Below are 72,089 nucleotides of genomic sequence, written 5' to 3'. Positions count from 1 at the left end.
CTGGTCGAAGTTCATGATAACTCAATAAACCTTACCTGCTCTGGCTTTGCTGGTTCAGCTTCACTCTGTTTTGGCAGCTGCTCTTTTACTATCGGCTGATCTTCATCATCGCTGTCTATGATTGCACGACTGCGTTTATGCACCTTCTTTACTGGTGAATCACTTTCCTGCACACCATTCTGAATTTTGAGGGGACTTTTTAAGGGTCTGAGCAGAAGGAAGAGAAAAACATTATCATATAACATAATAACATTGGTCATTTGTTTTTATATTCCTTCAACTCCACAGTGGTCATTGTTACCAAAGAGAATGAATACAGAATCAACACAGAAAGAGTTATGTGGTTTCCACAACACTGTGTTCAATTAGAAAATAAAAATTAATTCAACAAATAAATAGCAGCTAAATATCACTCACTCAGTCTTTGTTTTGACCTGTCCATCACTCTTCTCCTTACTTTTCATTGGCTGAAAGAATGACCTGTGGGCGGGAAACAACGAGATCACGTTATAAAGACATATTAACTCCCTCAAGTTGATACGGTATTATAAAATCTGACAAAGAAATTTAAAGGAAACCCTTTATTGTCACAGTTGGAGTAAGTTAGTTGGTGTAGGTTAAACGCAGTCTTGTATCAGAACCAGACACTGCATGTTCTGTGGTCAACATCACGAATAAAAGAAGAAAAGCAGGACACACTCACGCTATGCTTCGCTGCATCGTTGGGGTATTGCACTGCTGTTACCGAATAAATCCGAAATATGTATTTTTAATATAGATATTGGCGTATTATTAAAATTTCTTTAGCTTCGATGTTTTCTTCCGCGCGCTTAACTCCGTATGATTCGGCGCCAAAGTGACGTCATACCCACAGACAGAATCAGCGGGGTTTATTTAGTACAACAGCATTTTAGTGCCACCTGTTGGATTGGATGTATTGGATGCAATCGTGTATCGTTTTATTACAAATTATCATTATTTATTTAGTTTTTTACTTGAATTCAGTCACAGACTCATACTGCCACTAAAGTAATATGTAGGATTTAGTTTCCTTCTAGGTCATTGTTTCTTAGCATTTTCCTTCTTTGCTTTTTATTCCCAAGAAACAAGTAACCTCTGAATGATAATTAGCCTGCATAATGGATATCAAGTGTCCCCATGAGTATAACAGGTCTACCAGTAAATTTGTGACCTTGTGAGAAAATCTTTGGTCCCTGTGAGGAAACCAGGTTTTAAATCATACTGAATGATCATATTATATGAAGATATAAAATTGCAATAGGTTTTGTGTGAGGGTATGTAGGGTTAGTGTATACAGTAGAAACTACAATCATGGCCACAAGTTTTGGCAGAGACATAAATGTTGTGTTTTGCAAAATTTGCTGCTTAAGCTGTAGTGGTGTTCATTCACATAGTTTCTAGATAATTGTAGAGTGATCAGATGCATTTAAAATAATTGCTCAAAGCTTCATTGGTCAAAAATGTACAAAAAATCCTGACACAAAATGACCAGCTAACATTTATTGACTAATCATATCAGCAGCACACATGAAAGTGTGAATTGATAGGGTGAAGTCAGCTAAAATGGGTTAAAGAAGTTTGTAGCATCTTTAAAATCTTTTATAGTCAGTCATGATTTTGCATTGTTGCTTCAACACTTGTTGACATGTAACAATAATTCTGATTGGTCTTAGTTTCTTAAGGCAGGCAGGACAGAGTGTTAAATTAAGCTTGTCAGAAAAATTGTAAGGTAAGTGATCCTGAAATAAATTTCATTCATGACCAATAAGGGTACTAAAGCAATTATACATATGCTTACCAACAAAGCAAAGGTTTATGAACAATGTTTTGACATGCTCTTTCAAATAAAAAAGTTTAATTTAAAAAAAGAATCTTCGGTTTTTGTGAAAAATTGCATTTTAGGTAGAAATGGCTGGTTAAGCTAAAATGGGCCACAGTTTTCACAATTTCAAATTACCTGAGATGTTCTCTTTTTATATTGGCTAATTTTAACTGAACAGCTGGCCCATTTTTCTGAATGTTGTGCCGTAGCTCAAAAAGGGGCATGCCTACTAACTCTCATAATTTGAAAACAGTTATACTTTTTGACATTTAAAAAATATATAATTATTTAAGTTTATAAAAAAAAAAATGCATTAGATCTCATGCATAGCTTATTTGATGGTATTATAAGTAATTTACCAAAACGTGGCCCATTTTAGCTGACTTCACCCTACTAGTCAGGTAAAATCAGATTGTAAGAGTCGACTGATTGCTATAAAAAAGGGAAGAAGCACTTCCAATACCTGTGTTCTTGTTAGCAATGGTTACCTCCAAAGAAATACGTGCAGAAATCATCGCTTTGCATCAAAATGGCCTCACATGCAAGGAAATTGCTACAAAGAATATTGCACCTAAAAGAACCATTTACCGGATCATCAAGAAGTTCAAGAAGAAAGAGGTTTGACTGCTGTGAAGAAGTCTTCAGGACGTCCCAGAGTGTCCAGAAAGCACCAGGACCATTGTGGGGCGGCAGTGGCTCAGTGGTTCATGTAGGTTGTCTACAAACCGAAAGGTTGGTGGTTCGATCCCCGGCTCCACCTGACCAAGTGTCGAGGTGTCCTTGAGCAAGACACCTAACCCCAGCTGCTCCCGACGAGCTGGATGGCGCCTTGCATGGCTGACACCGCCGTCGGTGTATGAATGAGTGTGTGAATGGGTGAATGTGAGGCAACTTGTAAAGCGCTTTGGATGGCCATGTGGTCTGTTGAAAGCGCTATATAAATGCAGTCCATTTACCATTTACCATTTACCATTTCCTACTGAGGGGTCAGCACCAGTGCAGAGCTTGCTCAAGAATGGCAGCAGGTTGGTGTGAGAGCATCTGCACACACAGCGAGGCCAAGACTTTTGGACAAAGGCCTGGTGTCAAGAAGGGCAGCAAAGAACCCACTTCTCTCCAAGAAAAACATCAAGGACAGACAATTGATTTTTCAAAGAAGAAAAGGTGAATGCTACAATGAGTCCTGTGACATGCCAAAAGTGAAGCATCCTGAGACCATCCATGTGTGGGGTTGCTTTTCAACCAAGGGACTGTGCTCTATTATTCTGCCCACAAACACTGCCATGAATAAAGAATGGTATCAAAATGTCCTGCAGTGACTTCTTTCAACGATCCATGAGCAATTTGGTGATGATCCGTGCATTTTCCAGCATGGTGGAGCATGTCACAAAGCAAGAGTGATAAAGTGGCTCCAAGATTGTTACATTGAAATTTTGTATCCGTGGCCAGGCAACTCCCCAGATCTCAATCCCATAGAGAACCTGAGGTCAGTCCTCAAAAGGCAAGTGGACCAGCAGAAGCCCACAAATTCTGATCAACTCTGAGAGCTAATAAGGCAAGAATGGATCGCCATCAGCAGGATTTGGCCCAGAAGCTAATATCCATGCCAGAGCGAACTGCAGAAGTTATGAAGAACAAGGGTCAACACTGTAAATATTGCCAATTTATAATATGCTTATCATTGTTTTTCAGTAAACCATAGAAATGTGGAAAAATAATATACAAATGAGGCAGCAAACTTTTCAAAACACAGAATTTATGTCACTGCCAAAACGGTAGCACTTTATTCTACAGTCCTGTTCCCCATGTACATACTATGTACTTATTATAGTAATTACAATAACTATGTAATAACTAGTTACTAACCCTGAACCTACCCCTAAACCTAACCCTACCCCATGTAGTTACCTTGTATTACCAGAACTTTCTTAGATAAATACACTGTAAGTGCACTATAAGTACATGTTAGTACACATACTGTAAAATAAAGTGCAACCAAAACTTTTGTTGTTCCATGTGTATGTGTGAATTTTTTCCCCATTTGTTTGAATATTTTTATAAACAATATTTGTTAAAGACTATTCTAGTCACCATTCATGTGTGTGTGTATGTGTGTGTGTGTGTTTAAATACATATTGCCTAGAAATGTATTTTACAAGATTTCTGATAAGAAAATATATTTTTTTGTGATGAGAGATCTGAACAGAGCTGATTATTGTGTTATGTTCAAATTCAATAGTGTCTAAAAGCTGAATGAAATGTTGTACACCGAGATTTTTGAGAATGATATCACAATTTCAACATAATATATTGAAATTTTTTGATTTTTTCACCAATCCAGATCAGGAAGTACAGGAATCAGCCTGAATTTTACATGAATGTTTTTGTTGAGTTCCAGTAAGAATGAGATATGATCTGTCTCCCTCCCTGTTCTTGTCTTAAGCTGCATGTTTAGTGTACCCCGTCAACATACTTCATAGTCTTCATGTGTGAGATATGACGCACACGCAACAAATATGCCAACGTAATAATGGACTTTAACTTTTCGTTTCTGAATTAGTCTCACTCACATGTGATACACACATCGTTGCAAACACAGCATTCTTGTAATCATGTGTAGAATAACAGAGGAATTTTATTATTTTTTTGTTTATTAAGTAATTCTGCCTAGAAAAAAAAAAGGCGCTAGAAATTTGGAAAATTGTGTCTGAATTGTTCCACATACCACTTCTAGACAAGTGAAACCGCTATGTGAAACACATTTGGCTATATGTCAACCTGACATCCTATGATGAGATGAAGGGAATTGGTTGTGAAACCTGTTCCTGCTGTTGAAGAAGTGGGCGGATAGTTCCTACAGAATTTTCGGAAAGTAGCTAATTTCAAATAAGCCTAAAATATGATTGCACAACAAACACGCACGAGATTGTAAACAAATGACTAATAGAAAAAGTTACAGTAAATATGTATTAACAAAAAATTATATGTCCATTGTGTATGGGGTGTAAAATGATTTTAAAACATGATCAAACAGACCCAACAATGTTTGTCCAGTTATTAGGTACATAATTAGTACATACAAAAAATGAAAGACTATTTTTGAATCATCATTGTTGTCACGAGAGTTCACTCATGTTAATTTTCACTTTCGTTTCATAAGTCTTCAAGTGCACTACTGAGAAGTTGGAAAAATTCAGGCAGGTGATGTAATGCAGGTGTGTCTTTATAAAAGGATGCACATAAACACTCTGTATTTAAGCTCTGCTGGTTCCCTTCTAGATGCATGTTTTTGTTTTGAGGTATTGAAGGTATGATGATGGCCATAAAGCAAGTGACTGTACTTATGGTGTGTTCTTTGGTTGTCTGTGCTAGAGGTGAATTCTTCACTTCAACAGGTATATTATTATTATCTTTGGATTCAATGTCAGTTATTGAGTTTATTCATTTAAATTAATTGTTCATTTACTGTTCTATCCCTAATTCTCTAATGTGCTTATACTGCTGCCTTGAAATGATTTTCTTTATTATTTTGTGAGACACTTTATCAGATTTACAATCAATCGATTCCATTAATGACTTTTCTTACTAATAAACAGTTTTCATTATATGTACAGTTATGTTGAAAAATAAATAAAAACAATAAAAAGGTCTTGTAATTGTTTTACAGATAAAATTTCACAACTTTTTGAAGAGGAGAACTTCCTTCTGGGGACCTTCAGTTTGTACATTGATGCTGAAGAAGAAATTGTAAAGGGAATGAAGAGGTGAAATATAAACCATTCCCTATATAAACCATGAAAGTACTTTTTATTAAGAGCTTTTCAGTTTCCAGCAACAATCTGGTATAGGAATCTAATTGTGACAACAATCATATATCTGGTTTTAGTTCAAGATTTTATTATTAAATACATCTATTAGACACAACAATATTTGATGAACTTTTATCTTCAATCCAGAGATCTTCTTCTTCTTCAACTCGGCACATACTTAGACCCTGTGGACCCTGAGGAAATAAAAGACCCTGTGGCAGCTTTTAAACTCCTTATGAGACTGAGAGATGAATGGTTGAAGATTGAAAAAAACACTCAAAATAGTCTTGATAAACGTGAGATCTTATTTAAGTATTTTTAAGTGAAATGTCTAAACATGCATTGTATATTATTGTTAATAGGATAAGAAATGTTGAGAACTGTTGATGAAAGAGTAAAACAGTGATAAAAGCTTTCAAGATGTATTAAACTTATATTAAACTTCATATTTGAAAATCAGACAACGTGTATCAGATACTGCTGGAATATGCACAGATCCCACAGGTAGAAGATTTGAAGGGCGCAGCTTTAGGACTGATCAGTCTGCAAGAGCTCTACAAACTCTACCCACACAACATCACAAAGGGTAAACTGTCTGCGCCAATGTGGTTTCATTGCAAGAGTTTCACTTTTTTCCTTTCAAAACAAATTCCAGTCTGATTGATGCTTTCATTTTTCATTTCACAGAAACGTCTTTAAATGCAATGAAGCTTATGTGGTTGGGTTGTTCGCTTATACTGAGCACAAATTCCAGCATGCCTTTCTCTGGTTTATGTACAGTCTGGAGAGATTAACAGAATACTCAACAATTACTAAGGAAGAGTTGCTCCGTTACATTAGTGACTCAGCCTATCATTTTGGCAGCCTACCTGTGGCAATTTACTTCGGCCAACAGCTTTCAAATCTGGGTGAGCTTATGGTGCCATTACCATATTTTCCGCACTATAAGACGCACTTAAAAGCCTTTAATTTTCTAAAAAACGACAGTGCGCCTTATAATCTGGTACGCCCTATATATGAAAACAGTTCTAAAATAGGCCATTCATTGAAGGTGCACCTTATAATTCGGTGTGGCTTATAAGGCTGAAAATACGTTAAGTTTATTGATATTTATGTATATGAGGTTGTCTAAAAAACTCTAACTGCAATTAGACTTTTGAAGCCATGAACTTCTTTGCCTCAGACCCAACTAACGATGATGTCAAAGTTCTGCTGAACCAGTATAGACTCCTTCGCTTCCAGAGGACTTCAAACCCTGACATATTCACACTGAACACAAAGTCAAGTAAATATGAGAGACTGTGCAGAGGAGAGATTGATGAGAGGGTAAGTGCAAAGGCTTAATTTAAAATGATTATTTGACATTAAATTACAAACAGTCAGTGTGAAGCTTTGTGTGTTGATTGGCTGTTTATTATATTTAATAAAATCAGACCTCCAGGAGGCAGAGGGCGCTGTCCTGTAGGTACAGCACAGGTGGAGGAAACCCCAGACTGATGTATGCTCCAGTGAAAGAGGAAGTGGAGTGGGACGAGCCTCCAATCATCAGATATCATGACATTATTTCAGACGGAGAGATAGAGATCCTGAAGAATATCTCCAGACCTCTAGTGAATATCTAACACACACACACACACACACATCAAATTTGATTATCAGTATTATTAGAATCTATTATCTTGTTTCTGATTATGTTTTATTGTGCTGTTTAATTGGTAAAAGTATGGACATTTCTTTTCAAAGTCATCTTGGCCTCTTAATTCTAGTAAAGACACATCTTGATGCAATGAAATATATATATATATATATATATATTTATGTTCCATTTACCTTTTGTGGTCTCCTGTAGCTTTCTAGGTCTAAGACAAAAGGGGGGGTAACAAAGATCCGTACTTCTCAAAGGTGATAATCAAATTTTTTACCCATTATGTTTCCAATATCTGCATTACATTTCTGTTAAGTTAAAGCACTTATATTGCTTCACTTTTATTATTGGAAGAAAAATGTAAACCAGTTACAATGTGGTTGAATTTGATCAAATATAAAAATCATTCTCTTGTTTTCAGTGTTATTCTAGATGAAGGCCACCCTGTGGTTGCTCGTGTCAATCAGAGGATTGCAGACATCACAGGACTCTCCATGGAATCAGCTGAACGCCTACATGTAAGGTCATAGTAAATAAGAAATACAACCTGCTCATGCACAGGAAGCTAGCTTGGTCAGATTCTCTTAAACTATATAATATAATATAATACAATACAATATAATATTATAGACTTCCAGGCAACATTGATTTAAGCACTCTGAGGGCTGATAATAATAAAAATTATTTTATATTACATCATTTATCGTACTTCGTTTTCAGGATTACTTCGTTTCAGGATTAACATGTATTTTCCTTTTGAAATGTTCTGTGTTGTTTCACCTGTTGCTTTATCGTTTTCCAGGTTCAGAATTATGGGATTGGTGGCAAATATGAACCACATTATGATGAATGGGTAAGATCAGTATACTATTAATTTCTATTTGTTTTTGATCCAATGCAGCACTCGCATACAGCATAATCGAGTGTCAAGCTTTTATATGCCAAATGATCAAGGCAAATGTCATGACCCTTTAACCTAGATCTTCAAACTGAATAGCTCTATTCTGTGTTATTGAGAGCTTGATAAAAGACAAGTAACTTATAAAATCATTGCAACATAACTTAATGTTTGATCTCACAGAATGATGAGACTGGAAGGATTGCTACATTCTTAATTTATGTAAGTTTGGCCCTCCGAATTCCAATGTAAATATGAATTACTTATTCGCCGTTTGCCACATTACCTGTATTGTACAATCCTTATGAACAGTAAATAATGTGTTCTTGCTGTAGATGAGTGATGTGGAGAAAGGGGGCGCCACTGTGTTCACTAAAGTTGGAATTGCATTGAAACCAAAACAGGTAAACCCTCAAATCACTGATCTGTGGTATATTATAATAATAAAGAAATTATTTAAGTACAGTTTAATGTAAAAGTACAAAAGTAATATTCATGCATCCATTCTCTAATGCTTAAGGGTTCAGCTGTGTTTTGGTACAACCTCCACAAGAATGGAAATTTGGATTTGAAAACAGAGCATGCTGGATGCCCTGTGTTATGGGGAAACAAATGGGGTAGGTTTTAAAATATATTATTGATATTATTACCTTCTATAATGTATAAATACTGTACATCTATGTTAAAATTACTACATTTCATGTAAACATTGTTTCTTTTCAGTGGCAAATAAATGGATCCATAAGTTTGGACAGGAGTTCAGGAGACCCTGTTCCTTGTCATACTGGGAGTGAAAGACACTGAGACCATGGAGAAATCATATGAATTGCATCTTGTAGCATCTGTTCATTATGTATCATATAAGTTATCTGTAAAATAGCTGTATACTGTATTAACCTTAACTGTGATTTACTACTCTCTAGTTAATGCTAATAGTTATTATAATATACATAAAAAAGTGCAATAGAGTAAAATAAAGTTTCAATAAGATATCAATGGATAATCACATTACCTGAATGGATCAATCGTACAGCAGCCAATAAGGAGTTATGATGATTTACATGTTTTACAAGTTTTGTGGTACAGTATATGTAGTTTTGTAATGTGTTGGGTTGGCGGTCAGTAGAGTTTGCATTTGAAGTCTGATTTGTGTGTGTGTGTGTGTGTAGACCTCAAATGCAAAGAACAAGACCGTCAGCTCTCACAGCAACACACACAATAAACCAAGAATCACTTTGATACTTTGATACTCTGACTTAAAGACTGAGCAAGGATACAAATAAATGCTGGAGGAAGTTGTGGAAGGTCTTGTGCTCTCTGTTTCCCTCTGCTGGACAGACCGTGGAGTGACATATTTAAAAACTCAGATGATGTGCTGAGAATCTTTGCTGAGATCCAGTTCAGGCTGGTTCACAAACATGTGTGCTCTCTGGTTCAGCAGTGTTCATTTCACTTGGATCTGTTTTATCATTTACTCTCCTTGGCAGATTTTCAAGGAAGCATACAAGAATATCTGTAATGGAATAAAAGGCACATAAAATATCAGGAGCTGTAAAATGTATAATATTTTTCATTTAATAATAGTAAGTAACGAAATTCATACTGAAGCTAATATGCTTCACACAGAAATAGATATGTGATTAAATGATTGAACCTTTCAACTTATCTTTTTAAAACTTATTCTTTAGGCCTTCAACCCTGTTCCTGGCAACCCACTTTCCAGCAGACTTTAGCTACAAAAATAGTTTTGTGTGTTACCCTAATCAAACACACTTGGAGCAGCTAATCAAGCCCCTCAAGATTGCTTGATACAGGCAGGTGTGCTGAAGCAGGTTTGAAATAAATTTAGCAGGGCTGAATAGTGCATTCAGCAGGCACGTGCACACATAGACATCAAAGGGGGCTTGAGCAACTGCCCTTTTCTCAGAAATGTCTTGTATATTTTTCTAACACAAACACAAAGTACATAACTACAGCTGCTTGAATCTGCTGCGATGAATCTCAAACACTGTTTTTCGCTTTCAAGTGACAAGTTTCGCGCTCTCCCTTTTGCACCGAGATATTTGGTTCAAAAGTGATTTGTGCATCTGTAGAGGTAGTGGGCGGGACAATTTAGAGATTACAGATTTTCAATCAGAAGAGCTATACGAGATATATGAGATATATGAGATTCATCGCAGCAGATTCAAGCAGCTGTAGTTATGTACTTTGTGTTTGTGTTAGAAAAATATACAAGACATTTCTGAGAAAATATTCTACAAGTGTGCAACTCTCATTTGATGAATTCACGTACTGATTTGCGGATGTTCAACATTTCTCCACGACTTCACATTTCTTGATGCGGGTGTGTAAATGCGTTTTGCACCACATTCACTGCAGCAATTGTATCAAAAATGTCAGCGTACGAGTTTCTAAATGTGTGATTTGTAGAATAGGATTTGTGCACCTGCAATGAAGAATTTGAGAAGGTGTAACTGTTGTGTTGTGTTTGTAGGAGAGAAAAAAAAGTCTACAGGTTTGCAACTCTTAAAACATTTCTCTCTGTGGCTTCAAATTTACTGATACACATGTGTGGCTTTTCTTTACAACTACAAATCGCACTGCCACAGGTGTTCAGTTGTTTTGAATCAAAAATAACTTCATACCCTTTACTTTCTTCCTTTTCTTTCGTGTATTCGTAGATCCGTCTCGATCTGTTCCGCCGACAAAATAAATGCGCAAAAATGAAAGCGCTCTGAAATGTTTAGTCGCGCCTCTGTGAAGTTCTGAAGGCATTGCCCCTGGTAACAGATAGCGTATCCTGCCATCAGGGCCGACCGGCTCAGACCCCTCCCAAATCAACCCAAATCGGCACGTGACTCCTCGGCTTCCGCTAAAGAAAATAGTACGCTCCGTCTCTATGGTTAGAATCCTGTGAGTCCATAGCAACGCTGTTTTTCATGGCAACGATCTGTTATACTCCGCACAGCGGTGTGTTCTCAAGAAATAACAGACCACATTCCCCAGGTGAAAAAAGGGTACTTTAGTGCACAAAAAATACACTTAAGTACAAGAAAGTACATTTGTAGTACATTCATATTTTTTTGTGCTAAAAACAACTGTAAAAATAATACACTATTAATACACTAATTAAAAGTATATTTTTACTTTAGTAGTACTTAAAGTGTGATTAATAAAGTATACTAAATACCATTTATATTTAAAATGTATTTTTAGTGCATATAAATAAGATATACTATTGTAGAATTACATAGAATAGTTTTATTACTGTATTTCTTACAAATACATTTTTAATGCATTAATAATAGTTCATTGTTAGTGTACTTTTAGATATTTTAAATTAAATTATTTCAACAGAAATATGTTAGAAATGTATTCACAAATGTGCTATTTCAGTACACTATATAAATATACTAAATAGCACTAACACTGAAATTTATTTTAAGTGTAATTAGATAGTTAACCTAAATTAATTTAGTTTACAATATATTAGCAATAGGTTAAATTAATTGTGCTACTTAAGTATACTTAAATACACTAAATATTAAATTGATATAGTACACATATTCAGAAGTCTTTTGCATTGAAAAAGCATGCAGCGATCACACCGATTAACAGATGGATTTTCATAACTTGTAGGTGCTTATGCTATACTATAAATGCACTACTATCACATTAAGTATGTTACTTAAAAGTGTCCTTTTGCTATACAAAATTGCAATATGATTGTTTTCCACATTTATTGTCAATAAAAAGAAAACAGATATTTAAATAGTTTAATAATTTCACAGTAACCAAAAATAATTCACTTAACACTGTCTGTGAGCTAATATTTAGAACAGGCATAACAACTGTATTTTTCTGACTGTTTGCTTTGTATTGCATAACATTTTAAGAAAAAAAAAACAAAAAAAAAAAACTTGCAAGCTTGGAGGATAAGCGAATAGAATAGACGTTATTGTCATTGGTACAACAACATTTAGGGTGCTTCCACAGAGCCATACCATTGCACCATACAAAATAAAAGAAAAACGAGGAACAACATATATCCAGATAAGGGAACGAACAGGCTCAGTGAGCAATATGCATATCTCTCATTCATGTGTCAGTTCATATTTAATCTCTCTCTATATTATTTGGGAGTGGAATAACATAGTTTTTGGCTTTTGCTTCTATCAAAACACATTTTCTGTAAAACAGATCAGTGGGAACCGCACATACATTGTTGTAGAACCCAGAAGCTCGTGCAGATACACTACGTAAACAACTTTCAAGCACACCACGAGTAAATGGATATTGGAATAAATTCGTTATTTTTGTTTGATTTTGGCACAAAAAAACTATTCTCGTCGCTTGACAAATGGATGGTTGAGCCACTGGAGTCACTTAGACAATTTCAAACAAAGTCTTAGTACGATTTCTGATCGAGCAAGTTTAAGCCCCTTGGAAGTCAATGGAAGACTTATCCAGCGCTCAGATTACATCATAAATATAATATTTTGTGATGCAATGGTTAATGGAAGTCTTAAGGGTTTAGAACAACACGCGGGTGACTAAATACAAAGAACTTTTAGATTTTTGGGTGAACTAACCCTTTAATAAAATGATTAAACTACAGATTACTGTATGTATCTTATATGAACAAAACATACATTTCTTCTTTACTTTCACATTCCTTTCCCAACAACAACAAAAAATTACCTTTACAGTGTTTTTTTTTTTTTTTAAACAAAACTTTCATTATTGCACTTTCGCCATATTACGGCTCTAACCTCGGACTGTGATGTGCCCGGAAACTAGGATATGACAGTGTCTGCCGAAAAAATAAAATAAAAAAAACATTAGTACATTAGTGCTTTATGAATAGCATTCATAATATCCACCTTATGCTTATAGGATATAAAGCTTGCTAGAATATAGACACACAATGATTTTCTAGGCAAAAAGAGACCTTTTTCACAGTCTGTGTGATCATATCTGTTTTGTAGTAAAGGATGGCTGCATTACTGTCGGCAGTTTTGTGAAGAAAGCTAAACTAGCTGAACTTAGCAATAAATATCAATATATGAAATAGTTTATTCATACTGATGCCCTACCATGCCATCCTCCATTTTATTGTTTAATATTAACTTATCGATGTGATTGTCAGCACTATGAATGAGTAGAAGCAAGCTGCTCCAATACTCCCAGAGAAATAATCAAGATGATTTAGATTTATTTTAATTATTCTTTAAATAAGTTGTTTTGTGATTAACATATGCTTTTGTCTACAGTATGCAGTTAAATTACTCAATCATGCTGGATACAACTCGTTCTTAAGAACTAGTTAAAATTTTTGTTTTGAATGATTAGTATTTCACAAAACACATACAATAACATACCATCTCTTGGGCTGCGCTGGAGGAACCTGAGCTTGTGCTTGCTGTATCGATCCCTCTGTTCACTGAGGATATTAGTTCCTTGACACACTGCACTAAGGTGGGAATTTCTGCAAAAAAAAGAGGATATGTATTTTATATAGTTTAAAATGTACTATAACTAACAGATTTTGAGGACATACCAATTATGACAGTCAAGTTAAACTAAACTGCAGCTTGAGTATATGTCGTTTTCTCTAAAGCCCTATTTGCACGGGATTAGTATTATCTGGGGATGATGAGTGATTTTGAAACTGCCCCCACATTAATTTTGTTATGTGCATTCGCACGGGATATGCAAAGCCAGTGATTTTACTCAAATTTAATGACATAACTCCCGGATAATAGGAATGTCAAGGTTTTGACAGTCCCGTTTCTGCAAATTGTAGCGATATGTCAGCACCCAAAATACTATCAAACACTCCAAAGCAGCTCCATTCTGAAAAGGAAAAAGGCAAAGAAAAGCTACACGGGAAACAAAAACCTTAAAAAATGATATATGACCCGCCAAATTACAGAAATGACTATTTGTAGTGCACTGACAATAGTTTTATATAATTTGTTTGTTAATAAATTAATTAATTAAGACATTGTTGTTTGATAGTTTTACCTGAATGAATTTTGAAATAATTTACTATATTTCAGATCAATTTGTTTGTTTTACTTAATTAACCACCGTGTTTTAACACACACACACACACACACATATACAGTGGGGATATTGGGCACCCCTTGCAGAATCTGTGAAAATATGAGTAATTTTCAAAAAATAAGAGAGATCATACTAAATGCATGTTATTTTTTATTTAGTACTGTCCTGAGTAGGATATTGTACATAAAAGATATTAACATTTAGTCCACAAGACAAAAAAAAAATTGCTGAAATTATTAAAATAACCCCATTCAAAAGTTTGGGAACCCTTGGTTCTTAATACTCTGTGTGGTCACCTGATGATCCTCGACTGTCTTTCTGTTTTGTGATGGTTGTGCATGAGTCCCTTGTTTGTTGGTTCAATACGAATACATGTACTGCTCCACTCCTGATGCACACCACAGGTAATACGTGTAAAAACACATCGTAAGTGGGGTACGAACAAGGTGCCAAACGCCACAGTTGAGATTTCTAGAGGTGTCGAAAAGATTTCTATTAAAAAAGTTATGAAGAAAGATGGCTGCTTAGAATGATTACAAAGATTGTAAATGCTTAATGCACAGAATCTATCTAAAGAAATGAAATACAGTACAACCACTTTTTACTGCTTTAAATACAAATTAAGTCAATAGAAAATTACAATCACACATGTATTATTGTATATATAGTATATGTAAGACATAATTATCCACATAGCATCCCTCAGCACAACTCATTTCAGGTATTTTATACTGTACCTTTCAAAGCTTTCAACACTTCACCACTGACAAATAATGGCTGTTCCACGCTCTCTCCACTTGCCTCAACAGCATCTAAGGTATCCTATATTTAAAACAATAAATACAATTTCAAACAAAAATGATTTGCATGGTAATGTTCTACTTGCAAAAAAAAAAAAAACGCTTTGGAGAACCTGAAAAAATACGATTAAAAATACATTAGAATAACTATAACACAGTCCAAATGGTTTTTTTTTTTGGTGTATGGTCTGAAACGACATACAGTTGGTTGAAAATTCTCTGGGTAATCGAACAAATCCACATTTGTGTCCACGGTTTCGGCTTGAACTTCCTCCTCACTATGTAACGGAATGGTTCTGCGTGGATCAGAGTGGAGTGGTTTCCTCAGTGTATCCTTCAGCTGAGTGAGGATCCTCTCATTTGCAACCTTTTTTTGTTTCTGAACCAAAGTCAAGAAGAAATAAAAACTCAGTTATATACAACATAAAAAACAGCGACAACTGAACATCTGTATATAGTCTATAAACAAAAAACATTTAAACAATACCATAGATCTTATAATTTGTATTATCTGCCTAAACATTACTTTTAAAAATACATTAGGTTGACTACGCAGTCCAAAATTTGTGTTCATTGCTTAGGGTTTGAAACGACATACGGTTGATTGAGAATTCCCTGGGTAATTGAACAAATCCACGTTTGTGTCCACCGTTTCAGATTCAACTTCCTCCTCACTATGTAATGGATTGGTTCTGCATGGAGTGGAGTGGGGTGGTTTCCTCAGTGTATCCTTCAACTGAGTGAGGATCCTCTCTTTTGCAACTTTTTTTTGTCTCTGGACCAAATAAAAACTCAGTTATATACAACATACAAAACAACTATCATTAGTACAAAACAACTAACATAAATCATTATGGTAATTTAATTTATATGCATTCTACATCATTTTTATTTAAAAAATCAGATGTACTATATCACTCTGCCTTTCGTTTCATTACAGATGTAGGCAGTTAGGACTCACCACTGCACTCTGTATGAAACTGTACAATGGCCTTTCCTCTTTCTCTTAGAAGAAAATTCCATCTGTTAATTTTTACTTTTAAAGCACTAATGGGTAAATTACCCCTTTACATTTCAAATTTACTTATTTAACAAAATAGTGTTTATAGGACAAGGTCATCAAAAAAACTGTTATTAGTTATTCCATTAACAAAAAAAGAACTTGGAAAAAAGCTTTTTCATTGTATGCACCAAGTGTCTGGAATGAACTTCAAAACACCTTGAATTTAGAATCACTTCAATCTATTAGTACTTTTAAAACCTCTTAAAGACATCTCTGAATGAACGCTGTACTTGTTTTAACTAGGTACTATTTAAAGGGGGGGGGGGGGGGTGAAATGCTATTTCATGCATACTGAGTTTTTTATACTGTTAAAGAGTTGGATTCCCATGCTAAACATGGACAAAGTTTCAAAAATTAAGTTGTACATTTGAAGGAGTATTTCTGTTCCAAAAATACTACTTCCTGTTTGTCACAAGTTTCGGAAAGTTTTTTTTCGAGTATGGCTCTGTGTGACGTTAGATGGAGTGGAATTTCCTGATATGGGTCTTAAGGCACTTCTGCCGGAAGAGCGCGCGCTCCCGTATAGCAGAGCACTGAGAGGCTGAGCACAGACTCACTGATCAGAGCGAGAGCGTCGCGAAATAAAAAAAGGAGTGTGTTTTTGGTTGCCAGGGCAAGACAACCCTGCACAGATTACCAAAAGAGAAACAGCATTAAGGGACCAGTGGATTTAGTTTTATTTTTACAGAGCATCAACAGAGTTGTGCAAGTGTTTTTGTTTGTTCCCTGCATTTCGAAGATGCTTGTCATACAAACAAGGCCCAGTTTGACGACGGATTTGCGTATAGTTTATTTCTTAAGGATGATGCAATCCCAACGAAAAAGGGTCACGATCGTGTGTTGGAACCGCAGGCGGTGAGTAAAACTGCTTCAAATATCTCTGCCTCCTTGTTAGTGCGTCTGCCTCCCATACCGGAGACAAGGGTTCGAGCCCCGCTCGGAGCGAGTCATTGCTGCTGCTGCTCCCATTCAGTTTCAGCCTCGGGATCTGATTCTGGATCATAAATATACGCTGAATCTGACTGTTAGCCATGATTTGTTTTGGATGATGTTTTTTTCCTCAAGGTAATGCCACAGCTTCCAAACACACTCAACACAAAAGCCTACTCGCGCTCGTGATTCTTTAGCTCCGCCCACACGTCACGCCTCCAGTCGGTCGTGTTTTTCCAGGAAAAATCGGTACAGACTATCTTTCTCTTATGAATATAATAAAACTAAAGACTTTTTGGAGTTATGAATGATGCAGTACTACTCTATAGGTACTCAAGATTAACAGGATATTGAGTGAAAACGAGCATTTCACCCCCCCTTTAAATTATATGTTTGTTTTTACTTAAGTTAAATGTGTATTGTATACATAGAGCTTTGCTGTGTATTGTAATTTTTGTCCTGTTTTTTTTTTAATGTTTTTAATTTGCAACTTTTTTGGCCGCCTGTCTGTCTTGGCCAGGACTCCCTGTGAGAAGAGTTATTAAACTCAATTGGACTTTTCTTGTTAAATAAAGGTTAAAAAAAACGAAGGGCCAACAGGACATCTGTATACAAACCACTGATATTTAAACAATACCATACATCTTTCATTTTTTTATATCTCTTTAATAATCATTAAGAGGCCATTTTATCCTAGGACTGCAAAATCATAAACATTAGGGCAATTATATATTAGTTAAAAAATATATTTCTTTGAGCAATATTACAGTAAAAATACTTACTTTTGCTTTTTCATATTGTCGCTTCATCTCAATGTCTGTTTCGTCATCAGAACTTTCTAAAGTGTTTTTTTTTCTAGAACAAAGACAAAAACACATTGCACAGCATTCTTAATTAGGGATGCACGATATTGGATTTTGGCCGATATTCGATATGCCGATATTTTCAAAATAATTTTGGCCGATGCCGATACCGATATCGATATATATACAAATATATACTGATATATTTAAACTTTAATTTTACTGAAGAGAAATCCATGTATCTCTTCTGTACTGATTCTACCATAAATTTATTATTTTACAAATGTAGACAGACATTCACATCTGAAAAACAGGTCAATTATTTCACTTGGAGAATATCGGTTTGGCTCATCGGCAGAAATATTCATATCGGCCGATACCGATAATGGTCATTTTAAGCTTTTATCGGCCGATACCGATATTGTGCCGATATTATCGTGCATCCATATTCTTAATACATTTTCACTTGCAAACAAAAAACTTGAGTTTGCATTTTAGAAACAAAACCGTGATTGTATTTTAAAAAATCAAATGTAAAAAGCATTCCTTGTCCTTTAGCCTACGTTACAACCCCTCCCTTATGGCAAAGAGGGGCCAGCTTTCTGAAACGTTTCTGTGTCATAGCAAGACAGACAAGGGGATATTAACGTTATATATATATATATATATATATATATATATATATATATATATATATATATATATATATATATATATATATATATAAAAATAATAATAATGTCATGTTGTAATAAAGTTATCTGGCTGCAGCATCTTTAAGTCAAGCGGCACACTCATTTTGACTGTCATTTTAACATGTGAACCAAAATTACTCAAGATGAATTAAGTATTTATCCAACTTACTGAACAAACGTCAGTACTAAACTGCATTTAATCATTAATATTTCGTGCAAGATATCAAATTCAACAACTTATAGTACTCTTGGTGGAGCGCTGACGTTAGCTCCTGCTGCCTTGACGTTCGCCATCTTCTCATACATTTCGCGCCAGTGTAACGGACTGTGGCCCAATTGTGATTGGCTGAAATTGTTATAGACGTCTGATTGGCCACGACTTATTTAAAAAATAAAATAAAAACTTTTGATTTGAGGATAAAGCCCGCTCAGAGTGTCACAAACTATTCAATGGTGATGTGTGTCAGTTTTTTTTAAAGCATAAAATATATTTGAGAATCGTAATCAACCAGATATAAAGAACATGTACTTGATGATTTGAGACACCCATCAAAGGCCACGAAATATCGACGGATAACAGAATCTGAGGTAAAAAAATAAATTCCTTCTAGGTTTAACGACAACGTATTATTATTATTTTAAGGCTAACAGTGCATTGTTTATTACAGAATAATTTTAAGTGCCGAGACCGAGGGAGTTACAAGAAGTATATCAATTGCCCATCCTCCCACAAAGAAAAGAGACGAGTCTTAACGGAGGTATGCAACATTATGTCATTTGACAAAAACAGTTATGGATACGTTTATCAGTGATTCATATTAGAATAACTTATAGGGAACGCGGTAATGTGTGACGTTAGCCTAGACTGCACCAGTTTTGTGATTTTGTTCGTTCCGATGACAAATCATCCCTTGAGGCTTTACCATATTTGTCTTGGTGACTGTATATTCATCTATAATCCAGCCAGAATCACTAAATCATAATTTAAATCTTTGTATGTTCTTCAGATATTTTCATAGTGTAGCCTAAGCCAAATAAAATTTCATTCTAGAAGTGAGAGCTGTCATGAGGCTCAAACTCTGAGCTCCCTTATATAGCTTATATTTTCCCTGCTGTCCTGTATGTGTATGTGATAAAGATACATGAAAAATTGCTTGTAATAAACACACCCATGTCTCCTAATGCTGTTGTATGACTCATTACAGCCTGACAGTAAAGCAGCCTGGAGACAGTCCCACTTAGTCCAAATGATGGAATTACCCTCCACGTCAGACCAAGACAGACCTTGGACTCACATAAGTGGGGACCAACCTGATATAAAAATGCTAACAGAATTACAGGTAATAATTAATGTGAACATTGACCAATTTGTATTAATAAAACTTCTAATAAAGAAGTTACTGTGTCAACACCAGCTTATACATAAGTCAATGAATTTAATACTTTGAAGTAAACACTCGTTGCATTATCCATTCATGATAGGTTTATGCAAATTTAAATTCATTATTAATTTATAAGTTTACAAGGTGAATAACTTCCAGTTGTTCAGCAGTTAATGGCTATTACTCATTATTTGATATTTTTTATGCAAAACTTTTGTAACTTTTTTGATGTAATTTGATGGATCTTCAATGCAATGCAGATACAGTTTAACAAACACTTTATAGTTAATTGGCATATATTTCTGACCTCATCCAAATTAATACGCCAGCACGGACACTGGGGTCAGAGGGCCAGCTCCAGCTTGTAGTCCCCAAGTCGAGCCTTAAGACTCGGGGGGGGACAGGGCCTTTTCTGTGGTTGGATCTAAACTCTGGAACGGCCTGCCCCTCCATGTCCGAACTGCCCCTACAGTCGAGTGTTTTAAGCCTCGTCTAAAGACACAATTTCATTATTTTGCTTTTAATTCTGCCTAAGTTATGTCGTCCACTGTGGTTTTTATCCTTTTTTTATATTTTATATATTTTTAAACTTGATGTTCTTATTTTGTTTAATTGATTTTATATTAATTGTTTTCTATTATGAGTCTTTGCAGCACTTTCAAAACTTTGTGTTTGTAATATGTGATATAGAAATAAAAGGAAAAATTAAAAAATTAAAGAAAAATAAAAAATGGATTGGATTTCATCAGTGGACAAAGACATCTATCCCATTATTCATTGCAAAACTACTCTAATTCTGTCTGGTTGCATATTGTAAGTTAACTATCTTAAACTATTTTAAAAAACACATGTTTATAACTAATGTTTTTTTTATGTATGGCAGGACATATACTGGACATTGGAGATCAACCAAGCCATGTAATAAAATAAGTTAATAAAATAAGAACGTCCCCAGTTAGTTAATGACTTGCATCAAGAGTCTTTCCCCCTGAAATTTAGAAATCTAAATTGGTGAATCTAGAAGAAATCTACAGATGCAAACAGTTGGAGGATAGGCTACACTCTAAAAAAATGTAGTAAATCTGAGTAACTGCATCTGTACATTAATAAATAAAACTGAGTAGAAATAAGTTAACATTAAAAATAACAATATTTATAAATTAACGTTTTAATTATGAACTTTTTTTTTTTCCTCTTAACCTTTATAAAATAGTATTCCAAACAACCACAAATACATACATGACATTGGCTTTTATTTAATTTTATTTAATTTTTACTCAATTATTTTGGTAAGTTTTATTCAAACAATCAAGTAAGATTTCAGAGATTTTATTAAGTTAATTAAGTTAAATATTTACTAAGCCACAGAATATTTTTTGAGTGTAGTAGGTTTAAAACAAACTCCATCTAAATGTGGATTTTGAAGGTTTTATTTGATGATGGTGATGATACAGTCCTCCCTCAAATGTGAAACTAAGTCCTTGTCAGTCACCATCAGTTATTGTGTATGTGTACATGCATAGCAATAATAATATTAATGTATTTGATTAAAACATTAAGGCAATTCAGTATTCTGATGCTTAGTTGTGTGAAGCTAAAAAGTTATTTTGCTTGTGAAACAAAAAGTATTTAAACAATTAATTTTAATCATGCTTGCAGTGCAGGGCCAGGCAGGCAGCATAATGCAAAGTTAACAAAATAGCAGCAACAACCTTCATCAGTTTAGAGTGAATATTTGTGTTAATTTAAAAGTGTTATGTGTTCTGATAAAACCAAAATAACTAAAATGATGTAGTGCCTTGTGCAAAAAAAATAAACAAATTATTAGTAAAACACACCCCTCTGCTTGATGCAGTTAGTTTGGTTATTCTAAATATATACTTGAAGCTAGTAGCATAGAAAATGTTTTCAAAACATGCACATTGTGGGATGGTTTCCTTTGCTGCTCTATAAACCTAGTGAATACTAAGGAGACCATGGTTTCTGTGTGAACTGATTATTTTGTAGACATCTTTTGAAAATTAGAGTTTGAGGAAGATAAAATTAATTAACTTTTTTAATTATTTTTTTTTAAAAAGGAAGTCAGTTTTGCGTTAATATATATACTTTTTTGTTTCAAAAAAGTGCCCTTTATTTCACTTGAGCCCCTGCCCCTCAGAATGTCTGTGCACGTCCCTGGCATTCAGGTCAAGTCAGGTAGATCGGATTTCCAAGTTGAACACACAGAAATGGCACATCAAAGTTGTTATTACGAATGGGAAAAAAAAATGTAATCCCAAGTTTTCATGTTCGGGGCGTGTCAGAGAAAAACGTGTCAAATGGAACGGATGTAGACAAAGTTTATAGGCCTACATATTCAGTGTCTGTATTCTCTTTTTTTAAACTGAATGTACAATAAAGCCATATTGTATACAAGTTACATACTAGAATGAATAGAATGTAGTGATTCAGTTTACATCACCTTCATAAATTGAATAAAAAATGAAAAAAGCAACAAAGAAAAAATATGCATTCTTTATTCATAATTTTTAGATACAGAGTTTTTTTATGAATTTTATGTAAAAGTTGAATCTCCCTCTTGTTCTGACCAAAGTGATTTAAACGAGTCCCTTGACAACTCATATACGAACGTCCCAGGAGGACTTGAATGCAGATGTATGTTCTAGCAATATAAATGTAGGCTAAATATAACTTTTAAATAGATGTCGACGAGGAGTTAATGGGGGAAAAAAACATAACACCAGTACTTCCTGTGAGTGTGTGTTACCCTGAAAAACAAAATATCCTCCTGAGAACCAGAAAAATGTATTTCAGTTTCATATGGCACTGGGCTATATTTGTCTGGTGTCTTTTCAGTGGCAAATAAATGGATCAATGAGTTTGGACAGGAGTTCAGGTGACCCTCTTCTTTGTCATACTGGGAGTGGAAGACACTGACACGATGGAGAAAGGATAATTCATAAGTGTTATCTGTAGTACCACAGAAGTATTTATCTGTTATATTTATTAAGTGTCATAGTAACATTTATGACTGTTTAGGTAATGTTAATAATAATTGTAATATACAATTTAAAAAGTTCAATAGATTAAAATATAATAAGTTTAAAATAAGTTTCATCAAGATTTCAATGGATAATAACATTACTTGAGTGAATTAGTCAAAAGTCAGTTAGGAGATATTCCTGTAAATAAAATGTGTGTGTGTGTGTTTGTTTGTGTCTCACCCTGAAAAACAAGGCTGTCAACATACTTCAGTGTCTTCATGCATGCACAACTTACATATATGACATATTAAACCCACACATTATGTATGTATGTTAAACCAATAATTATGAACTACTTCAGTTATTATTCAATTCAATTTTTTAGAATATACTTTTGTAAACTGCGTATAATCACTTCTAATACAAACAGTGACTGTTTGTAATCAGTATTGATCATGGGCTCAGTAACTCACAGAAAACATAATGTAATCATTAATTTTACTTTTAGTTTCTGCATTAGTCATAAATCAGACTTACAGTACATGATTGATGACACAGCATCCTGCAGCAATAAAACAAAAAGAACGCTATGCCAGTAAAGTTTGTTGTTAAGCAACATTAGAACAGCTCTTGATAATCAGCAATGATAAGATATCATATTTCACTAAGTCACATTTATGTTCTGTTTTGAGGACCTTAATGTTGATTATGTCCTTCTTTTGGTCCCTTTTTTGTCTTTGATTAGTTTCTTTGGTTGTTTTAGTTACTATTATGCACCTATTTGTTTACCTAGTTACTCAATTATTAACTGATTAGCAAATTTGTTTTTTATTTTAAATTGTAGTTTGTTCTTGTCTGTGCTATACTGATTTAATGTGATGTTGTTAGATTGCTGAGACATTGTTCTCCGGTGCTCCTAGGTGTTTTTAAATTGAAAGTAAAAATCACTGCTGCGATTAGGTTCTGCCTCTATGTCAACACGTGAGAGCTCACCCTTTTAAAGTTTCGCTTTTGTTTTTGATCAGATAGAAGCAGTACCCAGAAACTATAAGGTGGGCAGATACAGGTGTGTCTCTGAAAATATTTATAAATGGTCTGTATTTAAGCTCCATTTCACTTCAAGGTATACACACAGAAGTTGTGATTTGAGATTCTGAATGTTTGATAATGGTTGCAAGGGAATTTACATTTGTGGTGTGTATTTGGACGGTCTGTGCTGCCGGGCATGAATTCTTCTCATCAACAGGTTATAATTTGTATTTCAATTCAATATCAATTCATTGGTTTTGATTTGTTTTTTAATTGTTATTCATTTAAAGTTATAGTATTTTGTCCTTCAATGTTTTTAAACTGTTGCCACGACAAATTAATTGTATGTATTAATTTGTGGGACTTTACATCAAAATAATTTAACAAATCTTGCTGTATTTGATGCAGTTATACAAAACATTGTAGTTACTTGTATAGATTTTTTAAATTCCATTATTGACTCTCTCTTTGATTTGTTACTTAATAAACATTTTTCATTATACCTCTAGAGAACAGAAAAATACATATCAAATGCTTTTTGACATTTAAGTGCAGATACTTTAAGTGCTTTAAGATGCTTTAAGACTTTAAGTGCAGAGGGTGGGAAGTCGTGGCCTAGTGGTTAGAGAGTTTGACTCCTAACCCTAGGGTTGTGGGTTTAAGTCTCGGGCTTCGGGTGCCCTTGAGCAAGGCACCGAACCCCCAACTGCTCTGTGTGTGTGCACTTTGGCCCATACTTGGCTGTATTTCACTTTTTTCACTTTATACTGTAGATCAAATTGCACAGCTTGTTGAGAAGAAGAAAGACCTTCTGACGAGCTTTAGTCAATACATAGATGCTGAAGAAAAGAATATAGCGAAAATGAAGAGGTGAAACACTTAGTTCTAGGATTATGTCATTATTATTATTTTTTAACAATACAACTTCTGATGAATCCCTCTCTTCAATACAGTGTTTATCTGAATCTTCTGCTTTCATACTCTGACCCTGTGAACCATGAGAAAATCATGAGAGACCCTGTGGCAGCTTACAAACACCTCAGACAATTGAGAGATGAATTAATAAATATTGTAAACCACATTCGACCGAGTTTTTATCAGTGTAATGAGTATCAGGATGAATTGGACTTCCTAGAGATCCCACAGCCAGAGGACATAGATGGTGCAGCGTTAGGACTGATCAGACTGCAAGAGATCTACAAACTCTACCCAGAAGACATCATGAAGGGTGAATAGTCCACAGTATTGCACCAGTGCAGTTTCACTGAGAGTGTTTCACTTTTGTTTCCTTTCAGAAAACAGCTTTCATCTGTTTTGATTTCACAGAAATGGCATTAAGTGCAGATGAAGCTTACCATGTTGGGTTGGTTGCTTATAACGAGGACAAATTCCAGCATGCCTTTCTCTGGTTTCTGTACAGTCTGGATACATTAACAGAATACTCAGCCATTACTGAGAAAAAGTTGTTACAGTCTCTTATTTCCTCAGCCTATTATTTTGGCAGCTTGTCTGTGGCAATCTACCTCAACCAACAGCTTCTAAATATTGGTGAGGCCATGCATGGTGACCTTAAGTTAATACTAATAATAATACTTATATTTTTATATTTTAGGCCAGATATAAAAATCTGTGATTCCTAAACATTTGCCTTAGATCCAACTAATGATGAAGTCAGAGCTCAGCTGAACAGACTCCTTTACTCACATAGAACTTCAAATGCTGACATATTCACACTGAACACAGAGTCAAGTAAATATGAGAGGCTGTGCAGAGGAGAGGTTGATGAGCGGGCAAGTGCATTGTTTTAAATTCAAATCATTACTTGACATGACATTTTAAATAATGTAATTCTTTGTGTATTCAATGAAAGTTGATTACATTTTATAAAATCAGACCTCCAGGAGGCAGAGGGCGCTGTCCTGTAGGTACAGCACAGGTGGAGGAAACCCCAGACTGATGTATGCTCCAGTGAAAGAGGAAGTGGAGTGGGACGAGCCTCTAATCATCAGATATCATGACATTATTTCAGACACAGAGATAGAGATCTTGAAGAATATCTCCATACCTCAAGTGAATGTCTAACACATACATAAAATAATAAAAAAATATGTTGATGAGGTTTTTATTATTATTCAATGGGCAAAAGTATGCGGACAGTGACGGCCTACTTACATTCTAGACTGGTGGTTTTCAAGCTTTTTATATGATACCGCCTACTAAAATATAGCTATTTATAAATATATGTAAAATATCTGAGGAAAAAATTACCTTAATTTAGTTAATAATGTATTTTTGACTTTCTCTACTTTTGGTAAAGTTTGAACCCCTTAACAGAATACTAAAATACTATTGAATAAGAGTTGTCACAATCTCTTAGTTCCCTTAGCTTACTGTTCAAGCAGCCTACCTGTGTCAGGTAGCCAGACTTACAGGACAAAAGTAGATGGTCTGGGAACCTTGGCCACTTTGAATAGCCAAGGCCTGCTCAAAGAGGCGATATGATTGAATCACGTTTTGTTTTGGGCCACGTAATGTTCAGGAGCTAGAAATATCATCATAATTACAGACCAGTTTGTAAAACTCTTGGATGTTTTTTCAAGAGTCTACGTGTGAACTTTACATATTTCACAAATTTTGAAAATCCAGCGTTTAGTTGATCCTGATAAGCGCTTATTGCCACAGATGTAAACATGACAGCTTTCTTTTTCCATGAGGGTATTTGGCACCACAACATCTTTGTTTCCAGGCGAAACATTTAGAACATGACATAAGTGTCTCCTGGAACTCCTGTATAATTCAACCAATCTGATGACTTTGACTTTGAAACTCCTGAAGTGTCATCCAAATATCATCCAAAATCAGTGCCTGAATAGTGTCTGAATAGGAGCAAATCTCTCCAAAGCCATGTTCTAGAGGAAGACCTTCCCACTCGAGTGGAAGCTGTTGCTAGTGCTAATGATTTTGAAATTAAATGTGGCATTTGGGTGTTCACATACTTTTGTCCATACTATTTACTACATAATTCTGTACTTGACAGTTCATTTCTACATGTGTCCTAGCTTTCTAGATCGAAGGTTTATCAAGATGGATGGAGTGCAGTCTCTCAACACCGTGTTTCTCAAAGGTTTAATAAATATATCTCCTCATTAATGAGATAGTTTACCCCAAATATAAAATCAACATAATTTAAGATGTTAAGTAAATAATTTTTTATTTGATTACCAAAAACATGGTCATGCACTTATTATGCAAAGAAAAATTACCACTATATTTTCAGTGTTTTTCTACAAGATGACCCTTTGTCTGCTCGAGTCAGTCAGAGGATTGCAGATGCTACTGGACTTTCCATTGAAACAGCTGAACCACTGCTTGTACGTAATATTATAAGAAAGAAAAGCGATCATGCATTTCCCCACCAGCTGTGTCTTACAGTTAACTTGGACATACTACTTTGCCCACTATCTAGAAAGAAAGAAAGAAAGCTCAAATATTAATTTGCTAACACTATATGTTGCTAAGGAGTGATATACCTTTGGAAGTCTAATATTTATTATAAAATTACATTTAACAGATTTATCACACTTGAGTTCTTCCAGTAAGTGCATTAAACATGTGACACATTGTTTATAAACAGTTGAGCTTTACTTCAGTCATTTTCATTTCAATAGTGATGCATGAGTGATGTAATATTTTTTTTCAGGTTCAGAATTATGGCATTGGTGGCAGATTTGAACCACATTATGATGCACTGGTAAGTTCACTATGCAACGATCATAAAGTAAATTTGTAGAACAATTCATCATATACATTTCTAATGAGTCTTTAGAATGGCAGGTTAATTTGCTAACACTATATGTTGCCACTTTATTAAGTAATAATAACTGACTAAATAAATGCAAAGTTGCAAACATATGTTTGTTTGTCCTCACAGGAGACAGGAGAGAATGACAGGATTGCTACATTCCTAATTTATGTAAGTTGACAGCGTGAGTGTAGCTTTCAGAAAAACTGACTTGAAGTATTTCCATAGCTATTCCTATTAATTTTACCTGTGTGGAAAAATAAAAAAAAAGTCACGTGCTCTTGTTTTAGATGAGTGATGTGGAGATAGGGGGTGCCACCGTCTTCCCTGGCATCGGAGTTGCAGTGCAGCCAGTAAAGGTAAATGTTACATTTACACAGTATATACAGATAATTACTGAAATGATAAAAGTAAGCAACATCATTTAAGCATCCTCTCTGTGCTCATTCAGGGTTCAGCCGTTTTTTGGTACAACCTCTATAAGAATGGTGAACTGGATTTGAATGCATACCATGCTGGATGCCCTGTGTTATTGGGTAACAAATGGGGTAGGTTTTTTTTGTTCTGTATTTCAGGTCTAAGATATAACTGGCAGATTTTTTATTATATTATTTTGGAACGCTGCCTGATTTAATTACACATTGATTGTGTATTTTCAAAATATATCTAAATAAGGCAATAAACATTAATATATTCTCTATGTAGCTTTATCAGTACAGTTGCTTATAGTAAATAACTATTGTTTATTATTTATTTTTTATCTATTCAGTAGTGTCCTTGCATTAAACATTTATATTCGGAGTGAACAGGTTTTCATAACTGTTGTTGTGTTCGAGAAGAAAAACAATCTGGTCACAAATCATTTAAAAAAGAAAGCTATGTATGGAGGCAACTGAAAGCTGAGCATAATGTTGAATGTAAAAATGATTTATTTATTTTTTTTTATATTGACTTTTTTTTCAGTGGCTAACAAATGGATCCATGAATTTGGACAGGAATTCAGGAGGCCCTGTTCTTTGTCAGAATGGGAGTGAAAGACTCCAGAAATCATATAGAAATCACATGATATTTACACATGTATCATTTATATGTACCACAGATAATTTATGTGAAAGTTGTACTCTGTACTATATGTTATGTTTATGTATCATAAAAGTTGATAATGTAGACAGGATCTGTACCATGAATTTGTAATATATTGGTCAAAACCATTCTTTTGACACAGATGAGTCAGTGTCTTTAGGTCTCTGATCACAAACTCTGGTCCATGTGACATCTCCACCGTTCTATTTGTACTCTTGTATGTGACACATATGGTTTGGCCATTGATTGCAAATTAGTTGCAGGCCTCGGACTTTAGGCCTCTGAAGTAGAAGGAAAGACGGAGAAAAGAACAGATGTTATATTCTGTAAAAGAATGAGATTTAAAAAAAAAAACAATTAGCCTGTAATATACACAAATTTGCAGCTGTGCAATAAATCATTTAAAACACACAGGTTGGAAGACTTGGGTAATTCACTAGTAGTTAACTGAAGTTAAACTTGTAGGTGAAACGTTTTCCTTTGGTCTTGTACAAAATTTGCTTATAATAATATCTAAGAAAAAAACAGATGTCAAACTATATTAGTCAACTGATAAAATATCGCATAAAAATTGCATATTACAGTCCGTAGGCCTACTCTGAATTGGAATAAAATGCATATGACACACAGTGGTGGCGAAAATTATTAGAACACTATTATTTTCACAAGCTAAAAATTGTTTTAGGTCTATTATTTCTATATTTTGCTATAGAGTGTCAGTAGGAAACATCACTTTACATTCCCAAACTTTCATTTTGCCATTAAATATAATAATCCAGGGAGAGTTTTGTTTGCAGAAGGAGTCTGATAGCAGCCAGTGCTCGGCACCATCATCGGTCTGTCTGGAATAACATGAAGAAACAGAACAAACTGAGACAGACTAAATCCAGAAGAATTGAGGCAAGGTCTCCAATAAACCTACCTGCAAAGCCACCTGAAAAACTGGGAGCAAGTACACCTAGAGCAAAAGCTGGTTTAAAACATAAAAACATCTTTAAACATAAAGGATGGTCTCAATTTAGAATTGTAGCCCTATAGCCTTCATAGATCTTATAGTAGGCTGTAATTTGGCAGAATGTGAAGAGACATACATTGTTTTTCTCCATAATTGTAGCGTATCAGTTCTGTAGATAAACTGAATATTTTTTCGTGCTCCAAACCAGACTTGTGTATTATTATACATACATACACATTCCTCAGCATGCGTTTATAGGTCAAATGATAGCAAGTGATATGTAGGATATATGTGGAATTAGCAAAGACCAACTGTTCAACAATCATCTCCAGCTGTGTAATGCTCACACACGCACGCACGCACACACACACACACACACTTACTTCTGCTCCAGTAAGTCGAGAGAAATGGACCAAGAGAGGAATTACAATTACACTCCATCTGCAAGATAATAATATCCTAATCATGTTCTTCATAATCAGCATCATCTTTATTCCCTGAGCTCAATTGCGTAAAAATAAAAGGCAGTACATTTGGTCGGAATTCCAGCAGAGTTTCAGTCGTCTCTGCAGTTTTCGTGTGTTCGGTTGAAAATTGAGGGAATTTAGAAAGACTTTTGCATTTCTTTTCAGTGTCATGTGATCTATTTTGTTACATATTTAGAATGCAGCCGATAATGTCAAAGTTTAAAATATTTCAGAATGTTATAATAATAATAATTTTGAGAATTAACTATTTTAGGCTTCTTTTGTCCTTCAAATGCGCTAAAACCTTTTAGCCTACTTCTATGACCATTTGTTCCATCTTTTAAACGAAAAATAAAATCTAATTATAAAAAAAAAATAGACATTGAAAAGTCTTTCTTTAAAACATTCTACTACTATAAAACTAAAAATAAATATTTCTAAATTTAAATTTGGATAAGTCAAGGTATGAATAATTAATAACTGCAACCATCAACTAGCTACTGCAATAAAACTCAAACAGTATAGTTTAAATGGGAACTGCATGCCTAATTAGTCATAAGATCCTGTTACAGTTACCTGTTCAGAGGAGATGCTCTTTTCTTCAGAAGAAAGACACCTGTAACCCCTCACTCTCTTTTTATCTTTACCTCTATCACACATGTCATACCTTCATCCCTGATATCTCCTTCTCTCTCCCTCTCTCTCCCAATCCAAACTGACATAGGTGATATCAAAGCTTTCATTTTTGGAGAATATTTTGTACTGGATGTGATTTTGCCCGGTTTAACACAGAAGGAGAAAGAGAGATCTTAGTTAACATTTAGCTAATGTAAGTTAAATTAGCTAACTATATGATGATATGATGCAATACTTTAGCCTACATTATAACCAATATAAAAATAAAATATAGAATTACTTGAATTGTTACATTGAACTTTACAAAATAATAATAATAATAATAAGATTAATAAATATATTAAAATATAATATTTAAGATATAGAAAAAGGCCCTAAATATTTATTTATTATATGTTTGTCTCACATCAAAACACACATCTTAATACAATTAAATAAACATTTACACATGATTATTATTATATATACACTTTACCAGTAAAATTGCATGCAAAATAAATCTGTTAAAACTTGGAACTCATACCAAAGCAGCATTTTTCAATAAGGGTGAAATAAACTGTGAATTAAGAAATGAATGATGATTTCATATCTCTCTGTCTACACACACTCTGCAGTGTGACAGGTGACACCAGAGGCTTTTAATTCCAGTGTACACACAAATTCTGCTCCAGACAGACATCAGTAATTCATGATTTGAATTGAATTGAATTGAATGTTATGCTTTTAGCTGTAGGACTGTAGGTCATAAGACCTCTGAAATTATGGGTACAGTTAAGTTATACACAAAATCAAATGCACTTTTAAAAACCTTAAAACATTTTTTTTGCATCGTCCATCACTCTAATTTAGCATTTGAATTTAATTTGCAGCTAAAATTTTCTCACATCTGAACTGTGTGTGAGGATTAGATGGTCTAAATGAATTGTTTGTTTTAAAGTGGACAGTGCAAAAGCTATACCCCTTCCTCATCAGTTCATCTTATCTTTTCATTCTCCTCTCCTTCTCATCCTTTCTTCCCAGATCTCCCTCTCTATCCTTCTTACAGCTGCTTATTTCCGTTCACGCTGAGAGCGGAGGAGGAGACTTGCAGATCTGATAGAGTGCATGCGCTTAACAGGTGTGACACAGACTCTGTGTGTGTGTGTGTGTGTGTGTTTGTATAAGGTCACAGGGCTCATCTTTAAGAAAGAATCCTGTTATGCGTTAAGAGTATAAAAAGCTCTTGTGTGTTTGTGCAAGCTCAGTAATCTGAGATTGGGTTGATTTCATTGAGAACTCACTCTCTCCTCTGAGACACAACAGAGAAAAAGAGTTTCACTCACTGAACAAAATATTTGTTTATTATTCAGCTTTATTTACATTTACATTTATTAATAGTAAATGGTTTTATTTAAATGAATTTATATTTAATTAGTGATGTGGGATTTTCTTAGTTAATTGGACCTTTATTAAATTTTTTCAATCTTATGCAATAACAACTTGTAATATATTATTTTATTTAATGCATTATTGCAGACTGCAAATGCCTTGATTTTGTGTAAAAGCATATTAGATTAGAATATAATTTAAACAAATTAATCTGCCTTGACACTGTGTCTCATATCATTGAACTTTTGATTTATTAGTTGAATGTCATTTAAATTTTTTATCTTTTCATCTTGTTTTATTTTATATTACTTATTTTGAAACACATTGGCAATATAAATCTACTCAGAAAAAAAGTTTACACAGAAAGCACTAGTAACACATCAAACTAAACAGGATATTTTTAAGTAGAAAAAAAAAAGAAATTATATTTTATTACCTCAATAATCTAAACTTTGCAAAATTGAGTTTTAGTAATGCCAAATAAATACATAAAAAAACGTGTTATTGTGTAAATGCACAATTGATTGTATAATAGGATCGAAACAGATTAATCTGCCTTGCACAAGTTTTTTATCATTAAACTTTTGATTAGATATTGAGTTTTATTTTTCATCTTTATAGTTATTTATTAAAAATGTATCTTACTTTCTTATTTCTCTCCTATTATTTTTTTCCTAGTTATTTCTGCATTGTTAATTCAGTTGTTAAAGCATAGAGATTTTAATTTATGAAATAAACATTGATTTATTAATATTACCCGTTTCCTCCAATTAAATTATGACAATTGACTTTTGATATGGCACCAGTTCTCGTTACTCAGTTATGCCATTAAAACAAGACAAAGATGTCTGCTCTTAATGCCAAAAATACTAATTACTCTTGATTAGAAATTAATTAATGACTTCCTTCTTCAGAGAGTATTTGGAAAATTTCATCTCCCTGGATAGCTCTGCAGATTTAATTTTCTGTTTTTTATTGTTTCTTTACAATAAAATAACTTTTTTATTGTGCAACTGTTGACAAGTTTACTTTATAATAGTTATCTTGGACCATTTTTCATTGTGCACATCTAAGTACCACAAACACATACTATTTGTAGTTCGTATAGCAGTTAAGCACATTAAATTGAACTAAACAAAACTAGAATTAGAACAAGAGAGGAGACATATACAACCATATGATTGTATATTAGGAATGAGGTGTGTTTCACAGAGATTTTTTTTTTGTGGTCAATCAACTATCTGTTGTCCCCAGATCTCTGCTCTTTCTCTTCCATTACTGCTGACAAACCTCTCTCTGCCTGGCTCAGGGGAGTTGTGGTTTCTAAAAGCTTTCTGTATGTTTCCCATGCCTCTATCAGTCTGTTTCGAGGACAATAACAAATCCGCCCGAAACAAGAGACAAATGGCCAGAGACATTGAGCGGAAGAGTGCCAAAACAACTGCATCAAGTGAATCACACACAAACCGTCACAAAATGAGATGCAACACAAGTGTTTTTACTGTTTTATTACTTCATCATCATTTTAATTACGTGTAATTTTAATCTCATATGTAAACAAATTCAGAGGAGACCTCCATCATTGGCCTTCTGCTCTATATAAATAACATCCTGACCTCTTGTTTGGGATTCCAGACCTGACATGTTCTCTTACGACAGAATACAGATTCTGAATTCCAGATTTGCAGTTAGGACCATATGTATTTAGCATATTTATGAGGAATATAATGCAAGAACATTGGCGATGAGAACAGCATCTTAATTGTATTTTCCCATCTTTACAAACACAAACCAACAGACTCTGAATTCGGAGTGTAGAATCCAAATCTAGTGTCTGATTAATCTCATTAGTATCACTTAATCAGGGTTCGAACATAATCAAACATACAGTACCTGAAAATGAGGATTAACTTCACATGAACATGAGAAGAAAGGTAAATGACCCTTTTGATAAAGTCCATGAAACACAACTGGCCTTCATCGCTTTTCTTTTCTGATTCTGAAGGTATGCATGGCTGTAATATCAATATTCGTTCCAGTCAAACCATTATCAGTAGTGATTTTTCAGTAGTGATTTTGCAAATTAAATCAAAACATAAAAAAGGAATCACAGCGTGTTACAGCTACAGTGCAACGATTCAGACATTCATGAAATAAACAACAAATATTTATAAACAAAATTCACAATTGTAAAAAAATACCATTTTTAACATTTACAACTAAAGATAAAGAGGGAGACAAGAGTGTTTGAGCGCAATTATACACTTGAAGTGTTTATGAAAAATCAGATACACAATGGTTTTGCGCATTTGTTAATCATGTTCTGGTCAAAATTATTTGAAATCGCAGTGTTTGAACAGGTGTGTGTATGTGTGTGTGTGTGTGTGTGTGTGTGTGTGTGGTTTTGCAACACCCTCTAGTGGAGATCCACCTGTACTTCCTCTCTTTGTAAGGCTTCTGAATGTATTTGGACACTAGAGAAGCAGTGAATGTTTTGTCGAAGGTTTGAATGTGGTTGAATTGGTGTCTTCTCTTTAGTAGTGTAGTTCATTTAAGATGTACAGATTGAGTAATGTGTGTTTTGAGAGTATGTTACATAACCTTTATGTCTGTAAATGGTTAAAACTGAGGGAGCATTTGGAATTATAATCTCGTTTGCATCTAACCATGAATAACAATTCCGTTTCTATTCACGGATGAAAACACATCCAAAGAAAGCTTCTGAATAAAAATAAGTTTAAAACACTAATCTTCTTTGCCATAATAGCTTTTTTCCCCAACGTGTTTCTCAAGCCTGGATTTTACTTTGACCTTTCATTACAGCCTTTACAATCAAGCTTTAAGAGTTAACCATGATTCTCTCTACCCCTTTACTGTGGACTTTATTTTTTCCCACCAGCCCTAATCTCGGCCCCCCTCTCTTGCCGTGTCTCTCTCTCTCTCTCTCTCTATGTGAGGTTGTGAAGAGGTTGGCTGACCCTCATGCAGCTCCAGTAAAGTCCCCTGACCAGCGTCAACACCACCAGTAACAACACCGCCGCCCAGGAGGCATAAATACCCCCATACACACGTGCCTGGGACCACGTCCCTGCCTAGAGACAAACAAAATCAGATTTTAAAGAACAGAATACAAAAATCAAGTTCAAGTGATCACACTTTACAACAACGTTTAAACACCAGATACCACCAAAAATGTTTAAACGGTTGTTATGATGATGAACAGTGGACAACTAACTAATTAGATGGGTGACAATAAAAAAAAGTGTATTTCAAGACAATGATTTGAACTATACTTTATTCATAGATCTAATAAAAAACAACAGAAATTGTTCAGATGAAGAGATATGCCAATAGTGTTAACTATTAAAACACATGCATACATTTAGATGTTGAATAAACATACTGAAGTGCACACTCACAATCAGACCAGCAGCTGTGATGCTAAATAGCACGCACAGCAGGTAACACCACAGACTCCGCCTCCTCGGATATCTCTGGCCAATTGAAGATCTGGTGAGGAAAGATCGGAGGAAGAGACCAATCAGAGGAACAGTAGAGTTAATTCAATGGAACATGCAAAACTATTTAAAGGTACTGTGTGAAATTTCTCTGCCACCTAGCATCAGAACACAGCATTATAAAAATAATGACTGTTCATTGTTTTTTGAATAAGTGTTTTGTTAAATGCCTGAAATAAGGTCTGTGGCTAACACGAGTATCAATGATTTTTTTTATGTTTTACTCTAAGACATAAAATACATTAGTAATACTGCCTTGTTTTATTTATTTTTTTGTCTTTTGAAACCGGCAGTTGCTAACAAGTGGCTAAATGCAACTACAGATGTTGTCTGGGACATTAAATGTCTTCACTCTCTTCTACTGACTGGTCTGCTTTCACAACCTCATTGTGTTCAGAATGGTGATCTTAAAAACCTTTTTTATATATATATATATATAATAGGAAAAGATTTGAAAACGTTGAAGTCGTGTGACCATGTTGTAGTTCATAGCCTATGTTAAGCTTCAAATTAGGCTTCACCTTCTTAAAACTGTTAATTTGTGAATATCATGTAAGAATAATGTTGGTCACAGAGTTTATTTTTGCAGTAATCCAAAATCCAATGGGAAATCCTACTTGGTTTTTGTTGAGGGAACCAAGGTGATGCTAACTTCTGGGCCGGCCTACAAAAATATGTCATCACTGCAGTGCTCTATTGGTTGGAGAAACAGTTAGTCCCGCCCCAAACTCATGCCATTGGCTGAGCCTATGTTGCTTTGTCTGTATGCTCAAACAAACAGAGCAATGTTTTGACAAGAGCCATAGATATGAGGAAATCAGTCAAAGAACAGCTTAATAGTCTATAGGCAATAAGTTAGGACAGGATGTTAAAATGTTATGTGACATAACATAGAAAAAATTACAGCCAGTAAAAGGCAGCAATGCATTTCAGAAGCCAAAGCGGTGTGTCCTGACAAAGAGACGAAATGTTGACTTGTTTGCCATTTAATAAAATAGTTTGATTTATTTGGTTCATGCTAAATGTGTTGTGAATATCGGCTGATAAAATACTCACACTTTTCTGCAATGGGGGCATCGAGCCAGCGTCCTGTCAGTAAATTCAGTCCACTGAAATGATGAGAAAGTGGTTGAGCAGCTAATGTGAGGCAGTAGCATAAATAAAACAAGAATAAATAGCCATCTGATAGTCGACTGGGTTCTGAACCTGAGCCGAGTGATTCGGTCAACATGTCACTGCAGTGGATAATGATACAGTAGGATGTTACTATATTATGCATGCATGTACCAGGAAAGTGTTGCTGCAGTGTCCGCAGGAAACTCTAGCTCCAGACGGTTGTGGTTCTGGACTGGCTGGACCCGGATGGACTGGCCCCAAATTTATGATCCTCTTACTAGCCAAGACGAGCAGACAAACACATTTAATTCTTTACTTGCACAATCCTGACTGTGACAAGATGACCTTTATTAGTGTGAAAGGATTTCATTCGTTTTAAATTTAACTGGTTCTCTCTCTCTTACCAATAAGGCCGAGGGCAGGCGATCCTTTGGGATGTGACCTTGCAGATGAGAAGACAGTTACAAGGACACCGCACATATTTCTTCCCTGCGGGGGCATTCTTTATGGGCTGGAGAGAATGAAGGTTAATGAAAAAAAAAAACAGAAAGGAGAAGAGAGAGACAGAAAAGAGACAGAGTTAATTCGAGTTAGCCAAAAATGAAAGTGTGTGTGGTTACTTACTACATGAAGTTATTTTAAACAAATTAATTCTACTATGTTGCTGTAATGCTGAATCATTCAATGCATATACACTACTGTTCAAAATTAAATACAGTCTTGTTGAGCATAAGAGACTGAGCCCAAACTTTCGGATGGTAGTGTATAAATATTTGCTGAAAAAAGCACATGAACCCTACGTCAACCCTATTACATTTATCTGCATATTCTTGGCATTGATAAAACTGTATTGTTTACATTCTTGACCAATTGATTCAATAGCTGTAGCATGCAAACAATTTTTCAGAATAATTTCACATTTGTTCAAAAGTTGATATGCTAGCTAATTAATCCATCTTGAGATTTTAAACCATGTGTGAAGTGTACATGTGCTCCGTCCTAACTCACTGTAGCTTCGTTGCAGACTCCACACTTGACCACATGTTGGTGAATTTTGCCCTCGACGCTGATGAGCGACTGGCACACCCTACAGCTGATGACCGGAGCACTTCCACTTTCTGGAGACGTCAGCGGGGAATATGGAGGAGGGTTCTCGCTCATCAACACAGGAGGCTGAGTCGAGCTCGGGAACGGAGGAAAACCTAAAAAGAAAGATTTTGATAAACAATCATGCAGGTTTTACAGCACCAGAAGTCAGGATAGAATTAAAATACATCCTAACTATTTTCAAAATGCATGTTAGAGATCTTATTGTGAATGATTTATTCATGTATGTGTAGTTTTATATGTTTTTGATTCCGCTATCACTAATTCAATGCTGTGAATGTTTAATTTATACAGTCCGTCCATAATTTCTGAATAACAGCATCTGTATTATCAGTTTAGCAAAGATACTAGACATATTGGCTCATAAAATGGCGTAAAAACATGAAGTGAAAACATGAAAGTTTCATTTACTTTTGAAAGTTTAAACTGGACACTGAGACTTTGGGAAGTTGAAACTGTTCTCTGTCACCCAGGCCATTAGGATTAATAAGAAAATCAGATTTGGCCTCGAGATCTGCTGAAAGGAGCTTTATAAGGAGACTGCTGGAATGTGCCTAGTAGATCATGTACACATTTGCCTATAGTTGTGGGGGACACATTTTTGAAAATGTGCTCACAAATACAGTGGAACATGGTAAAACTGATTTGTGAGGATATTTGAAGTAGCTATTAGCTATTGAAAGATCCCAAAATCAAGTTATAAACCCAATGTCAGTGTGATAAAACTTAAACATGATGATGATGATAACATTTCACCGGCATCACAGACATCAGTTAAAAACTGCCACCCCAAAATCATCAGCACGTCCTTTAGTAACTTTATATTGGCCCCGCCCACTTTGCGCAATGATTGGCTGTGGTCTCCTCAGGCAATAATTTCAGGCTTTCTGAATGGTCAGAATATGTGTTTATCAATTGTGTTTGGGTGTAGCAGGAGTTGGCGGATACAGCAGAATACTGTAAATGTGTAATGCAGAGACGCCGACTCACCGGTAAATGTGGTTAAATCGGGACACTGGAACCCCTTGTACAGTCGTCTTCAGTCATATGACTAGTTTAAGTAAATACTGCCTTATTATTAATATAATTTGTCACGGGATGGCAGATAACAGAGCAGTAAACAGACCTGGACAACCCAACAGTGATGCTCATTCATTAGCTGCTTAACAGCTTTCTGTGTAGGATTACAAAATGATCAATTCAACATTATTTTGTTTGACAAACTAATCTCATCTTCCCGACGCAGGTGTATTGTACGCTACTGCATTGTAAGCGGAGCAGCATCTTTATGTATCTGCCTCTCCACTGCGATCCGTCAGAAACCCATCCGCTCGGGTCCTGCCTCCAAAATCACCAGCATGCAAACTAAAGCACGAATAACCGCACAGAAACGCTACCGAACCGATATCGTAGTAAATGCTCTGGTGTGTGTGTGTGTGTGTGTGTGTGTGTGCGCGCGAGGCCCGTGACAGCGCAGAAAACCGCCGCGCTCGCTAACGTTTTACTCACTCTGCGGTTTGTTGGGAGCACCGTGTGAAGCCACCCCGGGAGACATCCCGCCGTTACCACTGCCCAAAGCTCCATCGCCGAGATCCGAGAGCAACGGGGACCGCTCGCCGTCCGCCATACCGAGAGCGAGGCGTAAGGAGGAGGGGGAGCGGCGAGAGCGTGTATTGTTGTGCTACCGGAGAGAGTGTGTGTGGAGCCCGCGCCTGCGTCACGCGTACGTCCACTGCTGTGGCAACGCGTGTGCGCATCCGTGTGCTCGGGGGGTGTATTGCATGATGCCCATGAGCAATAATGCACGACACGCTGTTTATTCTGTCACTTACAGAATTACTGTATACACAAGAGGTGTGTCTTCTCACAAATGTGTGCGGGCAGAAATGAAGCACATTCTCCTACAGTCTGCTTTAAAAATGCCTGTAATAAACACCAGTAATAAAGCATTTAGAAGAATGGGATCAAATTAAACAGTGCAGTATGGAATATAAAGATTTTTTCCTTGCCTATGATTAGTAGGTAGTCAAGGACTGCTTTGAAGATTTATTTGTAGTTGCGTATTTGCAGCAATAGGGGTAAAAAAATTTTTTTATTTTATGCCAAAAATAATTAGGTTATTAAGTAAAGATCATGTTCTGTGAATATATTTAGTAAATTTCCTAACACTTTTTGATAGGTAATATGCATTGCTAAGAACTTCATTTGGACAACTTTTAAGGCGATTCTCTCAATATTTAGATTTTTTTGCTCCATCAGATTCCAAATTTTCAGATATTTGTGTCAAATTTTCCAATCCTAACAAACCATGCATCAATGGAAAACTTATTTATTCAGCTTTCAGAATATGCAGACACCTCAATCGACCCTTATGAGTGGTTTTGTGGTCCAGGGTCACTTTTATGGTGAAATCTTCTAATTGGCTAAGCCAATACAGTTGTATAATTCATACAGTTTGCTTTAAACTATTATTTGATAACACAAAGAGAAGCAATCATGAAATAAAAGGATTCACCATTTTATTACACTTACAAAATAATTAAAACAGTTTTATAATACTGAATAACTAAACAGGCACCTGTTCCTTTCCCCCTGAATTGAGTTGATTTTAAAAACATTATATATTTGTTTCCTGGTTCTGGTGTTAATTGATAAGTGAGGTAACTCATGGGTCATATTTCATGGGTTGGATTTAAGACTGTCAGTAAAAGGCTGCAGAGCTGTATCTGTAGAAGTTGTCCACACTGTCTATTCTGAACTGACGCAGCTCATGGTTCTGTCACTCTTTCTGTTTCTCTCATGTCAGGTTGATGCAGTCCATTGGTCTGTTCATGGGCAGTGTGATCTCCAGTTCTTCTCTCTCTACAATGAATCTGGCATTCCCCTCCTGTTTGTGCACTGGGTGAGGCAGGTGAAGGCCCAACTTACTGAAACAAACAAGATGCACAGATATTTACTTATATAGTGAATACTAGATCAAAACAAAAAAAATCCTAATAGTTTACTTACTACTTTGGAGTTCTGAGATCAAGAAATGTCTCCCTCACATCCAGAACCAAATCAGATGCTTTTGTATCTGGCAGTTTAACTCTTACCTTGCATGAGAGAAAAAAAGAGAGATTTTGTTAGATTAATTTGACAATGCAACTGTTAAAATGAAGATCAACTCATTCAATTGAGGACAGACAAATGCATTTATTCCAATCAGCCTTTGCTATCTGTTTTTAATGCACCATCAAAGCCAACTTTATCTCTTTCATGAGAAAGGATGTTTCAAACCCCAGCCGTTTTTTCTTTCCATTAAATTTCATTACTGAATTTTAAGTTTTAGATCTTTGAAACTTTACATTGGTTTAAAAAGTTTGGAATTCATAGTGTGGAAATCCACAAAACTTGAGTTGAGAGTTAACTACTTACTCAATATTTCTTAACAGTTGTGCTAATCACTCTGCATTTAAGTGAACAGTAACTCTTCAGAAAGGTCCATGCAACTCTTAAGCAAAATAGTTCACCCAAAAATGAAAATATGCAGAAGAAATAAAATCCATATATATATATATATATATAGAGAGAGAGAGAGAGAGAGAGAGAGAGATGAAAAGATGATAGCAATGGTTTAAAGTTGAAAATGTTTTGATGGATTTGTTTAATTACAAACACACAGCTTTTTACTTGGCAAGACATTCATTGGTAAGATGGAGGTTTTTGGGGAGGATTATAGTGATGTTTCTAAACAATGTATTCTTTGAAGTAAATGTAACTTTGCTAACACTTTTATTTAAGAACTCTTATAAAGATGCTATTAATGTTTAAAATGTAATGAGTTAATAATAAAGAGTACCAGCATGCTGTCACAACACATGGATGAAGGGTCCTTTCTGCTCAAGCCAAGAAACAAATCTTCAGTCCCAACTGACTGCTTCAGCACAATCTCATACCTAAACAAAGAAAAACACACAGTGAGTGGCCAGCTTAATTACATCTCATGTGATTCTGTCATGCATGTCTTTTGTTTTACTCTGGCTGTGGCCGTGGGTCGGTGAGGTCATCAAAATGTGCTCCCTCAGTCACTTCATCCTCATCCCAGATGTTTTTGCTATTCTTCTTCACATAGGCAGTGCTACCTTAATGGAAGAGAGAGAGAAAGAGGATATAGAAAGAGGATGCTTTAATGTTCTCAAAAGTAAACCCATAAGTAGCAGCATGACAATAACGTGACGATTTTTCACAAGTTCAAAGAAATTGTAGATACATTTAAAAATATGTAAATTATTTATGAAGTAAATAAAATAAAACATTATATCATCTATTAAATATTTTTTATTATTTTACTTATTTATACAAAATAACTTTTAAACGTATGATAACATCAATTTATATTTTGCGTTATATTGCACATTATTGCCTTACATCTATGATATATAACATAAACAGAGTATACCCTCTTTGTTCTTTTTTTCCGAAGGTGCAGCAGGAGAGCCGATATGTCCCGGGCCCATCCTAGCCATGGGCTTCACTTCCTAAAAAAAGAAGATAATTCATCAACTTGCATCCGTGCGCAAACGTTTTACAAAACAGCGCTTGATAGCGGTTCAAACCTGGAGATCTTCTTCGTCATCTTCAGGGTTTGGAGAGAGCAGAGCGGATAGCGCCTGGAGATCATGCACGGACGCGAGACCCTCCATCTCTGTTATTCGGAAAGTTTGGACTGGAAGACGACAGTGAGTTTTATATGCTTACGCTGCTCTTCCGGGTACTTTGTTTAGCGTTTCCATGGTGACTGCACGCCGCGTTTTCTTATTTGAATAACATGGCGTAAAACTTTCAGTGGTGGACAGTAACGGAGTAGCTTTACTTCGTTACTGTACTTAAGTACATTTTTCAAGTATCTGTACTTTACTGAAGTAGTTTTATTTTGAGTAACTTTTACTTTTACTTCACTACATTCCAAAGCATCGTACTTTTAACTTCACTACATTTCATAAAACATATCGTTACTCCCTATAATGCTCCGACACGCAGAAGCGGTGTCTGATTCATCATGAACGAACTGAGTCTTTTCAAAATAATCCTTTAAATCGGATCGCGAATCGCACCAAACGATTCGTTTACGAATTAGAATGATCCGATTGCAGCTGTTCTGGAGTCGACCACTCACTGATTCAAATGAACCGTTCAGTGTGAGTCTACAGAAGTAAGAACCGGGAGATATTGTAAGCGTGCGTCTGATGTTGCTAAAAGTAAGTTATTAATGTCGGAATTTAGGATTAATTATTGTAACTGAAAATCATATTTTTTATTATTTATTTTATATTTTTTATTTTGATAATTTAGAATTATTACTGAAATACAACCTTTTTTTGTTTCAAACAGTTCATTGAACAATAATAAATGAAGTACCTGAAGCTGACAATGAAGTAAATGTATAATAATTAGCAAAGATGATTAATTTAGCGCTGTAAACGCGCGTGTGAGGGGCGGAGACGCGCAGCGGAGCGTCAGACACGCTTGAGGACCAAACACAGCAGAGTGGTAGGAAACTTCACTCCTCTCTCTTTTACTATAGCGATTTATTTTTAGATACGTGATCTGAGTCTTTCATAGAGTTGTAGAGTTAAAGTTATTAGAGAAATAGAATTATTTTTTACATTCTTTGGTCGAAGTTTTCAGATCGGCAATTCGGAGCCTGTTCGCGACTCTGTTGATTCAGATCGGCACTTCGGAGCATGTTCGCGACTCTGTTGATTCAGATCGGCACTTCGGAGCATTTTCGCGACTCGGTTGATTCAGATCGGGACTTCGGAGCATGTTCGCGACTCGGTTGATTCAGATCGGCACTTCGGAGCATGTTCGCGACTCGGTTGATTCAGATCAGGACTTCGGAGCCTGTTCGCGACTCGGTTGATTCAGATCGGCACTTCGGAGCATGTTCCCGACTCGGTTGATTCAGATCGGCACTTTGGAGCATGTTCGCGACTCGGTTGATTCAGATCAGGACTTCGGAGCCTGTTCGCGACTCGGGTGATTCAGATCGGCACTTCGGAGCATGTTCCCGACTCGGTTGATTCAGATCGGCACTTTGGAGCCTGTTCGCGACTCGGTTGATTCAGATCAGGACTTCGGAGCCTGTTCGCGACTCGGTTGATTCAGATCGGCACTTCGGAGCATGTTCCCGACTCGGTTGATTCAGATCGGCACTTTGGAGCATGTTCGCGACTCGGTTGATACCGATCGGCACTTCGGAGCATGTTCGCGACTCCGTTGATTCAGATCGGCACTTCGGAGCCTGTTGGCGACTCGGTTGCTTTTTTTTTAGACGAGTAACGTTAGACAGACATGAATGTTTATTCAGAACGGTACTGAAAATAAGTAAATATTGTAGCTGATGCTAAATGTCTAGCAGGCTTGCTGGTGCTAACTTGAGGTAATTTTTATAAATAATGTCCAAATATTTTTATTCAACCACCTATATATATATATATATATATATATATATATATATATATATATATATATATATATATATATATAGATAGATAGATAGATAGATAGATAGATATAGATATATAGATTACATCTGGGGAGAAAAGAAAGGATGTGATGTTCAGAACATGGTAACTACAGTAATTATCAAAGAGGGGAAGAGATGCACCCCGTTTGGCCAGGGGTGTTCTTACACCGCAGACAAGGTTTGAGAAGGAAAAAAATCATTAAGAATAATTATAATAATTATAATTATATTTTCCTTAAGATGTTCTTCCTAACTTCAGGCCTTATTATCTTGTCATATATAACTGTGGTGTTCTGTAAAACCACAAACTTTAAAATACTTTTTTCTTACGGGTGAAGATCAGATTATCATCTCTGTTTTCTCTCAGGTACATCACAGTGTAAGCTTCACAGTGAACATTACTCTCATAAGCGTAGTCCATATCAACAACAAAAATATATCTTGACTCCATATAGTGGTTATTTTGGAAAAAAATCCCAGGTATTTTGAGCAGTAGGATTATATAAAAAAAAAAAAGTGCTAATATAAAATTAAATTAGCCTATATAAAATTGCAAACATCTATCTTTCAGTACTTTTTTACTTAAGTACATACAAAATTGATTACTTTTGTACTTTCACTTGAGTAAAATTGAAAAAGGAGTACTTTTACTTTTACTGGAGTAATATTTTATTATTCGTATCTGTACTTTTACTCAAGTACTTGATTTGTGTACTTCGTCCACCACTGAAAACTTTCGATGCAAAACAGTTATCAATTGCGAATTTACAGCTTAACGTGAAGTCTCAGTTGAGGTTGTTGTATTTTAAAGCATATTTTAAAAAAGAATAAAGTAGTATGTATTTAAAGAATAATTTTTGAACGTATCTCTCTGTCATTTTGCAGTACCAAGTGTCAGACAACAGATGGCAGACAAACCTCGTTTATCTCCAAAAAACAACGAGAAAGTTATAACCTTGAAAAGTCTCTTGTACATGTACCTGTTTTTTTATACAACTAAATCCAACCACTAGAGGGTAGAGTTGGTTTTATTTGACCAGCCCTACTGAAATAAAGTTGAGACTTTTATCTGTGATCAGCAGAAATGTACAGATGGTGTTGGATTAATGCTTCTTATAGGAAAAGAGATCATTAATTTATTCAGAGTCGTTACCTTTTCTTATTTTAGTTTTTAAATGCCAGTTAGATAATGAGAAGTAAACATGTATTATTTTGAGGTCAGTGGTCTTCTCAAAGCATGCTGCCATGTTCATTTTAGGTAAAGATGCTGAGTTGATGACTGAATCTTTATATCAAGTCACTTGACTGGAGTATTTGCAGAAACCAACTTTTCAATATTATTTAGAAAAACTATGTTCACGATCACTCACTTTCCCTCTCCACAGGGTTCAAATCCTAGTCGCAAATCTTTCAAAACATAATTTAAGATTATTTTAAGGGGTCATGCCATGGATTTTTTATGATGATTATTATTTTTATTTTAATATATGCCAGTGAGAAGATGACTATTGGTCACTGTCTTGCTCTGGAGGCAGTGTTTATGCAAACGGCTGCATCCTTGTGACGTCACCTGGCACCTTTGATCCAAGCAAGTGGTTTTCTAAAGGTTATTACATAAATGCTTTTATCATAGATGTCGATGAGGACATTTTAAGTTATGAAACTTGCAGGAATTATTAAGCACACAAAGTCCTCTTCTGTGTCAAAAGATCAAGGGAAATTTGGTTTCTCATTTCATGTCCCTTTTAAGAAATGTCTTTTTTATTAGAGAAATCCCCATCCCCATTTTGAGAAGTGTGAGAGCCATGTCTATTAGCCCACATCAGTCAGGGAAATGGATTGAGTGTGTATGTGTCTTTAAGCATGTGTGGAGGTTTACTAAGTCATTGTCACAGCTGAATTTGTTGCCTGCAGCAGTTAAAGGGGGATCTGTCGAGCTAGTTATCAGTATTCTATTCATGTAGTTTCTCTCTCCACTTCCATGTCTTTCTCTCTCTCTGCGGTATTCTTTCTTTATGGTCATAGATCTCTTTCTGTTTCCCATATTTTCCATGAAAAGATTATTCAGAGACTCTCTCGTCTTTCCTCAGCCCCTCAGTCCTCTTACATGTACACTCTTATTCTGCCATTCTCAGCATTTCTAAATTAAATAGCTGTTTACTACTATGAGTCTAAATTGAGAACTGATTCTGAATTGTGCATTTAATTTGCAAACAGATGTATTTGAATATTATTGCAGCTATAGCAGAGATTTTCGATCTGTTGAAGCTGAAAATGTTGTTGTTTAAGGCAGATTGCTCAAGTACATGCCGAGTCTGTATAAGACTACAAATCTGTTTAAATGAGTCTGAATTCAAATGCAAGGCCATTAAAGCTTGAATTCAGAACAAATCTGTTTATGTAGTTAATTAATAAAGAACAAACCTGTGCATGTGAGTCTACACTGAGAACAAATCCATGTAAGTGAATCTGAATTAATAACCAATCTACATAGTGGAATCTGAATTGAGAACAAATCTATGTAGGCGACAGTCAATTGAGAACAAATCTATGTAGGCGAGTCTGACTTTAGAACAAATCTGCGTTGGCAAGGCTGAATTGAGAACAAGTCATCATAGGCGAGCTTGAATTGAAAACAAATATTCGTAGGTGGTCCTAAACTGAGAACAAATTTACATAGGTAAGTCTGACATGAGCAAAAAAGTATTTTTTTAAGTACTCAGTCAGAATTTGATTACGCCATATTTAAGAAAGTCTACATTTGAATGTTTTTGTGATTCTGAGTTTGAAATTATTTAAATAAGAATTTTGAAGATTAATGGAAGGAGGAGGAGGAGTACACAGAACAAAAACTCACATAGAAAAACAACAACAACAACAAAAGAGAGAGCATCATCTAATAGAAAAGGCTGTTTTCATTGTGTTGAAACAGAGGTAATAAGAGCCACGCTGCACCATCTCATATGTGTGTTCTTCTGGCTGAAATTCTCTTCATACCATTCCACTGATCTGATCTGATGTCAGAAATATGGGAGAAGCTTTTCCCAGCTTATCCCACCAAAGGAGCTGGCAGTCAGCGCCAGAACCCATGCAAGAGCTCATTTTGTTATTTAATTAACAAATTACCAAGAATAATGCTGTGTCATAACCCAATGCTTTTGAAAGCTATGTTTAGAAGTTAATTGAAAAGTAATTGAGTTGTAGATCCAGCTGCCACTGCCACTTGTGTGTGTCTGTGTTTGTGTGAGCATATGTGGGAACATGAGGATTTTAGATGACTTACAATTCTATCTCCCATTGTTCACTGTAATGCCATGAAGTCAGAAAACCCATGACTGGATGGTACTAAAGGATTACAATTCCATGTGTGATGTTCCGTATTTGGATTGGCCTGAGCTGGCCGCAGCTATTTGCACAGACTGATAGCTTTGTGTACTCATATAAAACTGCCAAGGTGGAAAAGTTCTCAAAATTTTATGACCGCATTGCACGTTTGGGTGAGTTTCGGCAAAATGTACCTATACAAGGCAGCTTGCAGCGAAATTCACGTCCCTAGGCAGAGAAGAACCCCAGGCCGCTTCTTCCAGAGACAGGGGACAGGATTGAGCTCACGCCACACTGCAGGTTGTCCCCACTGGGAAGGCAGATCCAACTCTGCTCTGGAGCTGCAGCAGCTGGGGCATTTCTTGCAGATCCATGGGTATTCCTTACTGGAATCTGTAGGCGCCAACAACAAAATGATCTACAGGTACATATTAGTTTTTACATATTACTTAAAAGCATTTATGACATAGGAACATACATTTATACTTAATGTTGTTTAAATCTAGCTTGTGAGAAAGTGTCCAAATTGACTGCAAACAAATATGAAAATTGGAAACTTGTTGACTTAATTTCTTATACCAAAAACATATATTCTTAGCATGTTCTCAAAATGCCACTCTTAAATGATCATGTAGAAACGTTTAGAGGATGTTTAAGCTAGGCTGAAATTGATGTACTATAAACAATCCTGAACTTACGCTACCATTCAAAAGTTTGGGGTCAGTAAAAAAAATTGTTTTTTAAAAAAATTGTCTTTATGTCCATTAAGGATTTATAAATTTTTTATCTAAAGAAATGCAGTAATATTGTAAAATATTATTATACAATTTAATAAATTACAGTTCTGTTTGAATATACTTCCTTTGAATATATTTAATATTAATGTAATTTTAAAACATGCTTTTTCAGCATGCAATATTGCAGTCTTACATGATGCTTAAGAAATCTTTCTAATATGCTGATTTGGTGCTCAAAAAACATTTTGCATTATTATCCGTTTTGAAAACCATGATGTGCTGATTAATAATTTTGTTTAAATCAAATGCCTTTTTCCAATATCCTTTTATGAATAAGAAAGTTTAATACCACACTGGATGGTTCAATTTACATATTAATTAATAAAAAGCAACCCTTAGCAACTCTTTGAAAGGTAATATATTTCCTGAAACCTGTTCTGATTTTATTAATTTCAGCTGTTGTTTATACATGGTGGAATTTTCATTTTAGGTAGAACTATCCTTTTAAAGAAAAGTAAATTGGTTTGTAGTTGAAAAGTCATATTCAAGTAACTACAAATGATCCAAAATAATACTTAAGTATAATTCGATTGCTCAAGTACATCCCTGATTTTATGAACATCCCATTCAACACTGGTTCATTTTGTAGTCATGTGTTTGAACTGTTATCAGCTACGGTTAGTAATATTCATTTACTTGCACATTTATTCATCATACAAAATAAATGATACTACCCATAACGGCTTACACAAGAGAATTAGCGAATTAAATGAGCCATGGATTCAGTATCTGAATAAATGAAGCAGTTGGGATTTACAGTAATAGAGTTCACAAAGCAGGAAAAACAAGGCCAAAGTGTTTAACCGAGATTCAAAATATGTAAAAACAGGTTTTCAAAAGCATGTTTGCTGCTTTTCAATTACATTCTTGACATGTTTATTGTATATGTAGACACTTTGCATTTTTAGAGCATGTCTTTTGGAATAATGACAAGAACCCATACTGTATAATCAGTGCATGAAAGCATGTGTCAACGATCAAAGGTTTTGTTTATGAGTAGAAACCCCAGTATGAGTCAGAGGTGTTGCTCTAGCCATCAAAGGAGGGTCTAGCGCTGGGTAAAATAAAGCTATTAGCTCTGATTAGCAGCCAGCTTGATCTGCTTTGACTCACACTGGTTTTTTATGCTAATGACTAGCAATACAACTAATCCCATATGACAGCAGGGATTATTCGGAGGGGAAAGAGGGAGAGAGATGAGGGTTAGGTACATAGCTGTGCAGAAGGAAAAAGTCATTATGTAGACAAAATGTAAATTTGTTCTTACATAATCCTGTCATATTTAATGAAGAGGTGAAAAGCATATATTATCAATTATAGGGTTCTGTACAACTAATAGTCATGGCCAGTGACTGACAGATTTATACTGTGAGTATACGAGCCATGATGAGACCTGTTACAGCCTATTAATGTGTGTGCTACAGACCAAAATAATATTCTTTTATATCTTTTTATCTTTTTATTACGCTTTTTGATATTAAAGCCATAGTTCACCCAAAAATTTAAATTCTGTCATCATTTTTACACATTCAAGTTGTTCCAAATCTGTTTGTGTTTGTTCTGTTGAACAAAAAAAAGATCTGAAAAGCATAACTCTCCAGGAAAACAAAGTCAGTCATCAACATTATGCTGAATGAATTATGACAGAATTTTCATTTTTAGGTGAAGTATCCCTTTAACACATGATAGCAGGTTAATCTTCCTGAGTTAAGTGTAATAATTATAATTAATTATTATTAAGTTTTTTAATTTTTCATGGTAACTCATTCCAGTATATCACACAATATTAAAATATTGGCTTAAGATTTGCTTTAATTTTTAACATATTTACTGATAGAAATTGCATTTTTAAAATGCATACAATTTTTTGAAACTGTGTACCATCAGAATTACTTTTTAAACTGATATTTAAACTTAAAAAAAAACTTACAGTTGAGATTATGACTAGAAACAAAATAGTAAAAATTGCTTAAAAAGACTAACATTGACAGTAGCAAATTTACTTTATAATATTAAGTCATATTCAAAATTCTAAATATATTTATATTTAATTAATTATTCTAATAATTATACTGATTTTTCCTAAATATAAAATAGATGGGTGCTATGTGTGTGTACTGTTTTGCTCTAAACATCAGAACAAATAAAAATATGCCTTTACCTGTTGAAATGTAGTGAAATAAAGTCTATAATAGGAAAGAACTTTTAAAAAGAGCCAACAGAATTACACATTTTAATATCAGCCAACTAAACTCAGTTCAGAAGGCTAAATGGTCCCCCCGGCTCCAGTGCCGATGGTTGTATCTATTACATTTCACTATCTTATAGTGCAGCCCACATCAGATTTAATTGTGTTCTTAAATCATTTACTTTCTCAACTGTTATTAGTGAGGAGAAACTTATGAAAATGTTATCTGGATAAGACGTCCAAAATGAGGGAGCGAAGTCCTCGGAGGGCTCTTGCAAAACCATGTTTGACTAAACTAATTTCCTGTTAGAGCTCTTTATTTGGACGAGAGCGTAATAAAGTGGGTGATCTCTGACTGAGTCTCATTATCAGGGGGACGTTTAGAGAGATGGTTGTCTCAGGGTGCCAGAATAGTTGTTCCATCAGGGGACGCCAAAGTGTGACAGTCTCAGATTAAGCGCTCTTAAATGACACACTTACACAGTTAAGACTGTCAGAGAGAGTTGGGCTGTGCAGCTACAGTCCTGGAGGAGTTTAGCTCCAGCACCTTTGTGGGATTTCAGTCCAAGTCTGTTTGCTTTGAGGTCATCTATATGTGTACTTTGGAAAGTTGAAACATTTTAAATGCCAAAGTCTTAAAAAATGTTTCAGCAAATAATACTTTTACTTAGTCTATTTTTGCTTTGAAAGCAAAGCCACAGCGGAATCATAACAACATGAAGTAGTTTTGTTAATGATCTAATTGTTTGCGTGAATTATTTAGTGACTCACTGATAAGGACAGTCACTTGTTTCATTGCTAAATAAATCACTGTTCTCGTGAATGATTTCATTACTCACTCATAAAGGCAGTCACTTATTCAGTTCTTGTTTATTTTATAAAATTATTGTTTATTTTTTTATTATTTTTTTATATATATATATATATATATATATATATATATATATATATACATATATATATATATATATATATATATATATATATATATATATATATATTTGGTAGTTTTATATATTTGGTTATATTTAAATGGCCGTTCTATAAATTCTCTAAATTGTTTTCTATCAGTCGTTATGACAAGGTTTCAGGCTGGTTCTGTTTTTTCCCACATATGACGTTAGATTCCGTCAGGTTCTAGTTTGTTATTCCTAGAAACCAAACTTATTTAATGTGAGAGTCTGTGTCTACTCGCTCAGAGAGAAAATAAAAACATTTTCAGGTTCGATCATATCTGAGCACAACAGTCAGTTTGGATCACATGGTCTTGTTTAAGGGGCCAGATTCAGACTTTAATTTGATGTCTAGTTTTGAGCTCCTTCACTGAACGGCATGTTTTGTTAAGTCATTGTTATAAACCCACTGCAGCACAAGGATGTTTCGAGGAAAGCAGTGGCACACATGTGCCAAGTGCATTGTGGGACATTGTGTGACCTGATAGGAGGCTCGTTCGCTTCTTTAAGGATGGTTAAGCTCAGCTTTCACATTAATGCTGCATGTTGTGTTTCATTTGACAACCAGATGTCAGTAACATTAGACAGTAACATCATTCAGGGGTTTAATATATGCTAAAAAAAAATCAAGTCCAATCAATGCTTCACTGTTCCATCACACCCTTTTTTCAAGTTTTCGCAGTGGACTACATGTGACACACTGCGAAATGAGAATGACATCTGCATTATAAACGTATCCAAGCGTATCACACTCACACATACACACATAGTGTCCCATCCAGATGGATTGTCTTCACTCTCACTGTTGAGCGCAGCACTGAGCCGCTGGTGAGAGACTGCAGTTATTTCAGTCTCATTGCAGTCTCTCTCTCTCTCTCCATCTCCCACTCTCTCTCTACTCCCTCCTTACGTCCCTGATTGAGCATCATTCTCACATGCAACGCTTTCATGCCTCCTCTTTCACACTCACTCTCTCTCTCTCAATCTCCTCTCTTTCACTTACAGCCCCAGTGATCATGCCGCATCCCCCTCTCTCTCTGTCCTCTCCTCTGCCTGTCTGCTTTCGTTTACATATTTCTTCATCAAACTGACTGTTTTCAGTGCCAGCCGAACTGCATTCGCCTGTTTTTGGAAAGAGGACATTTAGATGCGGGACGCTGGGTATTTTTCACCTTGCAGCTCGCTCATCGGGACGGCTTTCGGGAAGGTCGTCCGGTTCTGTCCTGGAGTTTCAGCAATACATCGATCATCCGGGTTTGCAGCCCACCAGAGTCCTGGAGTCTGTTGCATAGCTGTGTGTCTCCTGCGGTGCACTCGGACTGCTCTTATAGTCTCGGTGAGGAGCGTGGGCTGAAGAAAACCCCCTCAGCCCGTCATAAGCCAGAGGAGGAACACCACTGAGGGTCAGCTAAGATCAGTGAAGGGGAAAGCGTGACAGAAGGAGGCAAAACGAAGAGAAGTGTGAAGGGCACAATAGCATCTCACAGGTTAAGAAAAGCATCAAACGGCGGGATCAGCTCCTGTTGGGAAAGAGAGCAAGAGTTTTAGAAAGAGAGAGGCAGGCTTTGATTCATAAACTAGTGACTATAAACTCTTCAGTATTTGAGAGCCAATCCAGAACTCCATCCTGACTCTCAAAGACTTCCAGGACGAGCTGTGTCAGGTTTTCCAACTCAAGTTACTTTGCTGTTAACAGCCATGCAGGTGTCCTTCGCGTGTACCGATCACGGGTTGAAGGCCCCGCGTACCAGCGAGCCTAACAAGCAGAACACGTCGAGTCCGAACACGGCCAGCGCGGCACGGGCACGGTTTCGAACGGTGGCACTGATTGCCCGGAGCCTGGGCTCTTTTACACACAGGCACCACATTTCCCTGAAAGAGTCCACTGGAAAACTCACCGGCATGAAGTACAGGTATAGAAAACTTCTGGCAACCACCGAAAACTGGATGATAGCGCTGTAAAATATCAGTTCTGACACAGTTTGAGTGAGTCTTTTGAGTAATTTGTTTTATAAACAGGTATAGTTTATAGTTTTGATAACTCTGATCTTTGTCTTTCATTTTCATTCTCAAAAAGACATGGAAAAGGTTTCTATGAGAATAGCAGTGCTGTGAATGAACAAATTTTATAACTCATTCTAGTAAACCCTGTCCTTGAAATCTTAAAGGAATAGTTCATCCAAAAACTGAAAATCCGTTAATTTTCTCACCCTCATGTCATTTCAAACCTGTATGCATTTCATTCTTCTGTAGAACACAAAAATAAAATTTAAAAAATGATATTTTGAAGAATGTTAATTACCAGCTTCAGTTCCCATTGACTTCCAGTATTTTTTGTCCATGCAATGGAAGTCAATGGGAATCGAAACTGGTTGGTTATTTAAAATATATATTTTTTTACATTCCACAAAAGCAAGAAAGTCTTGCAAGTTTGTAATAACATGAGAATAAGTAAATTATGACAGAATATTCATTTTTGGGTGTTTAGTTCATGAAAAAGTGTTTTTTGTTTGATGGATAATAATGTGAGTTGGTGGAGTGATTGATGAAGTATAAAGTATATTGTGATTGGCTCCATTAAGTAGATTACTTTTTTTGTTACGCGCTCAAAATGAAGAGCGTCTTTTTTCTTTCTTTTTTTTTTTGTCTTGTGTGTGAAATAGTGAATTGGAGGAAAGGCTGAAGCAGAGAGCTGAAAACATTCAGTGTGTGTGTGTTTGTGAATTTGAGGGGGAAGTGTGAACTAATGGTTTTTGTGCTGGAAATAATTAATTGCATCTGAGACACAAGTATACCACAAGCATGCAACAGTTATCGCATATCTGCTAGTTTCCATAACGACAGAAACTGGCGGTTTGCTTGCACATTACTCTAATTGGACACATTAGCTGTCGGACAGGGGTCATAATTGGGCAGTAGGGTAAACCTGATCACCCTCGGCTGACGTCCAGCTTCACGCACTCATGTTTGACATTTATTATTTTCCTACATTTTCATTGATTAATTGTGTGATTTAAATTGCCGTATCGTGAGGAAATTAGCTTGTCCTGATCTTTTGAAATAAGATTTAGCTGTAGTATTAATAATATATGGTCACTTTTAGAAGAACTGATAATAATATTAAATGCAGGGGAACATTTTCCTGCTTTTCCCTCCTTGTTTGTATCTCCTGCCGCTATATCCTTTCCGAAGGATTCCAGTGTTAGGAAAGTGTTGCTGAAGTTTATTATTAACCAGGTCCTTGTCAGGTTAGTCTGACCTTATGAGTTTATGTGGCAGATTTCGGCAAGGATTGTTTTGTTAACATGACAATGTAATGCATTGCAGAAAGGTTGTTACTGAAATATGGAGCAACACAAACATTTGACCAGTCCAGTGCTCTATGTACACAGAGCTGTTCATTTTACATGCAAATAGTCTGTTTACATAGTCTTAAAGGGACAGCAGTCTTTTTAATTTTAAAGGTGAGATGAAAGGGTGGAAATTGTTTAGATGTTTTGTGTTTTTAAGAAAGGGTGAGAAAATAGCCATGCAAAGTAATGACTTGACAATTATGATTTTGGTGCAACATTATTTCATATCATATATATTTATTATTTATCTCACTCTCATTTCAATCAAGGCATCCGAGGCTTACAGGACATTCTTCTTGCTGAGGAATCTTATAGGTTGTTTTCACAGGGCAAAGTTAACCATGAGTAATGGCCCTCTGTTTATCTGTATATGTCGGATGTCCTGGAGAACAAATATCTGTCTCTGTGGTTTAATCATCTGTCACTCACTATGATTTCATCTTTAGAAATAGCAATTGCTCTGACAGCGTAGGACCTCAGGTCTTTTGTAAACATTACATTTGTGCAGAAGAAGTGCTGCTTATATTTAAACATCTTTCTGATGCATCAAAGTGTGCGCCTTTTTAAGAGTTTGTGTCTTTAGTCAGTGGTCAGAATAAATGTAATTGAATAAATGTGTGGCATGGAAGTAAAGGTTGCTGTTGCATCTCTGGATTTGTTCTACTGCATGTGCTAATGGCAAATATTGAGAAAGTATACATGCGATAAATATGTCTTACTGTATTTTGCATAATTTACATATTTATTATATTATATTATATTATATTGGAATTCTAAAAGTTTTCTCTTATAAATGTTACTGACAAATTATTTATTAATTTACTCTCACTCAAAAAAGAAAGAAAAAAGATGGCTCTCAATTGGGATTTGAGCATTAATTTTGGAACCTGTGTCTGCTTAAACTTATAACCCTAACTAATCTGAGCAATAAGGCTTTTTTCGCTCACTTGCTTTCTGACTGTATAGATGACAAGAAGGCTTAAAATACATTTTTAAGAACCTTCGATGTCCACAGATTTGTAAAGTCCATATCTTAATGTGTCTACAGGATTAAGCATTAGCATTATGTGTGTGTTTTTGTATCTTTCTCTTGCATTTGCTCAGTTAATAAAAGTGTAATTTGGCCTGGTATTTCTGAATTCCCAGCTCTAAAACTAACAGTTGCAGTGTTTCATGGTTCACTGGCCAGCGCTGCAGTCCAGATGGGCAGTCGTGCTGCATGTGTGTGTGTGTGTGTGTGTGCATTTGTCCTTGTCATTGTATTTGTGTGTGGGCTTCTGTTTTCTTGGCCATTGGCCTATTAGAATCAATCAGTGTATGTGTTAGTTTTATTTAGCTTGTAAGCATTTTTCTTCACAACATAATGGCTAATGTGTGTGTTTTTGTATATAAATGGAACACAGGCAGCTGTGTTCCAGAATTTTCTGAAACACAGGCGAAGGAGACCTCATAGATGCCCAAAAGGCCACAACAGTCATATATCACTTTTGCATTTCCTCTGGTTTGTTGGGAGAGACTTTTGTGATAATGCGTTATTAGCCAGGTTTTCAGATACAGTATATTTACCTGTGTGAGGCTGCCTGTGCATAGTCCATAAACAAATAATGTTGTATTGTTACATACTGACATTCAAATTCATATGACTTACATCTATCTATCTATCTATCTATCTATCTATCTATCTATCTATCTATCTATCTATCTATCTATCTATCTATCTATCTATCGTTAGTTCATGAGTTCGTTAGTTAGTTAGTTAGTTAGTTAGTTAGTTATAAGGTAGGCAGGTCAATTAGGGCAACATTAGGGTGAATGGATAATGACATATTTTTCATTTTGAGTGAACTATGCCTTTAATTGTCAGATGAGCTCTGGGCTGCTTAGACTCTGCTGAGGGACTAAACCTGATTCTGCTGGAGAGAGAACTGAGGAACATCCTGTGGTTTTTAGAAAATCCTGTTACCCATCTGTAAATCATCATATTGTGTTATTCATTTGCTGATGAGGCTTAATAGTTTTGTTTCAGAACGATTTAATTTTTATTATAAAAGGCTGCGCACACACACAGTGGTAACATCGTTCAAATCCCATCCGCACACACACACACACACACTCACACACACACACACACACACACACACACACACACACACACACACACACACACACGCACACACACACACACACACACACACACACAAACACACACACACACACACACACACACAGTAGTTCGTTATCACACTCTGCAGCAGTCCCCTGACTGCTCTAAACTCGTTATCAATTCTGTTTTACAATGACTACAGTATCACTAGAAACAGTAATGAGGCCTCACACTCGCACACACTCTCACAAGCTCATACAATAATTACTGAAATGCTTAAAGCAGGTGAACGCATCCAGATTTAATGGTCATACTGATAAATAATCGAGTGCATCTGTCAGGCTCTCCAAATGCTGCATGTTGTTATTGTTGTAATGTTTTTTTTCTTTGAATGGGACATCGGATGCCCATTTTCAACAAGTTGGTATGATTCTTTAGGATCTTCATAAAATGTCTGCAACATACTTAGTTTAAAATTCCTCAATGGTTGTGTAAAAGAACAAATTTTTTCCTGGTCGAAAACAGCTCTGCTCACAGCCACCCATTTCGATGCATATCTCTTTAAATGATAATGAGCTACTGCTCACTCCACCCCTCTCTCAAACTACAAATGAGACATTGTTGTAGCTGGCATTACATTAAATGCTATGTTATTTTTATAATATTATGGCACTGAAATTCATGAATCATAGTATGTACAGTATATGCTACTCAAAGGTACTTCTAAGGTATTCTGAAAAACAAATATCATGGTAACATATCCAAAAAAAACATGGTGTTAGTTATGTGGTAAACCAGTATACTATTATGTGTCTAAAATGTGGTATCAGCTAAGTTACCATTGTGCAATGTTCAGAATAACATGTCATTTCTGTGGACACATGGTGATGTCATGCTTTGTAACTCATAGATGTGATTCTGTATTTTGTGTTATGTGTGTTTTGAGCATCCAGTCAAACAACAACAAAAAAAAACCCTGTCATGCACAAACAAATCAGACCTGCTTTCCTGTCAAGACACATGTTCTTCACACACCTTCCTCTGTACAATATCAGTTAAACGATACATACAGTTTCCATTGCCTTTCTGAGGCATTTCTGAGCTTTTTTGTCATGCAGTCTCTCAGCTCTCTGACTCAGCTCGCTGTGATGAGGAAGGATCTGTTGATACCCAGCAGCGTGCATGTCTGCTACCCAGAAAAAAGATGCACACCCTGTTAAATTATATATGTCTGCCGCTGAGAATGTGCTGTGGTTGTAATGTCACACAAACTAATAATGGCTGGGAGAATGTCTGACAAAAATATCGAGTGGGAGATGATGTTGGGCGACATCCATCGCTTTTGCAACAGCTGCATCGATGTGAAGGATGAAGACGCCATTTATAAAGACAACAGATTTGTCTTATTTCAAACGGCAATAATCTGAGAAGGCTGACCTGCAGGGACAAGATAGAGTGATTAAGTAGGTCAATTTTTTACAGAGTGTATCTGTTAATTTTGTTTCATTCTTGCCTAGATCGTTTAATGGGATAATATGTAGAAAGTTGGAGATGGATCCACTTGGAAGGGATTGTGAACTGTGCATGATGATTTTGTATTCTCTCCATAAACTGAAAAACAAGCGGGTGGGTGTCCGCAAGCCGAAATCATTGTTCTTGGTTTCCCTCCAAATGCATACTAAGTCACTTCCTGCAAGTCAATGCACAGCTGCACAGAAATATTCAAGTACCATGTCTGGTTCTTCCTCCTAAAATATTACTCAAAATGCAGAATATCCATGCTGATCATCTTATTACGATGCAAAATCAGGTTCTGAGGCTGGCAGGTTTGACATCAGGAGCTGTTGCTCTGGTATTTTTAACTAAAAAGAGAATGTGAGTGGTGCAGGATGTTAAGGTGTTGTGGGTGGTTGCCAGGATGTTGCTATGTGGATGTGTAGTGCTTAGTGCCTTGCTATGCGTTTGCTTGTGTTCTCTGAGTGTCTCTATGATACTGCGGGAAATAAATATGACTCAGGTCCCTCCTTCATGATAAGTTTATGGGATTTTTCATCTACCTGTTGGAAATTGTAAATCCGATTGCATAGAAAAGCAATATCACACCTCTCCTCAACAATGTCATTTAGTTCTGCAGCACAAATGAATTACAGGCCAAAATGTATAACTTCAGTGTTTGTTCAGATGGTTGGATTGATGGATGGATGGATGGATGGATTGACGGGTACATATGATGGATGGATGGATGGATGGATGGGTACATATGATGGATTGATGGATGGATGGATTGATGGGTACATATGATGGATTGATGGATGGATGGATTGATTGATGGGTACATATGATGGATGGATGGATGGATGGGTACATATGATGATGGATGGATGGATGGATTGATGGGTACATATGATGGATGGATGGATGGGTACATATGGATGGATGGATTGATGGGTACATATGATGGATGGATGGATGGATGGATGGATTGATGGGTACATATGATGGATGGATGGATGGATGCATATGATGGATGGATGGATGGATGCATATGATGGATGGATGGATGGGTACATATGATGGATAGATAGATAGATAGATAGATAGATAGATAGATAGATGGATAGATAGATAGATAGATAGATAGATAGATAGATAGATAGATAGATAGATAGATAGATAGATAGATAGATAGATAGATAGATAGATAGATATCCTTCTGCATTCAGTAAAACACTACAACTTTTCCCCATAATTGCAGGAAGCAAACAGATGTTTAAGTAATTTGAGGGCAGTAGTGGTGAGCCTAGAACAATCTGGTTTGTGGTGCAAAGCTGCGGTGTGGGTTTAAAGTGAATGAGGTGTTATCTCTGACTCAGCCAGGCATTAAGAGGAAGCCACATATCAGAGTAGAGGAAATTTTAATGATGGAGGAATGGATTGCTGAGGTTTTACTGTAGATTGAGACCAGGGCCGCTGTTAAAGTCACATCTTAACTCTGATGAATAGAGCTATGGCTAATGTATTTTATATTGTAGCCAATAAGATGATCTAAATTGGAGGCTAAAGCCATAAAAAGTTCAAATCCAAGACTGGGGCATAAATACCAGCCAGCCAGCCATTTAGTGTGTGTGCATTCACATGTACTTTTGAAAGCTATTAAAGAGTTTTGTTCTCTGATAATAGCTGTCTTAAATCACTGAAGTGCTGTAAGAGTCACAACGGTCTCTGCAGATCAAATATTCAGTTGTTGTCCACACAGAGAAAATTAAAATGGTTTCCTCTGGGTCCAAAAAGAAAGTCCATTATTCACATGCACCATAGTGGGAGGTCATGAATACTTTTAGAAACCCAAATAGCAGAAACATGCTTGAATGGTTAGAACCTTAGAGATGGCTTTTTATTTAAATTTTACTTTAACTTTTAAAATAAAAGTTTATCGTAATACGGAAACACCTACCCAGAACCAATGTGAATTCATTTATGAAATGGATTTTCACCAAACCATTTTCTGAAAGTTTTTTAAAAATGTTTAAATAAATTATGAGAATACATACATACTAGTTCTTAATTTTATATATTAATGTGTCATTTTTTTATTACATTATGAAATAAAATAATAAAGGAACTGGTGGCACAGAAGTGAAGACACATGAATGTTATGTTAACAAATTTTTCGTTCTCTCCACAGGAATCTTGGGAAGTCAGGACTGCGAGTGTCATGCCTTGGACTCGGTATGCATTTTTTGATTTATAAAGCAGCCATAAACCACCAAAAGGTCACACTGAATATGAGTACCATAGATCAGTGATACATTCACACAGTGCGTTTCAGTGAAGTGCAGGCACCAGTGTGTGTTTAAAGAGTCACATGATCATGAAAATGCTATCCTCCCTCCATTCATATTTAATTCATCATGAATTAAAACACAAGCTCACTAATTGCCTCACACACTCCACACACAGCAGGAGAGTGATGGGTTGATGCTTAATTTATTCTCTCTTCCCTTTTATTTTTACGATTAGATGGTTTCATTAACAAGCCATGTGAATGCAAACATAATGACTGTATAAATCTGTTGTTGACTTCTTCTGAGATAAAAACGCAGTGTGGCTTATATAGCAGCCGGTTCTCATGGTTCAACAGGACTCATGGACGACTACACAAGAGAACATGCCTAATTCAGTTCACCTCAATCTGTTTTATTTTTATCATTATAAACCAGTGCAAGACACCCAAGGAAATTACAGCAGTGTCAGTTTATTGATTAATTAAATGCAGGGATTGTAATGGTGCACTGAAAATTTCGTTTGTTTCATCTCCAAGAGCAAACCACATCTGCTCTCATGAAAACCATAGGGCATTGGCAACTGAATTGTTTGTTGTGGACTGAACTAGAATAAGTGAACTGGATTTTATTGTTGTCATACAACAGGCTTTCAGCAAGAGCATTGGGGAACAAACAGATGCTATTTCCACCATGTAAAAAGCCCCAGGCTTATCTTCACAATGCATTTCCGAGTGGTGTCTCTCCTATCTTAGCTCCGATTCTTGCTCTGTGCAAGTCCTTCCTCCTTCCTGCAACCAAATATACACTACTGTTCAAATGTTTTTTTATATGTTTTTGAAATCTCTTATGCTCACCACAGCTGCATTTATTTAATTAAAATTTAAAACATTTCTATTTTAATATCTTTTAAAATGTAATTTAATCCTGTGATGCCAGGCTGAATTTTCAGCATCATTACTCAAGTCTTCAGTGTCACATGATTCTTCAGAATGAGATGGATTTTAATGTTATTTATTTGCATGTGCTTTCTGTATTATTTTAGCATTTAATAGAGTATGCAAATCAGCAAATAGAGTAAACATGCTTACAAAAGTGGTGCTTTTGACTTGTTTTGTGAATAAAACTCAACCAATTAGTAGCTTCATTTTTTCGCCTTGTTATTCACTGGTGGTAAATTTAGTGATTAAGACTGCGAAAGTGCCACAACTCACCCTGCTTGTAGCTGTTATTTTCCTGGGACGTCAAAGGTCATAGCTACAGGTCAGACATCACAAACATTAGCCACATGATCAAACACAAGAACACTGCAGGCTAATAAGATGTCGGTGCTTTAAACATGCACTTTACTAAATACATGAGGACAGCTTTCAGTTGAAATCACAGAAGCAGCAGTCATTTATTGTATGGGATTGTGTGTGCATATGTGCATGTATCAATGTATGTTCATGTTCATGTAAGTCAGTGGTGCCTGCTTTAAGATATGATGGAGGCACAGTGGAGCCTATAAAAATTTCCCACTGGCGTCCCACTTTTTTCACATGTATTAAGAATCATCCTAAAATGGATAAAATTTGTAAGTTTAAGCACTCTAAATTCATACTGTGGAAACGGTTTTAAAAGTGGTTATTTTTACTATGGAAATGGTACTTTAAAGTGTAATGTTACAAAATTACCTACAATATTTTATTAACAAATCTTGAAAAACTCATATAATTGATAAGGTCTGAGTCTCAACATTTTAAAATGAAAAATTAATTTAGAAAGTTGCAAGAGGTAACATTTGCACAGCTTTGTTGGAATAGCGTCTAAACAAAATCTCAAAAAAGATGGAAATTTTTGTGATGTCAACTTCAAATTCGGAACATAATACAGTAAGATGTATGGCTTTGATTTCATAGCAATTTTTGATTCCAAGATTATTTTAAATGAAAAATAAAATTTTATTGAAGGAGGGTTCAGTTAATAGGTTAAATATTTTAACTAATAAAAGTATAAAATCAGATTAAGTAATGAACATGCCAATTTCTACATTTTACAATTATTTAATGTAAATGAATATAAAATGATTTTGTCGATCAGCTCTAATTCATAGGGAGATCCATGATTAGGCAGAAAGAGCCTGTTATTCCCTTGTTTCTCTCAGTTGTTGAGATGCTGAAGACCCTGTTGCTCATCGTTGCTAACAGAAGCTGTGAACATAAAGTTATCTGGCAGCATGAGGACTGTTACTTCATGTACAAAACTTAAGAAACATGCCAAATGTTCCTTATCACTACGCTAGTGTCACCAAGGGAACGTAACACTTGCAAACGCCCACATTATTTCCTCATTTATCCTACAATTCATAAGCACTTGATCTCCATGGGAACAGCTGATTACCCCCGATGGGTTCACCCTCAAACACATTCGGGCGCCTCATGGGATGCCAATAAATCCCATCACTTTGAAGCCCAAGACACCAGTGTGTGCTGGAGAGATGCTCAACCCGCAGCCGGGGTGAATTTTAGGGTGATAGTAGGTGATTGTGACAGGGATGTGGGGCAGTGACTGCAGAGTCTTACCCTGACAGCAATGAATCATGGGTGCTTTAGACTGCAGGCAGTGTGTGTCAGGCCAAGAATAACAGAGTCCTCAGCAAAACCTGGTGCAGTTTTAACCAAGAATCAACCTCATTTTTGTCTCTTTCTTTGTATGTTGAACTGAAGTGTTTACATATTTATTTTTTTATGTTTTACATTTTCTGTATTTATACAGAATTCTTTATTTTTTTTAACTGGTATTATTGCTATAAAACATTCAGAATCAGGTCTGTGTTTTGTTCTAATCTGTTTGAGCGTTTCTGTGACAGGCACCAGAGCAAATAAATCAAGCTCTACTTGGAGCAAACTTACCTCTGACTCACACTTCATCTCTTTCTTTCGATTTCTTTCTCTCTCTTAGGCACGTGGGTGACATTTGGGGGACAGATTTCAGATGAGGTGAGAATTTAAATTTTTTAGATTCATAACCAGAAAATGAACTCAACAATTATTATAGAGGGTAAACAATCTATTAACTCATTCTAAATTATTTTGTAATATAATATAATAAGGTGTTCAATTCTCTCTTTTTTATATATATTTGTACCCATTATTCTCATTTCTAATTCCACTCTAGACATTATCACAAATTGGGCAGATTTAGTCGAGATAAGCATGTTCTGTGCTGACAGTCTTGGCAGAGAGGAAAGCTCATAGACACATCATGCTGTGGTCTTCCTCATTATTCAAACAATAACATCATTCTGCCAGTGCCCCTTTCTGACACTCACCCAGGACAAATGCACATAAACACTAGCGCTTCTTACATCATAAAAGTCCCCGCAGCAGCAACTTCCCCGACAAGCCTGTCTTTCCCCAGAGGCGGAGTCTCCTCTATTGTCCAATCAAATTATACGAGATGTGGACGTCCCCATTCAGTCCCCTTCTCCATGTCATAAGTCATCTAATCAACAGCTGAACAGACGTTTTTTCCTCATCGGTCTACCAATATACAACTACACTGTCAAAACAGATTACTTTCACTCATGCTGACAGGTCTCCATCAAAGAGAGCTAAAGAGAGAGAGACTGATGGATTGCAGAGATCGCAGGGGTTTTAGCCACCTATTGTTCTGTCAACAGAAGATCAAACTCTGACATGAAGATCATTGTATCTTTGCAGCAGTTACACTAGAAAAAAAGATGCTCTGTTCCCAAACCTAGTAAGGGGCCATTCACACAAAACACATTTCTGCTTTTTTAAATATGTACTTGATGGACATCTTTGATCAATGCGCTCGGAACAGTACAAGGTCACAAGACATGTTTTTTAAGTTGTGTGGCACACAGAACACTGTGTCTTGTGCAATAGTGCATGTTTACATAAAAACAATGGAAAAGTAGCACAGAGTTAATTAAAAAAGCATTCTGTATGAACCGTCCCTAAGGCTGTTTTTTAAAGGCTATTTCATATGGGTAATGAAGACTCATGTGTCTCAGTAATTTAACAGCTTGTGCTTTTAAATCTTGAAAACAGTTGTGATACTGCTGTGCAGTTTAAATGATCTCACCCTACGTCACGACTAGCTGTTACTATATATAAAATGATGAGCACATTTTTTAAACGATACATTTACAAAGTGTGACCGGTGTAATCTGCGTTGTGTTTTTTTCTCAGTAACCAGTCGGACATCAGTTGACGGTTCTTCATTTACTGTTAAACATAACACAAGTCTTTTACAGTGTGTTTTTCGCCCTTGTCTTTTCTCTCCCATGCACAGACAGCGCAGAAAGGGAAGAGGAAATGGTATACAATTTTCATACAAAATTAAACAAGTGACAAAACAACATACCTGTTAAACATAACACAAGTCTTTTACAGTGTGTTTTTCGCCCTTGTCTTTTCTGTTAAATGGAGGTCAAGTGCAACACAATTAGCACATGCTTCAAGTGCATCGATTCACAGAAAATGGATTAAATTAAGTGAAAATGCAGAAATAATCAAATATGAATGTAAAATAATATTATATATGATTTAAATAGAGTTTTAAAGTATAAAAGTGATTTTTAAAGCAAAGATGAAATTAGATTGATCAGAGCCAATTAGAAACCCACCTCTCCCATGCACAGACAGCGCAGAAAGGGAAGAGGAGGCGCAAAGACAGGAAATTAAAATCAATTCTTCCGTCAGAAATTTAAAGGGGAAAGTGCACACACAGACATACATATTCAGGTATACATTTTGAACAGTTTTTGTGTAATTCTATAAATGAAATGAACATTAATTTCCATACCCGTTACACTCACCCCCCTAGAATTACACAAAACTCTGAGAAAAACACGAAAAAAAAAACTGTACACTGGTCAAAGAATTACATGTTCCACACTCTAAACAATCAGTGAAGACAGTCAGCAATCAAAAGCTTCCCAAAGAAAGGATAAAAATGTTTTGAAATTGGCCAAATTTCATCACATTCTGTAGACTTCATCAAGGTGCCCATTACACCTCGTACACTTAGACCACATGCTCAATTAAGGCAAGTTTTACTTAGAAAAATCGAGAAACAAAAGCAAGTTGCAAAAACTGCTAATTCAAACATGAATTACTGTTGACCCAGAATCCAAACCTAACAGGGTCTCAAGTTGAACCATGGATTCAATAAGTCTGCGCACAGGTCTGATAACTCTTCCGAACCTGGTAGAGTAATGATCAGCAGTATTTAAACCAGCTACAGGACCTAGCACAACAGGTACACTGTCATAGACAGGATTTTGGGGAGAAGGATCAGCACCAGCACCAGCCACAGTATTGTCATCAGCCACTGGCACAGCAAGATGTGAATTTGGCTCCTGTTGGCAGGGCAACTGAGATTGCACCCATGAAGCAGTGCGGTCATCATCGCATATAGCTACATTGGAGATGTTGGACATTGAGTCTGCTTGTGAGAGATCCTCAGTCTCATTCCGCTCATCATCTGCAGATTCAATCTCAGCAGCGTAGGAACAAGCGTCACTGTGGGTCTGGACAGTTAGACCACCAGAGCATATTGGATCAGACTGCAAAGGGACACTGCAGGTAGGTGTTCCAGCATCCTCTTGACCAGAACTATCCGAGTCCATGTCAGGCAAAGGGAGGAAGTTCACTTGCAAAAGAAGATTGCGATGTACTGTTCGCTCATTACCAGCTCTGTCACGGATCTTATAGACATGTATGGAAGGCTTTGAGGCAATGACAGTGTATACAGATGGCTCCCATCTGTCAGCAAGTTTCCGTTTCCCTCTACAACCCTTGTAAGCCACGAGCACCTGGTCACCAACGGCTAGAGGAAGGCCTTTAACTCTTTTGTTGTACTGGTTGGACTGGTGTTTTTGTTCTTGAACAGAATTCTTCTGCGCCACTGACATAGCAGACTGGAGATCCTTGATGAGCGATTTAACGTACTGGTTGTAGTCACAAACTGACTTATCCCGCAGAACACTCTGGAACATAAGGTCAACTGGCAACCGTGGTACTCTGCCATACATTAAGTAAAATGGGGCAAAACCTGTAGTTTCATGTGCTGTACAGTTGTACACAAACGTCATGGTCTGCACCAACTGCGGCCACTTTTGCTTAGATCTAGGTGGAAGAGACCTCAGCATGTTACCTAATGTTCGGTTGAATCTTTCAGTACCACCGTTCCCCATTGGGTGGTAGGGAGTGGTTCTAGACTTGTCAATGCCAGCCAGTTCGAGAAGCTCAGCTAATAGTTCACTCTCAAAAGAAGCCCCCTGGTCAGAATGGATACGTTGGGGAAATCCATAGACACAGAAGAAGCCGTCCCACAGTTTCTTGGCCACTGTTTTTGCGGTTTGGTCTGGACACGGAAAAGCATGTGCCAGCTTTGTGAAGTGATCCGATATAACTAAAACATCCACAGATTTGTTATGTCGATCCTCAGCAGACCAGAAGTCGATGCAAACAAGCTCCAGTGGGGCTGTGGTTTTGATACTCTCCAAGGTGGCTCTTGCTGCAGGCTCTGGAGTTTTGCTGAAGACACACCTGGTACACTTCTTCACATAGTCACGCACATCATGCTCCATATCAAGCCAGAAAAACCTCTGACGGGCCAAAGACAACGTACGTGGCTGCCCTTGGTGACCAGCTAGGTCGTGAACACCAGAAAGTGCTTGACGTTTCAAGGTTTCGGGCACAACAAACTGAAATCTCTTGTGCCTGATGAGCGGGTCTTTGATAGCTCTGTACAGGATTCCATTGAGCACTGAAAGTTTATCCCACTGCTTCAGAATCCGCAACACATACACATTTTCATTGACACGTTCACGTTTCGATGGTCTGTGCTTTCGGTCAACATAATAACACACTCTTGCAATGACAGGGTCTTTATGCTGATGTTCTCTTAAGTCAGTCAGGGAAAAGGAATGAAACGCTTCACCACCGCTGATCAAAGAGTTAAGATGTTCTGTGAATGATGTTGCTCTACATTCAGTTCCTATTTCCCATTCATCACAGGAGGACAGAACTGAGGACACGTCATCAGCAGACAATGATGTATCCAGCCGGACATCAAATGGATCTGACCCTAACGTTTGCGTTTGGCAGGTAAGTCGGAACACTTCTTGCACACTTCCATCCTCAACACTGTGTACTTGTCTCAACAGTTCAGAATAAGGCTCTGACAGAAGCCGCTGACTCACTGGCCTAACAAACGGATCCCTACTGAGTGCATCCGCCACCACGTTGAGTTTCCCAGGAACATATTTGATCTCAAAAGAATATGGAGCAAGTTTCGAGACCCAGCGTTGCTCACATGCATCCAATTTTGGCTTGGTCATAATATATGTAAGCGGATTATTATCAGTCCAGACTGTAAATTCATGGCCTTTAAGCCAGTGACTGAATTTGTCACACACTGCCCACTTAAGAGCCAAGAATTCCAATCTGTGTGCAGGATACTTTTTTTGGCTGCGATTCAAAGCCTTGCTAGCAAACGCTATCGGTCTAGCCTTGTCTTCACCTGCAGGTATCTGAGAGAGTACAGCACCTAAGCCGTCTAAAGAAGCGTCAGTGCAGAGCAGGAATGGACGCTCAAAATCTGGATGAGCCAGCACTACACAATCGACAAGGGCCCGTTTCAGTTCCTCAAAGGCCACTTCACAGTCCGGGGTCCAGTCCTGAGATGTCAACTCCCGAAAAGTGCCTGCTCTTCTACGACCACCAACACCTTTCACTGAACGTTTCAGGCCAGCTGTCAGGTTGAATAAGGGTCTGGCAATACGAGAACAACTCGGAATGAAGGCCTGATAGTACAGGACCATACCGAGAAACGATCTGATTTTCTTCTGTGAAGGTGTGGCTCCATCTTCCTTCATTAGATCCTCTTTTCGAAAAGCAGAGATGACTTTCACTTTCTCTACATCTACTGAAACACCAGTACCATCTATCACATGGCCCAGGAACGTTACGGACTTCCTCAGAAAATGACACTTTTTAGGAGCTAGCTTTAGATTGCTGGATCTCAATCGAGAAAATACGATCTCCAAGCGCCTCAGTGCCTCCTGTTCAGATGGAGCGAAGACCAACAAGTCATCGAGGTAACAGAGAAGACTGGAAAAGTTAAGGTCACCGAAAATACTGAGCATCATGCGCATGAAAGATGCAGGGCTATTGCAAAGGCCCTGAGGGAGACGATTATACTCGTATAACCCCATAGGCGTTGTGAAGGCAGTGTATCGACGGTCAGACTCATGGAGTGGGATGTTGTAAAATCCTGAAGTTAAGTCCATGGTACTGAAAAAGGCATTACCTCCTAAGGCTGCAAGACAGTCAGATTGATGTGGTAAAGGATGGGCGTCCTTGAAAGTTTTAGCATTGAGCCAACGGAAATCGGTACAAACTCTCAAATCACCATCTTTTTTCCAGACCATCACTAAAGGCGATGCGTACTCACTGACAGACTTACTGATTATGCCTTTCTCCTCCATTTCTGACAAAACTTCTCTCAGTTTCTGGTAGTGGGCAGGAGGGATGCGGCGATAAGGAAGACGAAATGGGCGTTCATCATAAAGATGGATCCTGTGCACAAAATCCTTTGCCTCTCCACAATCCAGTTTATCCTTGGAGAAAACATCATGGTAAGATACAATAAGAGCTGCCAGTTTTTTCTTCCACATCTCAGAAACATCACAGCCGTCAATGTCAACATCCTTCAAGCCGTAGTCTTTCAGTGACTGCACTGGATCAGTGGGCAAGGCAGTTTTGAGTGGATCTGAATTGGGAGTGTCAAGATGAGTTCTACTCAATCCCTGCATAACAGTGAGGTCTTCTACACATAGACAGGAAGAAACATCAGCCAGTTTAGAGTTGCGGCGAATTGTCACTGACGTTGGATTAGGATTAAGTATCTTCATTGGCACCCATCGATCACCCCACATTGGTGTTACTACTCTTCCGACAAGAATGCTTTTAGGTGCTGAACGTGCAGTGGTTGGCTCAACAATTACAGTGCTTCCCGGGGAAACAGGGACATTTGCGGGCAATTTCCCCCAAACAAGATACTCACGTCTGGGAAGTAGAGTGACTGCCTGACAGAGTTTCACAGTACCCAGTTTATCAGGCTGCTGAGGGCCAGACCAACGGGAGATGCAGCTCAAAAGCTCTAGGAATTGCTCACACTCAGGATTACCGTTACAGCAGGAAACAAGTTCCCAGTACTTGTCATGAGATTTCATCTTCTGTAGAATGCATTTGATCACGTTACTTCCAATTATGAACTCGTCTCTTTGTCCAGGCACTACAAGAGTTGGAACAACAAACTTAAATCCATAAACTTCAATCTCCAAGTCGTACATACACTTTGGCTGAATTGTAAGGCCACCACAGCCAACCAGAACCACATTACTTGGAATTGCTTGAGGATGTGAAAGAATACCATCAGCTTGCAGCTTGGACTCACCCTCTTCACTAAGCGTGCAGGACATACTACCAGAATCCAGTAACCCCTTTAATGTGTATTGGCCACAAACTATCACAGGAGCATAAAACAACTCACTCGCCCCATCAACTCTCTGTGACCCCACATATAATACAGTTTTGTCTTCTGGCAATGACTCGCAGCTGTTCATGAAAACATTTTGCACATCTGCTACTTCTGTGAGGGAGATTTTATTACAATTGCCCATGTTACCCCTCTCATCACATGGGCTACTCAGTTTAACTGAGCAGTATCCGAGGATGTTGCTGGGCATGCTGCTTTGGGACAGTCACTCTTAAAGTGGCCAGGACTAAGACAGTGACGACAAAGCCTGTGACGTCTACAGTGTGAGTACGTAGTGTGCTCCTTGGATTTACAGACCCTACATGCAGAAACTAAGTTGGTCTTGAAGCCTGAAGTTTTGTCTGCTTGAGCCTGACTGGGTGAAGTTAAAGAGGCAGTGCACAATGACAGGACTCTATCCATCATGCCAACCATATGTTGGAGACCTGTGTCTGGAGAGAATGGAACAGCATTAGGATTAAGATGACTCACAGCAGGCAGAGACTGGGCTGGCAAAGAAGCAGGCTGCTGAAGAGAACTGGACGCAGAATTGTGACGTGCTGTAACCGTGCACTGGTTGCAAGTTGACAAAGACATGGTGTGCTGTGTCCTTGACGAAAATCTCCTTGAATCCCTCTGATGACTATCCAACCGCTCCTGTACCTCAGCGGCACTCCACTTCTCAGCTGGTTTAAACTGAAAAGACATAGCAAGACTTGGGTCTGGACAATGTGAAATAAACATCATGACAGCTTCTGCAGCGGGATCCTCAACACTCTTATTACGCCTGCGCAAGCACTCATCAGCAACATCTATGGCCTTGTTAAGACGTATCCAGTAATCCATGGGACTTTCATCTGCTCTTGGGACAGTATTATAAAAGTCAGCCATAGGCATATTTGAGTAAGCCAACTCACTGAAGTTGCGTTTCAGTATATCAAACACCGCACTTGGAAGTTCACTGGCATTCAGTTCAGGGCGGCTTCGTAGGGACACCTTCACAACATCTCTCGCTTTTCCAGCCAGTCTGCTCATGATGAGATCAGAAACATCAGTTTGCGGTTTGCATTTCATTCTGGTTAAATAACTGCACATCATATCCTCCCATTCATGGACAGTAAATGAATCACTCTTATCACCCCTGAAGAATGGTGGAGGTGCTGAATCTTGCTGAACTATCACCTTCAGACTAGATACATCAACGCACTCACTGGGGTGCTGAGACTGGCAAGGAAGATTAGGCTGTACTGGGCTGGGCTGGTGCGCAATATTAAGGCTGGCTGAAATACTTTCCCCTATTTTGTGAGCCAAATCTGAAATTATGCTTCCTAATTCCTCTGAAGAAATTACACGTTCAGTATCTGAGCGTGTAATTGGGGTGGAGCTAGCTGTTGGGCCTACAGAAGCGCCGATTGCAGAATCAACTGTGTGCATATAATCCAGACCCACATTAGCCAACGCTCTCCCTCTCCCATAATAACGAGATGTAACTTCAGACATCCTCCTGTTGTGATAAA

At 36.6% G+C, this 72,089-nt stretch overlaps 5 protein-coding genes and 1 pseudogene across 7 annotated transcripts in view; 3 read left to right on the top strand and 3 right to left on the bottom strand.

Moving 5' to 3' along the window:
• The window catches only part of LOC113045080 (DNA ligase 1-like), a 14,193-nt gene extending 13,332 nt beyond the window's left edge, over positions 1 to 861 (bottom strand). For both annotated transcript variants that reach the window (XM_026205218.1, XM_026205219.1), the window contains exons 1-3: positions 704 to 861; positions 418 to 480; positions 36 to 207 (exon numbers count right to left, since the gene is read on the bottom strand). In XM_026205218.1, the coding sequence (XP_026061003.1) occupies positions 36 to 207; positions 418 to 480; positions 704 to 720 (252 nt within the window). In that variant the 5' untranslated portion in view covers positions 721 to 861. The remainder of the gene's footprint in view (positions 1 to 35; positions 208 to 417; positions 481 to 703) is intronic.
• A 4,228-nt stretch (positions 862 to 5,089) lies between these two features.
• On the top strand, positions 5,090 to 9,034 carry LOC113046340 (prolyl 4-hydroxylase subunit alpha-1-like; annotated as a pseudogene).
• A 14,932-nt stretch (positions 9,035 to 23,966) lies between these two features.
• LOC113046339 (prolyl 4-hydroxylase subunit alpha-1-like) lies at positions 23,967 to 29,236 on the top strand. The gene is made up of 13 exons (XM_026207228.1): positions 23,967 to 24,167; positions 24,724 to 24,820; positions 24,904 to 25,178; positions 25,277 to 25,498; positions 25,604 to 25,740; positions 25,844 to 26,020; positions 27,010 to 27,074; positions 27,228 to 27,321; positions 27,651 to 27,701; positions 27,882 to 27,923; positions 28,043 to 28,111; positions 28,204 to 28,300; positions 28,716 to 29,236. Exons 1-13 carry the CDS (start codon positions 24,089 to 24,091, stop codon positions 28,784 to 28,786), a joined length of 1,476 nt encoding a protein of 491 aa, XP_026063013.1. The 5' UTR covers positions 23,967 to 24,088; the 3' UTR covers positions 28,787 to 29,236.
• A 4,518-nt stretch (positions 29,237 to 33,754) lies between these two features.
• On the bottom strand, positions 33,755 to 39,773 carry LOC113045079 (type I phosphatidylinositol 4,5-bisphosphate 4-phosphatase-A). Of its 2 annotated transcripts, XM_026205217.1 has the most exons (8): positions 39,512 to 39,773; positions 37,904 to 38,097; positions 37,300 to 37,406; positions 37,067 to 37,172; positions 36,836 to 36,888; positions 36,397 to 36,443; positions 35,681 to 35,771; positions 35,252 to 35,353 (listed from the first exon to the last, which is right to left on the bottom strand). In XM_026205217.1, exons 1-7 carry the CDS (start codon positions 39,627 to 39,629, stop codon positions 35,683 to 35,685), a joined length of 714 nt encoding a protein of 237 aa, XP_026061002.1. In that variant the 5' UTR covers positions 39,630 to 39,773; the 3' UTR covers positions 35,252 to 35,353; positions 35,681 to 35,682. The 2 variants fall into 2 exon arrangements, with proteins under 2 accessions (XP_026061001.1, XP_026061002.1); XM_026205216.1 differs by lacking the exon at positions 36,397 to 36,443 and having other exon boundaries at positions 33,755 to 35,353.
• Positions 39,774 to 40,499: 726 nt separating this feature from the next.
• Positions 40,500 to 42,763, bottom strand: LOC113046338 (protein PIH1D3-like). The gene is made up of 6 exons (XM_026207227.1): positions 42,601 to 42,763; positions 42,444 to 42,522; positions 42,021 to 42,126; positions 41,844 to 41,940; positions 41,012 to 41,097; positions 40,500 to 40,929 (listed from the first exon to the last, which is right to left on the bottom strand). The coding sequence occupies exons 1-6, from the start codon at positions 42,685 to 42,687 to the stop codon at positions 40,800 to 40,802; spliced, it is 585 nt and encodes a 194-aa protein (XP_026063012.1). The 5' UTR covers positions 42,688 to 42,763; the 3' UTR covers positions 40,500 to 40,799.
• A 9,680-nt stretch (positions 42,764 to 52,443) lies between these two features.
• On the top strand, positions 52,444 to 64,007 carry LOC113046230 (voltage-gated potassium channel subunit beta-1-like). The gene is made up of 3 exons (XM_026207175.1): positions 52,444 to 53,688; positions 60,918 to 60,961; positions 63,958 to 64,007. Exons 1-3 carry the CDS (start codon positions 53,474 to 53,476, stop codon positions 64,005 to 64,007), a joined length of 309 nt encoding a protein of 102 aa, XP_026062960.1. The 5' UTR covers positions 52,444 to 53,473.
• Positions 64,008 to 72,089: the final 8,082 nt, after the last annotated feature.

The sequence above is a fragment of the Carassius auratus genome, chromosome 27 (assembly GCF_003368295.1).
Source record: "Carassius auratus strain Wakin chromosome 27, ASM336829v1, whole genome shotgun sequence".
NCBI lineage: Eukaryota > Metazoa > Chordata > Actinopteri > Cypriniformes > Cyprinidae > Carassius > Carassius auratus.
This window is presented reverse-complemented; position numbering and strand designations above follow the sequence as displayed.

What these genes read in the sequence shown, in the direction of transcription:
- LOC113046339 (XM_026207228.1), top strand. Translation starts at nt 24,089, where the DNA reads ATGGTTGCAAGGGAATTTACATTTGTGGTGTGTATTTGGACGGTCTGT. An exon ending in CCCAGAAGACATCATGAAGG is followed by an intron (nt 25,179 to 25,276) that starts GTGAATAGTCCA and finishes TTGATTTCACAG; the next exon opens with AAATGGCATTAAGTGCAGAT. An exon ending in CAACACCGTGTTTCTCAAAG is followed by an intron (nt 27,075 to 27,227) that starts GTTTAATAAATA and finishes CTATATTTTCAG; the next exon opens with TGTTTTTCTACAAGATGACC.
- LOC113045079 (XM_026205216.1), bottom strand. Translation starts at nt 39,629, where the DNA reads ATGGCGGACGGCGAGCGGTCCCCGTTGCTCTCGGATCTCGGCGATGGA. An exon ending in ACTGCAGCAACACTTTCCTG is followed by an intron (nt 36,889 to 37,066) that starts GTACATGCATGC and finishes TCATCATTTCAG; the next exon opens with TGGACTGAATTTACTGACAG. An exon ending in TGCCCCCATTGCAGAAAAGT is followed by an intron (nt 35,772 to 36,835) that starts GTGAGTATTTTA and finishes TTTCCTCACCAG; the next exon opens with ATCTTCAATTGGCCAGAGAT.
- LOC113046338 (XM_026207227.1), bottom strand. Translation starts at nt 42,687, where the DNA reads ATGGAGGGTCTCGCGTCCGTGCATGATCTCCAGGCGCTATCCGCTCTG. An exon ending in GGAAAAAAAGAACAAAGAGG is followed by an intron (nt 42,127 to 42,443) that starts GTATACTCTGTT and finishes TCTTCCATTAAG; the next exon opens with GTAGCACTGCCTATGTGAAG. An exon ending in GACCCACGGCCACAGCCAGA is followed by an intron (nt 41,941 to 42,020) that starts GTAAAACAAAAG and finishes TTCTTTGTTTAG; the next exon opens with GTATGAGATTGTGCTGAAGC.
- LOC113046230 (XM_026207175.1), top strand. Translation starts at nt 53,474, where the DNA reads ATGCAGGTGTCCTTCGCGTGTACCGATCACGGGTTGAAGGCCCCGCGT. An exon ending in CTCACCGGCATGAAGTACAG is followed by an intron (nt 53,689 to 60,917) that starts GTATAGAAAACT and finishes TTCTCTCCACAG; the next exon opens with GAATCTTGGGAAGTCAGGAC. An exon ending in AGTGTCATGCCTTGGACTCG is followed by an intron (nt 60,962 to 63,957) that starts GTATGCATTTTT and finishes TCTCTCTCTTAG; the next exon opens with GCACGTGGGTGACATTTGGG.